The 71,483-nt window shown below is 44.6% G+C and overlaps 1 protein-coding gene across 2 annotated transcripts; it reads left to right on the top strand.

Annotated features, from left to right (window-relative positions):
- Positions 1-12,389: 12,389 nt before the first annotated feature.
- On the top strand, positions 12,390-50,522 carry LOC131591915 (protein kinase C theta type-like). 2 transcript variants are annotated; one of them, XM_058863033.1, is made up of 18 exons: positions 12,390-12,543; positions 12,819-12,944; positions 18,680-18,879; positions 19,979-20,039; positions 21,645-21,807; positions 22,395-22,426; positions 22,522-22,607; positions 23,666-23,795; positions 24,451-24,560; positions 24,715-24,832; positions 25,817-25,992; positions 29,069-29,242; positions 38,251-38,342; positions 39,841-39,903; positions 43,543-43,681; positions 46,313-46,501; positions 47,048-47,176; positions 47,948-50,522. In XM_058863033.1, exons 2-18 carry the CDS (start codon positions 12,827-12,829, stop codon positions 48,101-48,103), a joined length of 2,136 nt encoding a protein of 711 aa, XP_058719016.1. In that variant the 5' UTR covers positions 12,390-12,543; positions 12,819-12,826; the 3' UTR covers positions 48,104-50,522. The 2 variants fall into 2 exon arrangements, with proteins under 2 accessions (XP_058719016.1, XP_058719019.1); XM_058863036.1 differs by having other exon boundaries at positions 12,390-12,668.
- Positions 50,523-71,483: the final 20,961 nt, after the last annotated feature.

The following is a 71,483-nucleotide window of genomic DNA, read 5'->3' as shown; positions in this document are numbered from 1 at the left end:
TGCAGCTCAGCAGCCCCCTGTACCCAGGCTGGTTTTGTACTCATGCTGCTACCCCTGGGAAACCCTATCATTTTTTTTCCACCCTGAGGAGAGCTTGTGAGGGTTATTACGCTGCCATGGTGGAGCTAACTTTTTTTTTTTTCCTGCCTCAAGTGTGTTTTCTTTCAAAGAAAGTCACTCAGAGCTTCTCACAGAAGCAGTACGTGGCTCAGTATCCCATCAGAGGTGGGGAGCTCAAAGGAAAGAGGGAGAGACAAGGAAGGAAGGATGGAGGGAACAAGAGAAGCGGCTTAGCTTTCCCAGTATGCCAAGTTTTTATTTTTCTTCCTTGGGATATTTTCCAGTTTAGCCTCTGTTTATCCTTCCACTTTGTTCTGAAGAAAGTGATATGCTGAATATAACTTCTGATGGCAACTCTTTGGTTTCTTCCTGTATTATCTGAGTTTAATTGCAATGAGCTCTGCTGCAGCCTGGGAGGGGGGTGAAGTATGAAGCACCTTCCAGGGCTTTGCCAGGAAGGCTGTTCTGCTCTTGGCTTTTTTAATGCATATGTTTGTGCATCCAAGTTAAAACACTTGGCTGCAAGTTCTGCTGTTGCTTCCCATTTTGCTGAAGCCAGGATTTGTGTAAACAGAGTGTTGTTCTTTGCCTAAGCTTCGAGAAAGTGACTCTTAAAATAGAAAAGGAAGAGAAAGTCAACACAGGAGTATGAACATCCAAAACCTGTATGTGTGAAACCATGGAAAGGATTAATCAGAGCCTTGAGCCTGTAGTTGCAGGTACCAGGAACTTTGCACAGCTCCCTCCCAGGGTTGCTCATGTGCCTGTTCTCACACAGAAATGTTCCCTGGATCTTGCTGGTGATTGACATCAGAAGCAGCCTGCAAACACTCACTGACAATGTTTCCATCCCGTGCTGTTCTCTGTTTGCCTCCTTGCCTTGCATGCAGCTCCTGGTTGGTAGGAAAACATTGGCAAAGGCAGTCCAAACTGCAAACCCATCTCTGTAGCAAATTGCACAGTGTTTTTATTGTATCATGGCTTGTTTGTGTCAATTTTGTGATTTATCTGCATTGTTGCTTCTTTGTGTTAATACTGTTATTTATCAGGCCTGTTGGAGATTTTTCATCTCTCACCACCAGCCAGATCACATCCAGCAGCAGAGATAATATTTATTAACTGTGGTGGTGACAGTGGAAGGGACCCAAATTACTTTTCAAACCACTCCCAGCTGTCTTAGCAATGGATAGTTCCTCTGGTTTGTATCGTACCTTTTAGTAACACCATTGCTTTGGAGCAGTTTTCTGGAGCAGAGTGATGACATCCCTTTTGGGGATATTTTTGTCTCCACCTATGCGTAAGAACATGTGCTTTGTTTGCTCCTTTGGGGCAGAAATGCTGAGTGGAGTAAGTGTATGGTTTTAAAGGATGTACCCAGGGTGAGATGAAAAGAAACTGGTGCAGCTTTTGTTAAACTGTGCCCCATCTCTGACACCACAGTGCCACGAGTGCTGAGGATGTAGGGCTCTATTATCCCTCAAGTGAATTTCTTGATATTTTATCTGAGCCATAAAGACCCATGAGATGTCCAGGGGGTAGCCCAACATGACTTATTTCTATTAATGCCTTAATTTCATTTTTTAACCCAAAAAAAAAACCCCAAAAAGTAAAAGAGAGAGAATTGATAGAGGCTGGCAGCAGAATTGTCATAGAACCATCGAATCACAAAATGGTTTGGATTGGAAGGCTTCTTAAAGATTGTTCCAACCCCCCTGCCATGGTCAAGGACACCTTCCACTAGGCCAGGTTGCTCAGATTCTGGCCTGGAACACTTCTAGGAATGGGGAAGGAGATCACACACACTCACATAAAGCTGGAGTGACTTTCCTGAGCCATGCAAGTGTGTCACATCTTTGCCTTGGTATAAGTGAAGCCCCGATTCAGCTTGGTCTTTTAATGACCACAGGATTTTGTAAATAGCAGGTATCAATCCCCAGGGATACTCAGGGACACCACAGCCAGCAGCAGGATGGCTATCACATTCCCATAGAGGCCAAGATTTGGGATCACCTGGTGCCATAAATCCCCAGGAACCGGACTCCAGATTGTGGAGGAAGCAGAAGCTTTACCTCTCTTTTGTTTCAAATCTAAACTTATACATAATTAATTTTTCACCTGGATCCGAGCATTTTCTTCCGAGGAGGTTTTTGATGTGGTCGTTTCACTTTGCTGTGCAGTTTCTGTGTGCTGGTGAGGCTGCTCCGCTTTCTCACCTAAATCAGCAGCAGAAGCCAGGGACAGCTGAGGTGGGAGGAGAACCCGAGTGAGAGGGGAGGCATTTTGGGGCTGACATGTCAGGAACAGAAAGAACAGAAAGAGCAGCTGAGGCTTATGGAGATCTGCTCTGACTTGTGAATGGGATTTGAACAAGGTGGTGCCCTGCTTATCCACAGAGAACAGAGACAAGTGCAGTTGTGGGAGTCACTGTTGCTTGTCTTGAAGGACTGTGCACGTGTTGAGGGCTGATTTTACCCAGGTTTTCCCCTCCCACCCTTACAGTAACATTTGCTATTTATGTTTTGATTTACAGCAGGGGTGAAATAATAAAAACGTGCATCCTCCAGCTTCCGTTTTCTGCTCCCCTGTCCCTCCTCCCCCTCGTGCCAGGGGAGGGTGTCAGGGCAACTACAGCCATTGTTATTAAAACAATTAAAATATTGTTTAAGTAAATAAAATCTCCTGAAAACAGCTTTTCTTCTCCCTGCCCTCTTCCCCACCCCTCCCATCAAAACAAGGTGATTCTCTGCAATGTATTTTGTAATGAAATTGGAGAGGATGGTGCTTTAACCAAATCTCTCCATTAGAAAATTCAATTATACAGCTTCTGTCGGTTTTCCCAGTTCCTAGTCATTAGCATTGTCCTTCTGCCTTATTTATAGACCAGAGTCAAACGCCGTGGAAAGTAAATAAAGGTTTCAGTGCATTTTAATTCAGTCTGTTGTTGGGAGAGCTGTAAACCATCCTGTCCTCAGCTTATTTGTCCCTGTCTGCAATACCTGTGATAGCTCATGGGGGTTTCAATGCAGAAAAAACACCCATAAGCCGATCTCTGAATTAACTCACTCTGGCAGGTGAGACCCCTCCATGTGGGAGCCATCCCCTCTTGTCTCAGAGGCTCCACCTGAACCAGGTTCCCCCCAGCCGTGGGGGAAGGAGGCATTTGAAGCCACCAGGCATTTGACCCATTTCAGTCAGCGGCATGGAGATAATGGAAATTGAAAACCCAGCAGATCTCTTTCTTTCTGCTGTTTGTGAAGGGGCCCAGGGTGAACAGTCCACATGCAAATGTGTATGGAGGGGGTAGGAGAGCTAATTTCTAAAGCTGGGTGTCAGGAATTGGTTTATTTGGGTGAAGAGGAGCGGGAAGGGGCCTTCAGTGTGTCCCATTTTGAGATTGTGAGTGCACCTGGACATCTGGGTGTGTGACCGAGCTTTTCTCTGGCCAGTGGTCTGTGAGGAGGAGCAGCACATTCCCTGGGCTCTGCTGAGCTGGGACAGTGATGCTGAGGTGAAGCAGATATTGTCTGCATGTTCATGATTTAGCTTTTCTCACAGTGTGAAGATGAATTCATGAAGGTTTGCTTAAGCAGCTATATGGTAATATAAAAAAAAAAAAAAAAAAAAAACCCAAACCAAAAAGTCCCCAAACCCCAGAAACTAAATTAAAAACTAAAACAACAACAAAACATCCCAAAAACCTGATTCTCACCATTTTGGTCTAAAATTAATATTCTGTCTTTTATATTTCATTCTTCATCCCACTGTGTGTCCTCTATCCCTCTCAGGCAGAGAGACAACTAAGGGCAGAAGCACAGATAGAAACTGGTGGACGAATGATAAAGTTGATGTGAGTGGAATGGGAAGATATGGAGAGGTGAAAAGTCTCCCAGGAATTGTTCTGGAACTCCCAGGAACTCTGACACTGAGAATAGGACACCAGACTATAAATGGGAAGGGGACTTTCAGCATAACTAGAGCCAGAGATCCTTTATTTAAGTAGAAGTTCAGTTTTAAATTGGATTTGATTGAAGAAGAGGAAGTGATATATCTGAGTTTATGCAAGTAGGTGGCTGGAGTCCGGAGGCAGTGGGAGTGGGAAAGATGTAGAAGGTGGAGTTGGGATGGTGTTGACAGGAGATGGCACAGATGTGGCACCTGAAATTGATGGAAACAACAACAACAACAAATTGGGGGTGATTGTGGTGAAGCCATGGCAGCAAAAATTGATGGAGCAGAGAATGAAGGCAGAAACTGTAGGTCTGCCAGCATCTGCTGTGCAAAAGAAATATTTCTGATTTTAATATATATTTAAGTAATTATATTTAGCAGAATAAACATGAAACTGCAGAGGTGTGTAAAAGACTAAATTATCTGAGATATCCCTAGTGCTGTTCAGTGTAAAATGTGAGCTGGGCCAGGTGCTCGCAGGAGCAGAGGTTACTGCAGACTTCCTGGGAGGATTTCAGGTGAGGAGGAGGCAGCTCAGGCCTGTGGACCAGAGCTGGGTTCATGGTGTTGGGGTGCCTAAAATGAATTACCTGGGTGGTCAGACATTTTTTGCAGTTCCTGTCTGCTGAGCCTGATAAAAAAATGCCAGTGCTGCAGAGGAGTGAGGAGAAAACAGTGATTCTCTTTAAATAGTGGTGCAAGCTCTGGAGAAACATGAGACAATCCTAGATCAAAATTAGTTTCCTAAAATACATAGAATCATGGAATGGTTTGGGTTGGAAGGGACCTTAAAGACCATCTCATTCCAAGCCCCTGCCATGGGCAGGGACACCTTTCACTATCCCAGGTTGCTCCAAGCCCCATCCAGCCTGACCAACATCTCCAAAGTCATTTTGTCACACAGAAATCAGGTGTGCATGTCCAGTGGGGACTCCAGTTATGATCTGTGACTCCTGTGACAAATCTGCCCACTTTTCTGAGCCCTGTGTGGTGACACCAAGCACAGAAGAAGCTTCAGTGCTGACAGATGGCCAGACAGACACCTCAAGGATGAGGTAGACATGGTCTGCTGGGTGACAGAGAGGTGAGTGAAATGCCCTTTTCCAGCCCAACATTTCTGTAATCCAGGGTCCAAATACCCTGAGCAGATTTCTGGATTAAACAAAAACCTTAAATGCCTGCACTGCTGAATTGGGTTCATCACAGCATGAAAGTGCACAAGGAAGGATGTTCATAAATCTGCACACCTCTCTGGGACTTTTCTCTTTCTTTTTAATAGAAAGAAAATAAAAAATAGGTGCAGATGCTGGCACTGGCAGGAAGTCAGCACATTAAAAGACGTCCTGGTACAAGATGGTGAAGTATTTAAGGAACACTCCACCTGTGTCATTAAAAAAAGCACCAAAAAAAACCCCAAAAAGACAGCAAGATATCTGTGAACCTGTGCCAAAATCACGCAGAAATAGAGAAATTGCTGTGCTAATGAACAGGAGGCAAAAGGAAAGGATATATTGTAGCTACATCTCAGTTCAGGATATTTTTTATTTTCCTCATTACATTGAAAAGCTCTTGAAAGGATTTTCTGTTTGGTGTTTGTTAATGTTCTGCCACTTCTAGTCTGGTCTGTATTTGTTAGCAGACAATTAAAACCTGAAAATATAGATGAAAAATTATAAACAGGTATAATAGGGATAATTACTTTGAAAACATTTATTTTGAGCTTGTGTGGTCCAGGTGTTACAGAAATGAAGGGATACAGGAAAATGAATTAACCAGAAGTTTTCCAGGAAAATAGAGAAACAACACTGACAAATTGCTCTTAATACATTGGACCCCAAAAATGCACAAAAAAAGGAGAATGTTTTAGAAAGGGGATTTTTCCAACAGTACAAGTCAGAAAGATTGCTTTGCTTCAGAACCACACGTGAAAAAATTCATTAAATGTGAGGAAAAAAGGGATCTGACCTGCCTTCAGGGACAGGACCTGGAGGGGTTTAATCAAAATAAAGATTTGGTGGATCTGCTCTGCTTCTCTTTCCAGTGTGCACAAATAACAAGGATTTCAGCTTTAAAAGCCCTGCCAAGGTAGATAAATTCAGCTGTGTGCTGGAAAACAAAAAGGATGCCTGAGATCCTTCTTTTGGTGTAAGAATTTGTCTCCTTGATGAGCAAATTAAAAAGCGCTCAGGGGTGTTCCTGTGCATTGGACCCTTTTTCCTTTTCTAAGCAGATTCCAGAGTGGATGGTTTTGGTGTGGCCCTCACACAGATGTTTTTCAGTCTCTCCAAGCTGTCATCACCATTAGACATGAATGCATCTGCTCCTGGATCAAACCCTAAAATCTGGGTTCTTTTCACTGTACAGCTGAACATCAGTGCTAGGACTGACCTTGGCCACCTTTATGGAGCAGAAACAGCAGTTCCAGGATAGGTTTGGCTTTATCTGAAATACCCTCTTTAATATGGGAAGATGCACCCCCTACAAATGTTTCTCTCTCTCTACTGGATGTTCTGGGAGCTAGGCTAGCAGTGCACTGCAGTTGTCTCTGTACATTTCTCTGAATCCACCCTTAATCTCTTCACAGGCAGCCAGGCAAGGATTTCCCACTCTTTATCTCAACCAAAGGGCAGTTGCTGCACAACCCCCCCGCCCCCCCCCATATCATCATCATCATCATCATCATCATCATCATCATCATCATCATCATCATCATCATCATCATCATCATCATCATCATCATCATCACTCCTGCTTAGGACAGGCCCCATGTCCCTGCTGGATCAGTCAGAACAGGGGATGGCTGCAGCTGCAAACTTGGCTGGTCAAGCAGAGAAAAGAGGGGTTGCTTTTAGAGAAATCTGCTCTAGAGAGACATCAGGCTTGACAGGGGATGAAAAGCTGAACAAAATCCTTGGGCATAGGCTGTGTTTAGGTCATGTTGAAGGAATTGTTACGTGGAGAGCCAAGGGGATAGCAAAGCACAAATTGGTTTGAAGGCCCAGCTATAAATGTGTCTCTAGAAAGAGAAGTCCATCCTAGAGTCCATGGGTGGATGTAGTGACCAGTGGCATTCCCAGCACCTATTTCCTGCTATTCCCCAGTGGGATGGACACCAACCCTTCTGCAGGTGTAAATCTGTTCACCTGTGTTAACTCCACTGTGGCTTAATCATGTTTAAGATCTGAAAACAGACCTGAGGCTCTGGTCTTGCCTTGTGCACCACAAATGCAACAAAAGAAAACCCCAGTTCAGCAGAGTCCAGACAGAGTTTGCAGGGTATACACAGGAGCTAGGTACTACCGTACACCACTCAAAACACAGCTTCACAAGACATCCCAGAGAGTTTTAAAGAGAAATGCCCATCCCTGTGCCTGGCACTGGTCCTAAAAAAGCCTGCAAGCCTCATTTCCAGAGGGAATGAAATGCTTTGCTCAGGTCTGCCACATCTGTAAGTGGTGGGAAAGGGTTTGTGTGGGAAACACCACCTCTGTTTTGAAATCAAGTGGTTTCAGGAAGTTTTGGGAGGCTCTTCAGTTGCATGGAGTCTGGTATTGTGCCAATCCCATCAGAGACTGCTGGTCCTGGCTTGCCTCACTCTCTCCCTCCTCCGCTTTTGTGAGATGTTGGAGATGGGGTGGCTGACTACAAAGAGAGGGAAAATCAAAGGGCTCTGCAAATTCCCTTCCTTTTTCTCCTCTGATCCACATCCCTATCAAAAGAAAGTGGGAGAAATGTTGGATGGCACCCAGAGGGGTTCTGAACTTCCTCCTTCATGAGCTGGCTGGTTTGATCTCCTTTGAAATAACAGCTGATAGAGGCACCCAGAATGAGTCAGGGGAGTTATTTAGAACCCCATTCCCTCCTGCTTGGTCTGTGGGATAGGAGGACTCAGGGGGTGGAGAAAGGGTCTTCAGCCATCACTGCTGGTGTTCAATGTTGCTCTTGAAACCTGCAGGAAGGCCTTGAGGTGTGTAATGCTCATGTGCAGATTTCTACCAGCCTTACAAACAGATCTCTGATGGGTCAGAACCTGCCTCGGGGATGCCTTGGAAAGGGGGTGAAAGAAAGTTCATACCCTCCAGCTATAACTTCTGGATCCTTTCCCTCTTAGTGATGCTGATCTGGAGATTATGAAACTCATTTTGCAAGCAGCTTTGCATGAAAAAAAAAGGAGAGAGAGCTGGAAATATTCCCTTTGACCTCAAGAAAATGACAGTTTGATGACATTAAGAAATCAGCATCTCCAATCCAGAAATATTTCCCTTTTCAGTTGGCCCTTGTTCAGTAAATTGCCATCTTTACTGTGTCATACATGCATCCTTTTTCAGTCAGTGAAAGGCAAAAGCACAAATCCCATCACAGGCAGCTGTGCTCCATCCAAATCTTCTGCTGGCTGGGAGCAGGAGCTCATTTCTTCCTCTCTACTTAACCACAATTGATTAAGGATATTAAGGAGTTTATTACTTCCTAATATCATCTGGAAATGATTTCCATATGTTACATTATTCTCCAGAGTGGGCAGAGCTCCCCTGTGCCAGCAAAGTGGGGTGCAGCATTGCTGAACCCCAATTACGCTGTGTTTAATGTTTCACTGTAGGAGAGGTTGCAGGTGGCCTCTTACAGAAAGCTGCATTTCATCCTTGGTTTTCAGATTCCTCACAGTATCCTTTCCACTGGGAAATTAAGCAGACACTCTCCATATCCAGTGCAGCTGTTTCTGGTGTTAAATTAAACTGCTGCTATTACAGTGAGCCGTGCTGGAGCTGTGTTGTTGCTTAATTGTTTATGGCCGTGGATGCCAGCCAAGTAGCAGTCCTGTAGTGGCAAACACTGGAAATCTGACCTGGAAAACAGATGTTTGGGCCAAAGCCAAGGTGGTTTCAGGAAAGAGTGGGAGAGAAGCAGGAAACCAGTTATCTGTCTGATTTATTGGGCAGGGTAAAGAAATCCACCCCAGAGCAGAGTGCTCACACGAGGCTGGTATGGCAGTAAACTCTGGTTTTAGCAAGCTTGAGCCAGCCTTTGCAAAGCTTAGAAGGGCAGCTGTTGGTATCAGTGCTGACTCTGGCTGTGCCAAACCCACGTGCTTTGCAGCTGGTGAAAAATTCTCACCTGTTTGCTGGAGGCTGCAGAGCATCTCCTGCAATAAACTGGTTTGTGTGAAGTCCCAGCACAAGTCTTTTAGATTTGATACATTGAAGGGATCCATTGAAATTTTAATGGTTTCAGGAATCAGATCAAAACCAGATCTTGCAGTGAAGGTGCTTCCTGTGAACAGATCATCCCCAGATATTCCCACTGGCTCTCAAAGGAGGGGAATCTCACATAGGTGGTTCCAGCTCAGGATCTGAGGGTGCCAATTCCCCTCTGTTCCTCTCTCAGGAGTGCAGGTGACTGCCTGACATGGGGATGCAGATGCTGCAGACATCTGGCTCTTGGTGAGATCTATCCCACTGTGTCTGCACAAAACCACGGGCTGTGTGAGCTTTGAAGTGACCTCTCTGTGTCCCACTCTTCCATCCAAACAGGGACACTGGGAGCTGCCCTGGATCCTGCCCAGATGGCTTTTGAATATTTCAGGAGTGAAGATTCCACAACATCTCTGGGATACCTGATCAGGAGGTGCTTGATTGCACAGAGCCAAAATGAAGTGTTGCACTGGAGGGGAGGGAGGGAACATCCAGCACTTAAGATGAAGGAAAATTTTAAATGTCACTGCTTGTGGAACTGATCCACAGACCTGAACAGGTGCTTTGAGCACATCCAAGCAGTAATTTTTGGAGCAGTGGTAGGAGTATTTAGCAGGACAAGATGCTTTCACAGTTCTACCTATGTTGTGAATACATTGATTTAATTGAAGTGTGATGAATTTCAACTCAGACATTTAGTCCTGATTTTATTTCTTTAGCACCTGAGTCGATAGTGTCACCACATTTTATTGCTGAGGAGCCATCAAAAGATCTTTGGATTCTTTTAGCAGCACTCATGTTCTTAGATGACCAGCATACTGACTAATAATTCTGACTGGCACTCTGAGCTTTTAAAGGTGAATTTGGAAAGTCCTGGTAAGGGAATGCTTAACCCCTTGCACTTTCTCCTGCTCCTGCTTGTGGAACAACAGGTTCCTAAAGCCAGAGGTGTAGGAATCAGGGATTTGGAAGAAGATCATAATTTTCTCTTGCCCAGCAGTGACCAGAATCGGTGGAGTATGGTAAAGGCAGAGAAGATATTTCGGTTCACACAGAGTTTCAATGAAGATGTTTTACCTTTTAGTTTTAGTCTTTGGCCATTCCACACTGATGCTATAGAATATACAGCTCCTTGAATTTCTTTTCTGCTGCCAGAAACCCTTTGATTTGTTTTTCCTTTAGTCTTTAGACTTCATAGGCTTCTTGTTTTTTGAAACAAAGAAAATGTCTAAGTAATAATAAATGTCTGCATCCCACAGAGAGAGAAAATAAACATACATATATTTCTTTCCACTGAAGAGATTTTTCCTTTCTTAATTTGATCAGGTTTCTCTGCTTCTGACAGCTGAGGCAGAACTTCTAGCCTTTTCTTGCCATGGGGCACTCACAAACCACTCACTGTACTTCTCGGTCTCTGCTCAAGGATCTATCTAAATGCAAGTGGCTCTCCAAAGCAGCTTCATCGGGCACTTGGCTAATGTGAAACATCCTTCAGAGATGCTGCCCTCATTCAGAGGAGAACAGGATTGATCTGATTGCCTATATCCAGCACCACCTGATGCTTTGCCTTCCCCACCAGCTTCTGGGAATTTGCAGAAGCGTGATGTTTTCCTGGTCTAGGGCAATGCCACATGCAGAGATCCATGACCTCTGCATTCCTAGAGATACACAATGGACATGAGTCACAGGACATTTTCCTCTTTCTTTGCTCCATTCTCTCTTCCCCAGAATGACGGTTTTCTTCTCTTTTAAGTGCAGTATCCAAGAGAGTTTGTGACTATTTCCTGTTTTCCTGAAAACTCAGCCTCGTTGTTGGCTAACATATCCAGGAGCTCAAATGGGAATGAGAGTCTTCAGATGCTGTTTATCATATAAATTGGCCTGATGTATAGTAGTAAATTCAGGGAAACCTTCTGGGAAGGCAAATTCTTTGTCAGAGAACATGGACAGTTGGCTTCATGAGCCATCTGTGTCGGAAAATGTTGGAATGTGAGTGCTCAGTGCTTGTGAATATTCAGCCAGAAGATTTGTTGTTCCAGACCAAGCAATAACTGCAACTGTTTGTTTTATAAAACAGGAAGGAAGGAGAAGATCTCAGCAGATCCAGGATACAAGTGGAACAACAACCTGCTGCAACCTGGCCGTGCGCTGATGAAAAGTTGTTCTGGGTTTTGTAGCAGCCCCAGACTTTTGTACAAGGGGCTGATGGAAACTCATTGCTCCACACTGCTGGGAAGGAGAGAAGACACTCAAGCAAAAGGGTTCCTCTTGGTTCCTCAAGTTTTCCTCTCTCCTTGATGGTCTTGCCTCCTGTGTCCTTGAACAGAGAGGCAGGTTTTGAAGTCAGCCTGGCCAGAGGAGCAGTTATTTCTTCAGCTGAGAAAAACCTTTCCATGCTGTCCACAACAGTGATGAAAAGAGAAGCCCCTTTCAGAGACTGAACTTATCTGTCAGGAGAATACCATTTACAGGTAAGAAAATGCTGTTCCCAGCAAAGAACCTGGAACTTCATCCATGTGAGGCTAGAGAAGCTTCCCTTCAGAAAGATCATTTTTATGTGTAAAATGCAGAAGAGAGTTGGCTGCATCCCACACCACAAGTCATTCATCCTTTTGCTGTTGTGCTTGAACAATGTGTCATTGTCAATATATTTGACAGATAACAGCTGGTGATAGAACTGATGTCTTTTAACTCTGGTGGTCCAAGACAGACATCTGCAGCTGAGTTCAAAGTGCCTTTTGCTCTCCATTGATTGGAAGAGAATCTAGGAATGACAAGCTCAGATGATGAGACAAAGGTTGGGTGGTAAATCCCAATTTTGGGCCCAGATGGTACAATGATGGGCACTAGCTGCAGCAGTTAATAATTTCTGGTTTCACTAAATCTTCTCTCTGAAGGCTTTGAAAGACCAGGCAGAGAAAGTTTTGTAGTGTTTCAAGTCAAAGGTTTTTGTAGTGTTTCCTGGCACCTTGACTGTATTTGTTTCTGTTTTCAGCTGCTTAGAATAAATCCCAAAGTGCTGTTTTTTCTGGTGGGGTATTTTGTTTCACTGTCTATACAACATGGTTCATATGCTCTGAACTTTCTCTTTATAGCTTCACTTGTGAATATGGTTCAGCACCCAGGAATGCCTGAGCTCCTTTCCATGCTGTATATAAATAGTGCACAGTTATTTCACAGTTTCACGTTCAGCTTGCAGGCTTCCAGCAGTATTCCTAAACCCCTCTCTGTTCCCATAGCATTCAGGCTCTTGATGTGACTCAACATAAATTACAGCAGAGGTTTATCCCAAGCCAAGAAAGCTCTGATTTGTGACTCCTGTGCATTGTCATCCTCGTTCCCGACGGTCAGTGTGAAGTCATCAGTGCTCAGAGCTGCTCCTGTGGGTTTTTCCAGTCCTGTGATGAGTTCAGCTCCGTGGTTAAGCCGGCAGCTGAGTTTCAGTACCTTGGGCACATCCAGCAGGGCCGGGTCAGTCGGTGGAAGGAAGTCAGAGAGGCTCCAGCTGGATGGATAACTAGCAGCCGGCGTCCCGCTGTCCGACGGAGATAAGGGGCTGGCTAAAACCAGGGCAATTTTTAGACTCTCTCCCAAGTGTTGCCTGTCTTTTGTTTGGCACAGGACTTGTCATGTCTCCCTTCCTGCGTATTGGTTTGTCCAACTATGACAGCGGCCCTTACCTGCTGTCCCAGGGGGAGGTGATTAACCCCTACTGTGCTGTGATGGTTAAAGAAGCCGTGGAGTCAGGTGAGTGGGGAAGGGTGAAGTGTGGATGGGGGCTTTTATAAGTCATGTCTGTGCTTTTCTGTCATTTCCTGTGTGTGGGTAACGCACTGGTAAATGATAGAATGAACCATAAAATAATTTGGCTTGGAAGAGACCTCAAAGATCATCCATTTCTAACCCCACGTTAAAAAGATTTGTGAAGCCCTTTGTGGGTCCCAGCACAGTGCAAGTTTGGGTTTGGTGTGGTCTCTAAGGCAATCTGACTTTAAGATGATGCCAAACAAATCTGTGTCTTCAATCTGAGGATATTATGAGCCACATTACAAGCCCCAGCATGTGACAGAGCAGATGAGCTGTATTTGGTTTCACCCTTCCACGAGCAGTTGTTGGTTTGACAGTGGTACAAACCAGACAGGTGAAATCTGAATGTGCTAAAATATTCTGACAGGGCCATCTTTGTTAATCTTTGTTTTTTGGGGGAAACTGACAGACCCATCCACTTCCATAATTAATTAAAAAAAAAAAAAAAAAAAAAAAAAAGAAGACACTCAAACAGCCCAGTCTCTGCAGAGAGAGTTAATTTCTTTGTGTAATTGCTGTGCTGTGTAAAAGGTTGGAAAATGAAACCTCATGAAAAGCTGTTTGCTGTGTCTGGATCTACGGATTGTTGCACATTTATCCTGATTGAACAACACTGATGAGTCCTCCTTTGGAAAACATTTATCATATGTCTTATGCATGAGAATAACTCCAGTGGAAGGATGAAAAGTTCTCTGGTTGTGCTTTTGAAGAATCATGAAGAGCAAGACCTTCAGTGTTAGAGAATTACTCTATTGGCTGATATTTAGCTTATATCTTTGATAAATTTCTAATTTGACTGCTGTGATACTTTGAAAAATAAAATCCACTCAGAAATCCCTATTTATTGAGAATCCCTATGACTGTAATCCCCAGAGGATGTTAAAGTAGTTAAAAAAAATTAGAATTTTAAAATAGTTCAATATTTCACCAGGGTTCATTTTTTGTTTAAGAGTCAGGATTTATCACATTGAACTTTGTCTTGCCTTAAATGATACTTTAAATAATAATGGAAGATGTGGTGAATAGGAAATTCAAAAGGAAAGAAAATACTGCATGACAAGATATCCCTAAGATCTCACTTTTATCAGAAAATACATTCTATTTTAGCTCTGTGCAGAGTTTGGCTGTTTGCTTTAATGAGGCTTTTGAAAGCCATAACTCAAATTGAAATCTCTGCCAGTTCAAAAGTGTATAAAACCAATTTGGTCAGAACAGACCTATATTTATTTGTCTGACACAGAGCTGAAAGTGTTTTCTGGTATCCAACAAGCACAAAAATATTTTATGAGGGATGTTACTTTTGTGCTCCTCAGAGTCAATAATCATAATTATTATAATAATTATTGTAATTTTATTTATTACTGTAATCATTATAATTATTTTAATTGTTATTCTAATAAATCCACTACCAAAAATAAATAAAAAATTGCATTTGAGGGAACTTTTCCCCATTAGTGAGGGCTGAGTGTAGGAAAAGTGACTTTCTGCTATGAGGAGATTTCTGTTTGCTGGGATGTAATTTCATCTGGTGCTGGCTCATAGCATGGTGGGACAGCCAGAGGGACTCATCTAATCCATGAACCTCCTGGGACTGATTCACCTCCAACTCCCCTCCTGGGGTGGGCTGAAGACCCTTGGGAGGTGTTAATCTGCTGCTGCTGGAGGGTGTTTAAATGTGTGGGTGGCAAACTTTACCTTAAGGGTGAGAAAAGTGAGGCCACCACAGAATCCATCCTCCCTGTAATTCCCAGGTGCTGATGCGTGAGCCATCCCAGCCCTAGGTGAGTGTGGTGAATCACACCTGGAAAAGGCCTGTGCAGCACAGACCACTCCAAGGTTTGTGTCTGACCTGCAGGGAGATGAGCCTGGCTCTAAATGCCAGGAACGCTCTGTGTCACCTTCCCAAGGAGCTGTCATGCTCTTAACAGGCTTCATGAAGGCAAAAGGTTTCCAGACAAACATTAACTATATTTGAGGTAGAATAATGAAATCATTAAGATTGGGCAAGACCTCCAAGAACATCAAGTCCAGCTGTTAATCCAACACTGCCAGTTTCACCACTAAACTGTGTCTTATCCCTGCTTCATGATTATTTTTCTTTTGGTCATGATTTGCTCTCCAGCTCTCTGGTTTGACCAAACACTTGCTACTCAGTTGTAATGGGATTAAAAAAAAAATTAAAAAAAATATATACATATGTATAGGCTAAAAATTTGGCATGACCAAGGAGTAGGAGTGGACCAGCTGCGCAGCTGGAGAGAGATGCAAATCATCCTGACCACCAGCCTTGTGCTCTGACACTTGGCCATGAAGAAGTTTTTCACAGCAGAAATGATTGCTGAGCAGGGCAGGACATGCCTAAGTGTCCAAAGCCAGGTTGGACAGGGCTTGGGGCAACCTGGGATAGTGGAAGTCGTCCCTGCCCGTGTCAGGGAGGTGGAACTGGATGGCTTTTAAGGTCCCTTACAAAATAAACCATTCTGTGGTTCTACATTTAGCACTGGCAAAGTGTGGGGTTTTTTGGTGGTTTTTTTTGTTGGTTGGGATTTTGCAAACAAAACAATGGTAGATGATAAATGTATTTGGTTTCCAAAAACAGGGAGTTTGACTTTGTGTTCATGCCAAAGGCTGTCCCTTGTCAACCAGCCATAGTGACAATGTCATTGGGACAGAAGTCCCCAGGGATCTGGGAGTTATGAACATCCTCTGTGGACACAAGGATGTCACAGTAAGACCACAGTGAAGAATTTCAGAAGTTCAGGATAGATCTTTGGCAGCCTTTTACATTTTTCCACTTGTTTATTTTGTAAAAGGGACCCTGGCACATTATAATACAATCTTTAAAAAAAAAAAAAACAACAAAAGAAACTCCAAAAAACAAACCATACCTCCATACAGTTGGAGGTGTTACAGTAATTTATAACTGAAGACAAAATATTTCAGAACTTATATGTGCCTCTGAGATATAAAAAGAGTCTGCCCTTTAAAAGTGGCTTCTGCCTTCACAAGCCACCTGGCCAAGTGCCATTTTGCCACCTGCCTTGGTGACATTTGCTTCATGAAGGATCCTGCTCTGGGTTTGAACTCAGCAAAGCCTCCAGGAAAAGCGCTCCCAGCTACAGTGGAAGCTGCTCCCCAGGAAAGACAGTTGCTATTTCATTTTTCAGGAACCCGGGGTTGGATTAATCCCTGGCAGAATTCCACAGCCGTCAGCGGGGACGCACCAGGGGTGACTGTCTGATCCCATCTATCGGGCAGCTCATTCACATTCCAGGGTTTGTTTATTTAAGCCTGGTGTCCTGGAGTGCAAGGCAAATGAAAGCACTCGTTTTGCAAGCGCTGTGTCTCACATCTGTGGCTTTTTCACTGATGCATTAAAGAAATAATGGTCCTTTACTGAGATTTCTGTTTCCTGGGATGCTGGAAAGTTTATGTCTCATTTTTGTCTCTGATATTTTGTGAATTAGTCTTCTCATTTAGGGAAATATTTTCTTCAGCACATGTCACATTCCAGGCTATCAGCTGCATGTTCTTTTCCATCTGGGATTATTGGAAATAGGAGCAGGGTCTTTAGACAGGGATCACAGGTTGCTGCTTTTTTTTTATTCCTTCAGCTTCAGCATTTGACGGTTGGACATTTGCAGAGGGTAACTGTGAATTAGAGTTTAGAATATAGAATTTACCCTGAGTAAGACTTTTACAGGGCTGTATAAAGTAAACCTGGCTCTGTGAGATAAATAAATCTGGCTGAGACTCTTCAGAGAGACCCAGTTAGAAAGAACCTTCTGCAAACTTCAGAGATACCCATTATTTTAGCTATCACCATATTAAGATGCTGTGAAGGAAGAGGAATTAAAGCATTAGGGAGACTTTGTTTCATTGAAAACTCTACATCCCTGAGGGATAGTTAAAGGTCTGCAGGACAGTTCATGTTTTAACATCCCTTAGCTGGCTACTGGACTGGACATTAATCCCAAAGTGCACCCAGTTTTTGGGGGGTTTGAAGCACACCTGTCATTTTGCAGTGCCTTGGGACAGATAATTGTTGTGGTTTTAAAGCAGCAGCTAAAAAAATCATTAGAAAACTTACTTATTTTTTGCTGTGAGATATGGATTAGAATAAGAGCAAAACAGGCTTAAAACTTAAAAGGAATAAAGAAAGTTTATTAACAAAACTACAAGAATAAGAAAACCAGAATAAAATTTCCAGAAAATCTTTTTTTCCCTCACTACCCAACCATTCTCTTGTTCACATGACAACATAGAGACAAAAAAACTTTGGTGTTTACAACAGTCTCAATTCTTACTATAGTCTTTCCATCAGTCTTTGTAGAGAAACAGAAGTCGTCTTCTGCTAATCTATGGAGTTTCTCACAAGAAAACTATTTCTGTTATAGCTTTTTATTTCTCTGATGCCAGCTGCCCGGAAAAATCTGCCATCAGTTCACTCTTCCCATTTCACAGCACTCTGAGGTGTGTTATGGGTCAAATGAGTCTAGGGATGTCATTTTTTAAGGATGAGTTATTCAAAGGCAAAAGTTCTCTTCTTCTGTCTCTGTGAGCCTCCCTGGAATCAGAAGTTTTCTCTTTGCCTCTACAAAGCTACAAATCTTCAACTATTACTTCTCCCTCTCTGTTCCAGCACTTCACTGTATCACAATCACTTTACTTTTTGCTCAAAATCCACACTTTGAACTACTCTATTCCTCCCAATATACTCTGTCATGAATTGAAGGAGTTTTTTCAGAACACTATTGTCCATCTCCATAGCTTTAACAGAAAAATACTTCAGTTTATTAAAGCATCTCCTTATTCTCTACCTCTTCTGAAGCTTAATTTCTTTCTTTACTGTCTCTGATAGTTTATAAAGTCTTTTTACATGTTGACTACTCTCTCTTTCTCTGGAAAAAAAGGATTAATCTGCAAGTCTCATCTGGGTAGTGAAAGAGTTAAAATCTTGCCCAGGCTTTGTAGATGGTTCTGTGATCTCTGCCAGAGCAGCAGCTGGAGCTGTCTGCGATGGAAGATTATTCATGGCTGCTCTGGAGAGTGTGGTCACTGTCTCAGCACACCACAGGTCAAGAGCTTTTTCTTTTCTTTACTCAACAGTCTCTGGTGAATTCCGTCACAGCAAAAACTGCAGCCGAGGCAGGGACCGGCCTGGCCCGGCCTGGGCCCGGGGCAAGCCCCGCAGGCCCCATCTCCCGGCCCTCAGGCCACATGGCCTGGGCAGGGAACGGGAGGCCAGCTAAAGCTCTGTGACCTTTCACAGCCAGGAAACAGAGACAAAGAAATTCCCAGGCTTAGGTCTTAAGGTGGTGTTCACAGGTTGATCTCACTTTTCAATGGTCAAAACTGCTGTCAGTTCTTAGAAATGGCCAGTTGTTGGCTGGGAGAAAAATTCCCACCAGCCTCCAGCAGCTTTAACTTCTTTAGGTGTTTCTCTTTGTTTTCTTAAATGCTAATCTATCACAATGATAAACAAGGGAGTGGTCTGGGATGGGATTCACCTGATTAGAAGTGGGTATTTATGGTGTTGGATTCAGCATTAGAGATCTCCTCAACAGAACTGATGGAGTCAAGGGTGGAAATTATTATTTTTAGGGTAAGTATCTGTATTTGGTCTCATGAACCACCCTCCTCACTGCATGAATTTGTACTCTCCCTCTCGACAGAGAATGGCCAAGTGTATGTGCAGAAGAAGCCCACCATGTACCCACCCTGGAACAGCACTTTTGATGCCCACATTAACAATGGCCGGGTCATGCACATCGTGGTCAAGGATAAAAGTGCTGAAATGGTCTCAGAGACCACAGTGGAGCTCAAGGTGCTGGCAGAGAGGTGCAAAAAGAGCAATGGGAAGACAGAGATATGGGTGAGCATCACTCTCTCCTCCTGCAGGATGTGCTGGGGAGCTGCTGCAGGGTAAGGGGATGTGTCCTTGTGCCCATGCCAGGCTATGGCTGTCACCAGTGGGGACTGGCTGGAATAATGTTTTCAGACTACTTGGGTGCGATTTGAGGAAAAGACTTGTCAGAGGAGAAGAGCTTGGCACTTCTATTTTAATTGAAACCTGCCCTGTGCTAGTGAGGATCCTGCTTCAGGTGAGCTGTGCCCACGTATTAATCTTTGCTGAGGAAACCCACTGGGAATAAGTGCTAGTATGACTGGCTGAACATGAGTTATTTTATATTCTCTGGGGCAACAGCTTTAAAAATTTTATCTAATATCAAGTAGCTGATTCACAGCTGCCTGAGTTCAGAGTTATGTCAGAGCAACTCCTTAAAAATCACTGAAGTTACGGTGGCGTAAATTTGAACATTCTTCACAAGAATGCTAAGTGCAAAGCTGTGGTCCCTGGTAGTCCAAGCAAGAAAGATCTTGGCAGAAATCTTTAAACTGTAGTATCCAGATTATGCATAATCCAGTGGATTCAGATTTGCAAAGGTACTTATGGATGATGAGTCAGGCAGGTGGGAATTGCTAAGTCCCAGAAAGTGCCTGAATAAGCTTGTAGCATCCCTCAGGTTGACTGTAAAGAAGTTAGGCTTGCAGAACTGAGTGCCTAAAAGATTTCAGCATCACCTGTCTGAAACTGGCTGGGGTTTTTGAACAGCTCCCACTTTCCCCTTACAGGATCCATTGGGAACAAGTGTTCTCTATAGATAGTGCTGGTCCTAATTTGGTGTCTAAAAAGCTGCCTACGTCTTCTGTGGTTTAATCACATTCATCTCTCCTATCATGCTGCTCTGAGTGTTTGATATGAGGTGATCAGCCCTCCTCTCTCTGTAGTTGCTCCTACCCTGCCTTGTTGCCTCACATGGGTATGAGCAACCTGAAAATTAGCATTCATTGCTATTCATCAGCTCCCACTGGGAAAAGGAGATCGCTTGAAAGTCATCTGAAATGATTTTTCCTTCTCTGAATGACTGTTTAATGGACTTTTTTTCTTATTTTTCACTTATCTCAACCAGCTAGAACTGAAGCCTCAAGGGCGAATGCTGATGAATGCAAGATACTTCCTGGAAATAAGTGGCAAGTGATTCTGTTTGTTAATTTATAGCTGTGATTTCTGGGCTGTGGGGCAGACATGGTGTCTTCACTAAAAGCAGTGCCTATGTTATTACTGACTGATCCATAAGAACAAACACAACTGTTTGAAAAGAAAACTCCTGAAAAGTAATTTTTATTGCATGGTGGCTATTCTTCTGAGATTTGCAAGGCAGATTTTTTGGCTGATTTACCATTAAATGGCAGATATTCCCATTATGCTAAACAAGACAGAAGAGATACAGAAGGAGCCAGCTCTCTCTGAAATCATTCTGCTTTATGTAGCACAAGAAATACATGGAGGTGCTGGAGCATGTCCAGAGAAGGGAATGGAGCTGAGGAAAGGTCTGGAGAACCAGGAGGGGTTGAGGGAGCTGGGGGGGCTCAGCCTGGAGAAAAGGGGGATCAGGAGGACCTTGTGGCTCTGCACAACTCCCTGACAGGAGGGAACAGCCGGGGGATCAGGCTCTGCTCCCAGGGGACAGGAGGAGAGGGAACAGCCTCAGGCTGGGCCAGGGGAAGGTTCAGGTTGGCTGTTAGGGAAAATTTCTTGTCGAAAGGGCTGCATTCTGCTTTGTTGAAGAAAATGGGTTTAATTCAAATGCTTGGTCTTATTCTCCCATCTTTGTTGCAAAAATTCTCATATCCTCAGGTGTAGAGTGAAGCTGTGAGATGCAGACATCTGGAAGGCGCTTCTGTTTATAGAAACAGAGAAGCACTGAAAGCAGTCATGGCCATGCTGATATTTTCTTTACTATCCCTACCTTTAATATAGATTGGACTGCTGTTTGTGTGTTATAAGGTGTTATGGAGGCCAAAGCACAGAAAATGCAAGTTGTGCTTTGATTACAAATATCAAGATCAGCATCAGATCACACAGGGGGGCAGTTCCCACAGGTCACCTGTGTGATTCACTGTGCAGTGCAGAGTGAAACAGACACTGATTTCCTGCGTGAATATCAGATTTGTTGGCACGAGTGCATGTAGCACGTGAAGTCAGAATTGGTTTGTTTGCTGTCCCAAAAAGTTTAAATAACTGTGAATAACAGAAAGGGCACAGCAAACAGCAAAGTAAGTGTTGGCATGGAAACATAACAAGGAGAATATCCTAGGGACATAAATATCTGCTTAGTGACACATGTATATGCACACAGAAAGGATTCTGTTATATATATATATATATATATATATACACACATACACAAGTGTGTTTGTGCCCATATATCAGTAATAATTAATTTTTATGTAATTTCATCCTTTTTAGGGTGTGCTTCTTCAGTGCCATACAGAGTTAGAATTTTATGTTTAAATTACCTCTCCTTGGGAAATTTTCATTCTGTGTTCCAAAAGCAGCATTATTAATAGTCAAGGGAGCTCAGACACTCAAATCTAAAGTCGTTTTAGTGTAGGAATGGTGGATAAAAACTATCCAAATGAGACTTTTGTAGGTTTCATAAAATGGTATTTCTTTGAGTATTCATTATTGTGAGTGAATCATCAGCTTCAGTCATGTTGTATTTGGGCAACTGCATTTTCTCAAGGCGCCTGATCAGGACAGTGTACACTTAAATATCTTTTTTCTCCTCCCAGATGCGAAGGACCTGGCTGACTGTGAGACTGAAGGCTTCTTCTCCTTGCACCAGCGCAGGGGAGCCATCAAGCAGGCCAAAATCCACAACGTCAAGTGTCATGAGTTTACAGCCACCTTCTTTCCACAACCCACCTTCTGCTCTGTGTGCCACGAGTTTGTGTGGTAAATGGAAAAGGATCTGTGCTTCTTCTCCTTGCAGCCCTAGGAAGCAGTTCTGGTGTCAGTGTGGCACTTGGGAATGTGGTTTAGTGTTGGATATGGCAGATCTGGGTTAATGGTTGGACTCGATGACTTTAAAGGTCTTTTCCAACCCAAAAGATTCCATGATTCCCTGATGAATATCTGTGCTCCTCCTGTAAGACCCTTGGCATTTTACGTGTAGAGTTATTGCATCACTTTAAGGATGTGGTTTGCAGTTGCAATTCCAACAGTGATAATTCCCCTCACTTTTAAATTTATTGTGTACCAATATTTTTGGGTTTGGAGAAACGCACAGGCATTTCTCATCAGTCCAGTTTGCTGTTAGGATATCGTGAAATTCAGGACGTGAATGTGTGCTGAAAAGGCTGTGAGAACCACAGAGAATCACTCCACCGTTAGATTGAATGAAGATAATGAAATTAAATAATCTCTACAAAGACTGATAGAAAGCAAAGTGATTTTATTCTCCTTCTTTGATAATTATTGCTCTCCTTTATTCTACTGAGGCTTTCAGACAACTCATCTAACCACTGCTCTGTTCATTTCAGGGGTCTGAATAAACAAGGCTATCAATGCAGACGTAAGAAACTTTTTTTTGTTTTTTATTGTCATTATTTACTTCATCTTTTCTTAAGGAATTTCTTTATTAACACCATGACACACTTGCTGTTGCAGAATGTAACGCTGCCATTCATAAGAAGTGCATTGACAAAGTAATAGCCAAGTGTACAGGATCAGCAATCAATAGCAGAGAAACAATGGTAGGTGGTGCTATTATTATTATTATTGTTGTTGTTGTTGTTATTTTATTTTATTATTATGATTCCTTTTTAAAAAACTTGAGTGTCATTCAGATCTCTCCTACATCGCTGCAAAGCAACTTCTGATGAAGCAAAAAGGTCCTGAGCTAAGGACTCTGTGATCTGATCTGTGCCCTGTGCTTTTTATGTTCCCTGTGATTTCATTACCTCCTACTTAAGATTTACTCAAATGCAGCTGCAAAATAAGCAGTTGCTGAATCAGAACTGACATTTTTCTAATTCATAAAGTATAACTCAGAGGCAAGTCATGGACACAAGGTGGAGATTTACTGGAGAAAATTCTTCACTATCCAGTGTTAGGCTGGACATCAGATTTTCAGATTTATGCTTGAACATCCCATTCTGTGTTATCTGAAACAGTCAGTGAGAGATCTGATAACTCTGCTATTATTTGCTCTATTTTTCTCAGGTCAGTTTATTCTAAACTTTTCTTTTTGGTAGGCAAAAAAAGATTTTAAACTCCTGGTAGGACTATTACCTTTACTTTGTGTCCTACAGGTTCTTTTCACTCTCAGTCCCACCCTGTTCTCCTTCTACAATTTTTATAGATGAGATTGCTCTCACTTCTCTTCTGACATCTCCAGGGTAGATGTAACCAACTTTGTCATCAGCTTTTGTACTAAAAGAATTACAACAGGCTCTTCCAAGGAGTGATTCATGATAACAAATGTAGACATCCATTGAAGGATGAGGTGAATAATGTTTAAAAGTATCAATGTTTTCCCATTGAGCATTAGGGGAGCCTGGGTATGTAAATGAGGCACAAGCAGTCCTTTGGTCAAGGCCAGGGAGGAAATGACCCTCCCTGTAATTCCCTCTGAATTGCAGTTACTATATATCAAAATTTGGGTTTGTGGGCCTGATAGACAGTTTCTGCCTGGCAGTCACACCCGAGGATAAGAGGGCAATGGACAAACCAACATTTGTGGCACATGTTTGGTTTTCAATGTGGAGCTGAGGTGGAAATGAGGGTTTTCAGCCTGGCTTTTGTCTTGCAGTTCCACAAGGAGAGGTTCAAGATAGACATGCCCCACCGCTTCAAAGTCTACAACTACAAGAGCCCCACCTTCTGTGAGCACTGTGGCACCCTCCTCTGGGGCCTGGCACGGCAGGGGCTGAAGTGTGATGGTGAGTCCCTGGCAAAGGTGGCACCAGCTGAGCATGGCACTCATGACAGACCCTTTGTTGTCTCTGGAGGGTGGCAGTCTGAAAATCCAAATCTCATTTATCGCTCTTCTCTGCAAAATCAGTATGAGGTGGCACCCAGGAGGGTGAAGGAGTGGTCTGCAGGACTGTCCTTCAAGGAGGATCATTCTTCAAGAGTGAGGACAACTGTCCATATACTGTGAGATATTTGATCCAGAAGGATGATGAGTTGCTTCCTAAAGAGACAAAGAACATTACAGTGACACTGTTGATCTTCCCAAATCACTCTCAGTATGAACATGCAAGCTCTGTTTCCCCTGTCAGGCACAAGACATTTCACTGTCTTCATAATCCTAAACCAATGGGACAATCCTATTCTGTGATTACAGTTTATCTCTGAGGTAATGGCTTGTAGTTTTGGTAGCCTGTGCCTGCAAATGCTGATGGATGTGGAAATGCAACCTCTGGCCAGAAGAAAATACAAAAATAGTCTCCATAGGGAACCAAATAATCACCTGAGTGCCATTTCAATAACTCTAAAGGTGGCTGATCTCTGCCCCTGACCAACAGCAGCGCTTGCTCCCGCCCAACCCTTTACAGCCTTCACTGTCCTGACACCTCGTGTGCTTTCTTTCAGAGTGTGGCATGAACGTCCACCACAAGTGCCAGACAAAAGTAGCAAATCTTTGTGGAGTGAACCAGAAATTAATGGCTGAAGCTCTGGCAATGATAGAGAGCACTCAGCAGGTAAATGGTTTAAGCATTTTTAGTTGCTTTTCTCAAAAGCAAAGACCTCTTCTAGATCTTGGTTTTTGTGAGTCACGCTCAAGAAGTCATGGTGTTGTTCATAAGCTCAGCACGAGACTTCTGGCTCAAAAATTTGCTGCTTTTTGTGCCCCAGGCTCGCTGCCAGCGTGACAGTGAACAGATCTCCAGGGATGGACCTCTGGAAATCGGCTTCCCTGTCCCTGTGAAGGATGTGACACCACTTCAGGCCTTGCCAGCATCCACAAAAAAAGGTAATTCCTCCTGGTAATACGGAGCAGCAGCTTTATTGTTGTTTGGTTGGTACATGGTTAGTTGGAGGGGAGAGGATAATTTATTACCGATCTCTAAACAGGATATTTGGAATTCTTCTGATCACCATGGAAAATTTTCTTTTTGATTTCATACTTTTGGGTGGAGGTTGACTTCTGGTAGCTTTGAAAATCACTGATAGACCTCCACTCACCCAGGAGCTGATCTAGGTGTCACAGCCCTCTATGCTACAAGAACAGATGTGTAGGAGGGTACATGAGAGACTGTCTCCTTTGGACCCCAAGGAGAAAAAAATGATGTCCCTATCTCTGTTTCTTTTTGTTCTGTTCAACAAGTAGAATTGGCTATGCTGATGTGAAACAGTAAAGCCTCAGGTGGCTTCACAACTGTTTCACATGTTCACTGTTTGTCTGCTGGGTAGTGTTCTGTGGGTTACAGCAATGGGATAGATCCAGTGGTCTCTTACAGGTTCTTATAAATCCAGGTTAGTGGAGTATTGAAAAAACTCTGAGTGATTCTACTCCAGGCTGGCTGGAATGGTTGCTCTGGAATGCTTCATATCCAGAATGCCATCCCACCTTTTCATCTAGCTTTGCCTAGGGTTTTGAAAAGACCTTGAAAAAATGGAACCACATTGTAATGGCAAGCAGCAAGGACTGGCCAAGATAGGTGGCCAGAAATTAAGGATTTGGTACCACAAAATAGACAGACAGATAAAGGAGTTTATAAAGTGGTTTGTAAATTTAAAAAAAAAGCTACTGAAGAAGATGCAGTTTCCACTGGAGTAAAGCTTCCTCTGGAGAGAAAATAGTGTGGGAGCAGAGCCAATCTACTTAGAGATGGCCACCACACTTCCATTTGATTGAAATACCCTTTTAAACCTCTAAGCAGAAAACCTGTGAATGTTCTGGGGATTTTCTGCTCCTGTCCAGGGGTTTATTTGAGTGCTTTGATGTGTGTTGCAGAGCCACAAGGCATCTCCTGGGAGACTCCAGTGGAGGGCACAGTGAAGGGGGAGTCTCTCATAGAGTCAGACTTGGGAGGACAGTCCCAGGAACAGCAGGAGCACCAAGTGCAGTTAAAACTGACCATTGAAGATTTTGTCCTGCACAAGATGCTGGGGAAGGGCAGTTTTGGCAAGGTAAGCACTGGGACTGGGACACTACTATGTGCTTTTTCACATGTTGCTTTGTGTGGCACTAAGTAACATCTGGTTTGAAGGGACACTTAGGAAAAAGCATGGAATTATTTAGGTTGGAAAAGACCTAAGGTTATTGCATACAACTGCTAAGCCAGCACTGCCAAGCCCACCACTAAACTGTGTCCCCAAGTGCCACATCCATGTGTTTTCTGAACACTTTCAGAGAAGGTGACTCCACCATTTCCCTGGCCAGCCCCTTCCAATGCCTGACCACTCTTTCAGCAAATAAATTTTTTCTCATATCTCATCTCAACCTTCCTTGGAACAGCTTGAGGCCGTTTTGTCTTGTCCTGTCCCTGTTCCCTGGGAGCAGGGCCTGACCCCAACACCAGCTGTCCCCTCCTGTCAGGGAGCTGTGAAGAGCCACAAGATCCCTCCTGAACCTCCTTTTCTCCAGGCTGAGACCCTTTCCCAGCTCCCTCAGCCCCTTCTGGTGCTCCAGCCCCTTCCCCAGCTCCATTCCCTTCTCTGGACACACTCCAGCACCTCAGTGTCTTTCTTGTAGTGACAGAGCCAAAACTGAATACAGGATATGAGGTGTGGCCTCTCCAGTGCCCAGTACAGGTCACTGCCTCAGTCCTGCTGCCACACAATGGCTGATAATTCTCCAAGTCTTCATAAAATCCTTGCTCTGGCTGAATCCTGAACTCCATCTTCTCCTCGCCTTGTCCTTCTCCCTGTCCCATTAGTTGCTCTCTCATGACTGCCCATGACAGGACAGGAATGCCCCAGGTAGGGCTTCAACTTACCCTTCTGTGCAGGTTGATGGATCCTGGATGTCCCCAGAGAGCTGGTGGGAAATGTGTCCATGCTGTCCCTCTTCACAGGGAGGTGGCATCATGAGCTGAGAAGCTGAGTGTGGATCACCTCTGCTCTCCAGAGCAGCAGGTCCCCAGCTGGGAACAGTAACTGCTCTTTCCCAGCTCTAATCTGTGCTGGAGCCCAAAGCAAATTTTGCAACAGCCAAGAATTTGTGATTTTGAAACAAGAATGTTCTGTTTTCAGTGGATTCATTAATCCTGATGAATTGTGGATTGTTCTTCCCTGCTGCAGATATCCCCTGTGAGGGGACTTATGTTACTCAGTGTCAGCACAAAGCTGCGAAAAGTGATTTCAGAGGGACTCCGTGTTGTATTTTCACAGCCAATAAGGAGAAGGAGTATGGATCACATTGCTTGCATCCCACACCTTTCCAAGGGGGAAACTGTGCCTTGACAAAGGGCTGCTTTTTGCCTGCTAAATGATCTGTAGCAATTGCTGCAGCCAGTTCCTCAGCTGGTGGAATATTTCCTGTGTTGGCCTTTCATACTTGAAAGTAATAGAATCATAGAATGCTTTGGGTTGAAGGGGACCTTAAAGACCATCTAGTTCCAACTCAGTGGACATAGAAACTTTCTACTAGAAAGTGTTGTGTCTACTTGTTATGTCCACAGTTTGCATGGGAACCAGAGCTGAGGCATCTCACAGCTAAACCAGAATATCCCAAACCCACATTCCAGACGATCCTGAAACCAAGAGCTCAGATATAATAGAAGCATTTTTATTGGAAGGAAAGCATCTCTGGAGGTCTTCTAATCTAAACATTCCTCAAAATAGGTCTATGAGATGAGGTTGCTCAGGTGTTCATCTATTCAAGTCTTGAATGCCTCCAGTGAAGAACATTCTGTACCTTGTTTTAGCCCTCATGCTGACACAGACTCTCCAAGTCTGCAAGCTTCTGCATCTCTCTAAAGTGCACATTGTGGGTGTGGAGAAGATGGGCCATTTTGTGCCTTTCTGCAACAAAAACTCACCCACAGGTTTCCTGTGTTGGTGTCGCTCCTGGTGCCCTCATTTGCTTGGAGCGAGATTCACTTCCCCATAGAGGGGACAGGATGTGCAGATCTCAGTGCCCAAGGGGTCTCTCCAGCTCTGCGTGATCCTGGGAGGTTGAGGGGAAGATCCATGAGGATATCTCCCACTACCACCTCTGTATGTGATCTGGCATTGCCTATCTGCTCCTTGTAAGTCACAGCACAGGTCACAAATGCAGCACATTCCCCAGTTTCCCCAGGAGAGCAGTGCCCAGCATAAACATCAGGGTAAAAGGGTGCCTGCAGCATCAGCACTGTGAGCATTTCTGGTCATTCAGTGCAGAGACAGAGGGAGGCTCTACTCTCTGTCTGGTGCTACAAAGTGAAATGCAGCAGTAGCCAAAAGGGTAAATAAAACTTTTGTCAGGGCTAAAACGTGTCCGAGCTTACTCAGTAAATAGTGTCTGGTAGAGAACTTCAAAGACCTCTTTGATGAATCTTATACATTTATTCAGTCTATAGAAATAGGGTCAGCGGGCTGTTAGTGTGAAGATCAGGGCTGTCACTGCCTTCCAGCAGAGATCTCTTTGCTCTGTGGTCTCTAGAAAACTCTTTGCTGCTCCAGGGCTCATTTTCCCTGCCTATAAAAATAGACAGAGATCATAACTCCTCTGGGATGTGTTTTCCCATTTTCAGAGAAGAACTCTGGCAAAAGCATGGGAGACCCAGCCTGTGTACTCAGATCTGAAAACTGTGAGGAAGGAGAGAAAGACATCTTATATAAAACTAGTCTAGATACTGGCGGACATAATTTTCCACCTGCTGAAGATCTGGTGCAGGGTATTTGCATTTCAAATGCTGACAAAGCAATATTCTGTGTTTTGTTATTTGAAGTCAGAACACAGGAAATGTATCTCAGGAGCATTTGCATTAAGATGGTTTTTGTTATCATGGGTGTTTGGCTCTCTGGCATGTCCTGTCCATCCAAGCATGTAGGACCCTGCTCCTGTAGTTGCCAAGAACTTCTCGTCCTTCTCCAGGACTTCATAAAACTATTCTGGGTCTGGGGATAAAACTCAAAGTCTTCAATGGCAGAATGGGGCCTTAAGGATCAAGGTTTTTAAGGTGTACCCCAGTGAATTCCCAGGAGCTCAGTTCCCATGCTCACATGGCTGTTCTGAGAGGAGATAATCCCTCTTTCTGAGCAGCTGTTTCCATTTTAGGTGTTCCTGGCCGAGCTGAAGAGCACAGACCAGTATTTTGCTGTGAAAGCCCTGAAGAAGGACGTGGTGCTGATGGATGATGATGTTGAGTGTACGATGGTGGAGAAGAGAGTCCTCTCCTTGGCTTGGGAGCATCCATTCCTCACTCATGTCTTCTGCACGTTCCAGACCAAGGTAAGACAAGGATCTGCCACATTCTTCCACAGGCTGAGAACACATTACTGAAATACAAATACTTAGTGAAGGGCTTCATCCTGCTGGGGTCCACCTGTGACATGAAGTGGTGCTGAGGGAAGGGATCTTCAGATTAATCACGCAAGAAATGGCTCCAGAAATTTAATCTACTTTCCCAACATCAGTCTGGGGATGGGATGATGTATTTGAGGATTATGGCATCCAAGACTCATTGAGGTAAAATCTGCTGGTAAAATCTGCATCCTGGTACCCTGGGCCAAGGCTGCACCTACAGCCAGGGTAAGGTGCCCACGCTGATGTGTTATCTGAACCTCTTGTACCATGAAGCATTGTGCTGCAGCTAGCCTGGATCAAAGCCAACTCAAGGAACACTGGTTTTGGAGGATAAACACACTGCCATTCACTTCTTTGCCCCCAGTTACTGTTAAGTGGTGTCAGACACTGGTGGTTCTGCAATTCAGAGGGGCAGCACAGAGCACCACCTGAAATCTCACTTGTGACTCCAAACCAAAACCAAAGGGACATTTAAGTAATACACATATTTTCATGGCCCTACATGCCAACAAGCACCAACTGCTTAGCTTCCCAGAGCCACAGCCAACAGCCTTAACACCAAAGCACAAGGCATAGAAAGAAACAAGGGAAGTTTGAGTTTGTCTTCTCTGTCCAACCTACTCAATCCATTCCTGAGACATGATTGATATCTCCTAGCTCAAATTCAGAGCAGCACTCCTTCATGGCTGCTTGTTCAGGGTTTTGTTAGGTTGCTCCCAGTCCCTGCTCAGCCCCAGGATTTAGTGGCACAAGGCACTGCTCAATGTAAGGTTAGGACCTGCTCAGTAGGAGCTTCTTCTGCAGGGTCAGGAGGAACAAACATAACCTCTGTGGTACATCCCAGTCATCTGTGGGATGTGGCACCTGTTTCAAGACAGGTTAAATTTATAACAGGGAACATCTAGGAAGTGCTGTGACACTGAGCCCAGGCATTCATGTTTAACACCTTTGGGACTGACAATGAGGATAACGTGTCCTGGGAATGGATCCTTGCCCGGCAAGGAAAGGAATTAACTTCCTACTTGGGAGAAGGAGGGGGGTGATGGCTAGTTTTCAGAGGAAAATACAAGTGCCACAACTCCAAAAGCAAAGCAAATCAAGATTTAATTGAAGAGATAAAACATTCACAACAGTCACAGCTCTAAGAGGGAGCTTTTCCTCCAGGGATTGCTGCCTGTATCTCCAGAGGGATTCTGACTGAGGCCAGCAGCTGAACTATGCTGTCTGTAGTCCAGCCTGGTCTGGAAGCTGTAGATCAGGCTCAGGATGGACACAGCAGGGACAGTCTGCAGCTTTAGGCTCAGGCAGTGCAGGCATGCAAGTGTCCCCTTCCCTCATGAGACCACAGCAAAAAGAGGAGAGACCAAATGGAGTCGTGTCAGGATCCAGGTGGGATTTACTGTCTGTTCAAGGGGGTGCTTCCAGCCACGGAAAACCTGAAGGATGGAAAAGCAGTGAGTGTCTGCAAAATTCATGGGTGCCAGGCTCAAAAAGCCAGATTATTTTTCTTCTGCACTTCTGGGCAGCAGAACAGAATTGCCCTCCTGTCATGGAGCAAGAATGTCCATCCATCTCATCCCAAGCCATCGTTGCCAGTAAAAAGCTGTGTGATCTCCCCATCTTGATTTCACAGAGAGACAAGCTGGAATGGGGCTGCCCAGGCCAAAGCTGCTCTGGGCTCTGATTGATTTTCAGCTCATTTTTTCTCCTCTGACCTTTGCAAGCCAGCAGCGATCACTCACTGCGGGAAGGTCACCCAGAGCAGGGGAGCTGTGACAACCTTGGATGGTTTTCCACAGCTCAAAGGACATTGTGGCTGTCAGAATGTCTTTTATGGCGATCATTTTAGGATTATGGAATGGTTTGGGTTGGAAGGGACCTTAAAGATCACCTGTTTCCAACTCCCCTGCCATGGGCAGAAGCTATGGCATTGCTGTGTAGAGTCCCTCTATGGATTTTAATATTGAAAATATGACATTTTTTGTTTCTTCAAGTTTCACTGGATAGATAAGGAGTTTCAAACAGAAACGTATGGGCTGGTGCCTTTCCGAATCCCTCATGCTTTAGCTTACCTGAGCTGCTCCAGGTGCCGAGTGTCTCTGCAAAGAACAGTAAAAACAGGAATATTCCTACACCAAAACAACGACCTTGATAGTCCACTTGTTTCCAGAGGGGAAAAAAAAAGTCCTTTAATCTATTGACAGTTCTCTGAGCTGTGGGATGAGTTTCTTCCTCACCTCCACCCAGGTTATGAGTGACTGCTCAATTATATAAAGCTGGATAGCCCTTCTGACAGGTTTTAGATGGCACCAGGCACTTAATGCCCCACCCTGTTCCAGTGGAGTCTGAATGATCAGTGCTTTCAAAACTCAGAATACTTTTCTTGTTTTATTGCATGAGAATAAATGCAAGCCCGTGGTGTTTGGGGTTTTTTGTCCAATGTCTTTTTGAATTATTCTGTTTTATTTTACTGCAGTTATCTTTGTATCCAGATATTCAGCTGCCATAAATACATAGTGTGAATTTTAGCAATAAGCTCAGAGAGCTATTCTGCTATATTAGATTTAAAGGGACGCTGTTATGCTAAAGAGGAGGAAAAACATGTTTATAATTCTGTGAAATCCCAAAATCAGTAATGCCAAAACAGTGACTAGCATCCCAGTGCTTATGGTTTTATTCTTTTTTGCATTTCACTGATCTTCTGCCATAAAAATAGGCTTTCCCTTTTTGAAAGTCACTTTTATTTCTGTTTCTTTACTTCATTGACCAAGTTTTATTAACACCCTTTACCTAAATGCAAATTAAATCTTGAGGCAGTTTGACTTGCAGCACAAAATAGCAACACACTATCTCAACCCAAAAGAGAAGTAACGTTACTGTAATTTAAAAGAAAATATTACAGAAATGTTTATTTTCTGCTTTACTCTTGTATTATATCTGTTCTGGTGGTGAGCCTTTTTCACATGCTCTGTTGATTTTGTGTGCTTAATACTGACTGAAAAAATCTCTTACACTGGCAGGAAGGAAAAAAGAATTGTGAAACAGGAGTGTGGTCCTCATTTGAAAATTCTTAGGCTCTGTTTTACTTGAGTATTTTCAGATTTCTCATTCAAATATCTCCTCAGAGGTTATTTCAATTCCTGGAATTACTTTTTTTCCCAAGTGCAATTTCAGTTTTCTTCTCTCTCTAACTGGCTGTTGAAGGGCAGGGCTGATTTCTTTGCCCTGGATCAGAGCATGGGGTTAGCATGTGGGCATTTCACACCTTTTGGATGTTCAGCTCCACTGCCTGGTTGTGCCATGGACCTCCTGAACAGCCCTAGCTCCATCCTCCTACTTCTTTTGGGGGTGATACATCAGCTTGGAAACATCTGTCCATCCTCATAGTATTTTGAGTACTTTGCACTTGGGAAAAATCTGATTCAAGGCCAAATTTGAAGCCGCTGATGGGAACGTTTAGGAAAGCATTGAGGATTTTGCCTCTTGCAACCAACAGGCAGGAAAACTGGCAAGGTCTCGTTCAATCCTGGCCAAAATTGCAACGTGGTTTAGCAGAAATAGCAGCATCTCAGAAGAGCTTTGGGATTTTACGAGGTTGTGCCAGAGAAGGTGTGAGCAGCTGTAATTATAACATCAAATATATGAAGTTTTTGCAAGACACTTCTAGGTGATGTCAGCCCATGTGGTGTGAACAGGGGAAAGGCATTGGCCAGGAAAAGAGGAGGACAGCTCACAAGTGGGAATTTTTAAGTAAAAGATGATTGCCATATTCAATACACATATTGTCATTGCCTCCTCATTGTTCAGCCTGAGGAAAATCAGCCCAAAATACATTCAGCTTTGTCTGAGGTTTCTAAAAATCTGCAGTCTACCTGCACTTTATCCTGAAAAAAAAAAATTACTTCCTAAAATAAAAACTTAAACATTTTTTCTGTTTTTCAACTGCTAAAATATTTATGTTTCAGGGATTTGGCTGCTTTTTGTTTAGTTTTTGGTCTGGTGATTTTTTATTTTTTTTTTAATGTGCAAAACTTCAGACAAATCTTTCTCTAGCCTTGAGAAAATTAATCTCTCTCCAAGATTCTGCTGGACACTGATAGGGAAGACCACTTCCTCTTGGAAGACATGGGCTGATAGTGCCTCAGTTTATCAGTGAGGGATGGACTCTGTCTGCTCTGAGTGTGAGTAAAGGTCTTGGGATCTCAGAGCTCAGAGTGGAAGCCAAATCTGCACCTTTATCTCTGCAAATGTATTTTATTTATGTGTATAAATATATTCCTATGCTTTGTAGCAAGCAGATGGGCACACCACGCTGAGCATCCCAAATGAGCAGCTCAACCCGCAGCTAGAAATGCTGACAGTGCAAGGATCAGAACGAGGAATAAACAGTGAGAGCAGGGACTGGACAGGATTATTGGACAGCTGTAAGAAATGCTGCCATCTCCAGAAGATAGGCTGATATTACACAGGAGGAAGGAAAAAGTCTTTAAACCAGAGAACAGAATTAAAACTTGGATTGCCCTGGTGCAAATTTCAGTGCAGGTGAACTGTAGTCACCTCCTAGTACGGGGTAACCCTGTGTTAACTGTTCCTTGTGACAGGAGATGCAGTGAGGAGTGCATTGCCCTCTTTCCCACTGGGTGGGATGCTCTGAAGGTATTGCAACACGCAGGGATGTGGTGGAAAAGGCCTGAGAGGCTTTTGGCTGCCAACTATCCCAGGAAATAAAATAGATCCAAAGTGTGAATCAGCACCCAGACTGTGCTGAGTTGCCTGAAAAGTTGAGACCAGAATCAGCTGCAGGAATTGCATCAAGTCCAGTCTTTCTCTTGGCTAGGAACAGCCTAATTCAATGTGAATTAGAATTAAAAAGGATTCAGTCACTTATTCCGGAGCCTTTTCCACTTGGAGACATTTGTTAGGGTACCTGCTCTAAACACAGGTATAGCCCACTGTCCTGCAGCATTAATTGTTCTGACATTTATCCTCCTGGAATCCCTGGGAAGAATTTTTGCTCCTCAATAAATGGTGTTAAATTGTCTATTTGTATGTATGCAAGCGCTTTCAAAGTGCAAAGAAAACAAAATCTGAAAATCTCTGCAGAAAAGTGCTCTGGAGGGCTTCCAGCTGGTTAAAGGATTTTAAGAGCCTGTTAAAGGATGTACCTTCAAAAGATCAATTTAAATGCTGCCTGCTTTATACTCATTGTTTATAAAGTTGAAAGCATCTCTGATAGTGACTATTCATTCTCACAGCAGTCGCCCAGAGCAGGAGCAGGTTGGTTTAACTCCATCCCTGCCGTGTCCTGGAGAGGGAGAGGGAGCAGGTGGCTCTGTAGGGAGGAGCTCAGCTCAGGCACTGAGGGATTGAAAGGGCAGGAAATTGAGTCTTTGTAGTAATCCAGGCTTTCAGCACCTGACAGGACTGGCTCAGCTGGGGAACAGTGTTATTTTGTGTGCAGGAGCTGTGTTATTTTGTGCAGGACACAGCTGCCATGTCTGTGTGCTGGACACCCTCCTGTTGTAGGGCTCTGTCTGCTGTAGGAGCAGCACTTCACCCTCCCACAGAAGGGTTTGTCCTGTTCCTCATGCTGCAATGGAAAAAGCCCCTGGAAGATGGTCTAGAAGAAGGGAATGGCTGATACATGGATGTTCTTAAGACAATGTGTCAAATGCATCAGGAAGTGTTTGGACAATGCTCCCAGGCACATGGTGTGATTCTCAGGGGTGTCCTGTGCAGGGCCAGGAGCTGGATTTTGATGATCCTTGTGATCCTTTCCAACTCAGATGTTTTTATTTTATAACTATCCTGGTGCCGTGACCATCCCTGAGTGCAGTAAGTGCCTTTCCAGTCCTCCTTAAGCTCTGTGGTTGTAAAAGATGCTCCTGAGGTCTGCCATGAGACCAAACATTTTCTGTTGTGTGAGTCTAGAGCCATGACCAAAAGTTTGGCTTGAGCATTTCCCACACATGGATCGTCCTGCAGGTGCTCAGCAAGCTGTCACCTGCCTGCAGGACAGAGGGGCAGGGCACTCTTTCCAGGCCTCCTGCAGAGCTGTGGGGGTCTCATCACTGAGAAACAACACTCCTGCTTGTTTGCTCAACATCCACAGGCAGGGCCATTGCAGGGGATAAGGGCATGGCAGAGCCTTGAGAATCAGAGAATGGTTTGGGTTAGAAAGGATCTTTAAAGGCCATCTAGTCCAACTGCCCTGCAGTGAGCAGAGACATTTTCAACCAGATAATACCCTCTTAACCCCCCTTGCCTGCTCCAAGTGCTGACAGACTCCAGAGCCTCTCAGCAGCAGGCAGGAGTCATCAGTGAGCTTTCCCAGGACAAGAGGAAGTGGAGCTGGAGCCTGTCTGCAAGAACATCCTCTGCACCACTCTGACCCTTTGACCTCTATAACTCTCTTGAAATTTTGGTGGTTTCAAGAATGGGTTTTGCCGCTTCCCATATTTAATGTGCTCTGTGGCTCTGTAGTTCTCAGACATAGGAAGCTGACTCCAATAAGTTGTTGCACTTTGCCCTTCTTGGTGACACCTCCGCACTCATAATGACGTAGGGCTGCTCTCAACCAGTTCTCCTCCACAAGCTCTTCCAGACATCTGCACTTCTTAAGAACCAAGAGGGACTTCCAAACCCCAGAGCAGGAAAGTCAGAGTGATCCTGTCTGTCTTTTCAGTAGGGTTTATGTACCACTCAAGAGCACCTGATACATTACAAACTTCAGTACTAAACATTCCTAAGTTTGTATTCTCCAGCTTCATAGCTAAAGGCAGTTGAGCAACAGGGTTTGTATATGTGGATGTAAATTAATCTGAGGGGTTGCTCCATCTTTTCTTCCCTCGAGGATGCTGCCAGACTCCACAGTTTCAAGTCAGAGTCTCTGGGTTCAGTTAAACAACTACATCAGATGGTTGCTCAAACCCATGAACAAGCAGAGCGTGACTGCTCATTCTACTGGATAAATATGGATATCAAGTTACAGTTAGAGATGTGCGATAAAGTGCAGCCAAAATCAGTGGACTTTACAGAGGAACTGAGGAGTTTTCTCCTTCCCAGCCCACTAAAGCTGAGTCTGGCCCATTTCAAGACCCATGAGGTTTCTTCAGTCCCAGCAGGACACGTGTGGTTGCTGGTGTGTTGTTGGCTAAACCCCATCACCTCCCTGTGTGCCCTCCCAAAGAGCATCTGTTCAAGTATTTTCCTGAATGGGCTCGTGAGCTTGCACTGCTTCCAAGATTTATACATGTCTTCAGTAAGTTTCCCACCTTTCTTTGGTCTTTTTATTTGCTGGAACTCATTTATGTGCACAGCCCCCTGCAGATACAAAAAATACTGAAAACCTGCACCCTTTTGGTTTAGTGATGGAATTTGTATTCTTTCCCCAGGAGGCCAGATCTGGCTTTGAGCTTGTTGGATGACAGGTGGGGTTTCCAGTGAGTCCATTTAAATAAGAGTGCTGTAATTAAGAGGATCTGGCTAAAGAAATTGCACAAATTAGAGCAGACAGCTGTTGTTTGAAAGGAACAAGCACTTTTGTGGTTTTTCAACATAGCCAGCTCTTGGCTTGCTTCCAGAGATACTTACATTAGGTCTTATGGATAAAAACCTTCGACTGTTAAAAATATAAGTGAAAATAACTCTATTTCCCCCCCAGAAAAAATGTAATGGGCAATAGGCAACACAAGGAAGATATTCATAACCTTTATAGCACAGCCTAGAGATGACTAACTTCAGGTGTGTACAGAACTGAGAGAGGTTTTTGAGGGGAAAAAATACCACATTCATTTTGTTTTATTCCTGCATTTTTGCACAAAAGGTGAGATTCCCAAAACAGAAGTTTAATCTGCGAGCATATCTCAGTGTGCAGATCCTTTTCCTCCAGAAAAAAAACCTGTCTTTTCTGCTTTGTAGAGACAATTCAGCATGGAAGGGATCAATCTAAACCAGCTTCTACAGGGTTCTGGCTGTGAAGTTCTGGCTGATAAGCTGTGAGAGGATCAGTGTCATGTCATGAGCAGCCTGGTCTAGTGGGAGGTGTCCTTTCCCATAGCAGGGGATTGGAACTTTAGGGGTCTTTAAGGTCCTTTCCAACCCAAACCATTCTGTGATTCCATGATTCTGTATCAAGGATTGGAAAAGAAACCTCAGTGATCAGCTCTGCTTATTATATAGAGAGAGATTCTGTAATTTCTATGTACCAGGAGAGATTTTCACTGCCCTGGTCGAAGAACTGATGGTTGCATGCAACCAGGGAGAAGAACTCAACTTTTTCCCAGGTTTCTCTGAGCCTGGAAAAATTGCAGGATGCAAGTTCTCAATGGGTATCTAGAAATATGATTAATTCATTACTTTTCCCACCAGTGAGTTACACAGAGCAGCTTTCAGGCTTAAAATCAAGCATGTGCTTAAAACAAATTGCTTTGTCTGGTCAGTGTCTCTGATAACTTGAAAAAGTCAGACCACAGCTCCACAGAAGCTGTGCAGGAATGCAGGTGACACCACTGGATGGATATTGTACTGGGATGGGCACCAGAGGAGGGATTTTTGCCTTTTCCACTAGTCCCTTGCTTGTCCACCTGTCCTTCCGCTATACAGGCACTGTAAAGTTACTGAGCCCTTTCTGTGAGCCTGGAGCTCTGCTGGTGAAAATCCGCGGCCCCAGCTGGTTATGAAGTGGCTTTGTAGTGTTTGCTAATGGTGTTTATAGAAATCAGAGCAGGGAGTGTGAGTATGGGCTTAGGGAACTAAGAGGAGAAATGAGGAATCTAAAAAAGAAACTGTTTTCTTTTGAACACCCTCAGAGTAATACTTTCCTTCCTCTTTTTGAGTGCTTTCTGAGCAATTTTTATTTTTTTTTAAGTATTAGAACTTTTACCTCACTCTTCACCACTCCTTATTTATTCTCACCTTATCTTCTTCTCTAGGAAAACCTCTTTTTTGTGATGGAATACCTCAATGGAGGAGACCTCATGTTCCATATCCAGAGCTGCCATAAGTTCGACCTTCCCAGAGCAACGTAAGACATTTATCATTGCCTTTGGGTCTGCAGGGTGCACACGAGACAGGAGCAAACCGAGGACTTGACTTTATTCCCAGCTCTGCTACAAGGCATTGTAGAGGAAATCTTGGGCAGATTATTTGACCTCTCTTCACCTTGCCCAGCTGCAAAGTGGGGATGATGCTTGTGCTGGAAGCCAAGTCCCTCTCTGTCCCAGCTGTCTCCAAACTCAACAAAACCATACAGGCCATCCTTCCAGCTCAGTGAAGGACCTGGAATGAGTCACTTCCCATCCTCTTTTCCCTCCCACAGAAGGCTTTTAGACTCCATCCACACAGTTGGTTTCTCTCAGACATGACCTTGCTTCTTTACAACACTCTGTAGCCAAGCTGCAGGACCTGCTTAAGCTGAGGTTCCCAGCCCAGTGGTCAGAGGTGAAACTGTTGTTTGTTAGAAGTAATGGGATTTTCCCTTTTTTCCCCTTAAAGTTCAAGGAGGTGGGGTGAAAACTACCAAAAGCACAAAAGGTAAATTTAAACAAAAAATTAATATACCAACAGGGAATTAAAAATGTATTTAGCTTTGATTAAAGTAAATACAAGAATTAGAATAAATGAAAGGTGCTTTTGATCCTTCTGCAAGCAAAAGGTATTTTGAAAGTCAATATTGAAACCCCTATAGGAATTACATTATTTAATAATTTAATAATAAAACCCACACTGTCATTTAAATCAATGTTTGATGATTTTTTTCAAATGCATTTGAATGTCCAGAACTAAGGTCCAATGCATTGAAGAGTGAGGGAGCAGAGCTGTGCCACACAGGGAGGGGATATGATCCTCTGGTTTCATTCTCTTCTGGGACAGCACTTTCACTCTTCACACTGATGCTGCCTCTTTGCAGCAGGGTGTGGTGGTGTCCTTTAGGTAAAAATGTGCTGAGAACAACGACTTCAAGCTCAAAAAAACTCCAGAGAAAGGCCACCAACCTGCTGCATAGTCCATATTACGGATAAGCTTTCAGAATCAGAAAAAAATTTCTTCACTGAGTGTGTGGTCAGTCACTGCAACAGGCTGTCCAGGGAAGTGGTGGAATCACTGTCCCTGTAAGTGTTCAAGAAATGTGGCACTTGGGGATGTGGTTTAGTGGTAGTTTTCGCAGTGCTGAGTTAATGGCTGGACTCGATGCTAGAGGGGTTTTCCAGCCTAAATAATGCCAGAATTCGGGGATTCTTTGGAAAGCAGGTCATAAATCTGGGCAGGGAAGAGGGCAGTTCAACAAGCCAGGGAGTGAGTCTGTGCTCCCCATCCCAGACTCCCACCTGCTTTTGGGAATCTCACATCAACCATCAGTAAAACACAGTCACTCCAAGCCTTCTGGAGATACTCCAAACCTTCTGGGAACCTAAAAAAAATGAAATTTTGGGTCTTGTGGACACAAGGTTTCCATCTTTTTCAGTCTATTTGAAAAAACTTTTGGTAAGCTCCTGTTCTAACGCATGCCTTCTGTCATTCAGGTTTTATGCTGCTGAAATCATTTGTGGGCTCCAGTTCCTCCATTCCAAGGGCATAATATACAGGTAATTTTACTCTTTAGTGTAATTAATATGCTAAATGCTAAACCTTTTCTGCTTTCCCCTGCAAGCACCAATGGCAACAGAGAGGCTATTTCTTGGCTGTGCTTACTGGCATTCTCTGCAGATTTCCCTTTTACAGAGTTTGGGTGTTTTATTTTGAAGACAGTGTATAGAAAAGGCAGTTTTGGTCCTTGTTTCAGAACCCAGTCCTATTTCATTTAACATTAAAACAAGTCCTTGGATGCATTTACAGGGAGTAAATGTAAATACACCCAGTGTAAGCATCTTGTTTAAGCTTTCAATATCTCAAGGTATATTAAGGTCAAGTCAGACACAAGAAATTTGGTCCCTCTGCTGTGCTGGTTACTTTGGGACAGTGGTGACAAGCTCAACTCAAGTAACAAAAGCAGGGAGACAGTGATGTATCTTAATTTTGGATTAATCTTGTGCACAATGGGGAGATGAGATTCATCTCACCATCATGAATCTGAGTTGTCTGTTAAGTTCTTCTTGTAGTAAGCAGAGAGCAGAGAGCATTTTTAGGTTCATTAAGCCTGTGTTAAAATGTGTATGGGAACTACCCAGTTCTACCAGAAATTAGGCCACAGTCTGATTTCCCATGGCCAAAAGGAGGAACTGAATTTCTGAGGAGCTCTGGTTAAGCTGAACTTCATGACAAAATTCAGTTACTACATTGCAGCCTTCTTTAAAAGCAGAAAGCAAATAACTCATCACAAATAAATAAGAATGCTCCTTACAGCACTGATGTTTGCTGAACCCAAAATAAGTTTGTTCAATGTTTGTCATGTAGTGTGAACATTAGAGCAAATGCTGAAAGTTGATGACTTGCTCTCAATCCATTCTTCCTTTAAAACATGAGCTTTGATTCTTGTTATTACTCATGGGGGAGCCATTTATAGTCTTTATTGACCGATAATGGTGACTGCATAAACATGAGATCAATGTCAGTGGCATTAAGCTAAGATGATCTCAGGGGCTTCAGCAATTTTTCTGGCTCTAATTATTATTCTCCATGAGTGATGGGAAAAAATTTCTGAAGTGCCCAAATCACTTGCCCGTGTCTGTTATTTTTAGTCAGTCTTCTCAGAAAATCTGATTAAAAATATCTGCAGGACATAGTGACTTTATGGCAGGACAGCTAATGCTGACATTTTATTTATAATTCACATTTTTACTTGGAATCACTGCAGCAGTGCTGTGTTGGGGTTTGGGACCCATTTCCTCCTGAAAGGAGAGGGGTGTTTAGAGTCTGGAGCCTTGGGAATTGAGGGAAAACTGGGACATCTGGGCACTGGGTAGCATGTGGATAGGAAGAAATACCTCATTCCCAGGAGTTGGTGATATTGCTTTGGGTATCAAGCATTCAGAGAAAAGGTTTAACCAGTCCTACTTTCTTTTCCTTTTTTCACTGAGGACAATGACAAGGAGGTCAGCTGCGAACACAGAGTCATCAGTATCTTTGTTAGAGCAAACTAAGCACTTAGAAAAGTGAATAGTAATAATTTTTGAAACTACATCTCTTGTGATGTCGTAAGGATAATGAATCCAGCTGTTCTATCTCATGCACCCACGTTTGGAAACATTGGCTTAAATTTTAACAAATGAGCCAAGGCATTTTTTGGCAGAAACTCCAGTCCCTGGAGCCAATGAATTTGAGACTCATCAAAATAATGAAAGCAAACTGTAGGTGATGGGTTTTTTTGTTTTGCTTCGATCTACTGGATGAATAAAAGCAGTGCTGGCAGCCTGAGATTGATCTCAACGTTGTAACTAAAATAAGTCATTCCAGCTGGAAATTGTGACAACATGAGTGTCTGCCACTTGGAAGGCAAATGTCTCCGTTTTCTCTGTATTTCTCTTTGATTGATGACTCCCATTTTGTCTTGGGCCATATTCTTGCAGCAGAGAACAATTTCCCCATGACAACAATTTAGTGTATAAACACTGCAATGTCCCCTGCCCTGATGAGGACCTGGCCCAAGCTAGACAAGGAGCTTTGCACAGAGGGAAGCTGAAAAATCGTCTTCCCTGCAATTGCAGGCCCTCATCCCAAGAGCATCAAGCATTAGATGCCTTCTTTAAGGAATATTTCTGAAAAGAACCCCGCATCATAAAGCAGTTGTTGGCAGGAGGGTCCGTGTCCGTGAAGTAGCCTTGTGGTTAGGCCTCTTGCCTGAGATGTGGAAAACCACAGAATCACAGATTCACAGAGTGGTTTGGTTTGAGATTACCCTTAAAAGTCACCTGGTTCCAGCCATGGGCAGGGATGGCATCCACTGGATCAGGCCCCATTCCACTTGGCCTTTTGGCCAAAATATGTGTAGGCTGTGAATTAGCATGAATAATGAAAGTTACATCCTCAGCTGTGGCTACAAGCAGATGTGTTTGGATGCCTTGGGAGCCCTGAGAAGGAGCAGTGATTGACAACACAAACCAGGCAGTGCAGGAATGTGTGTGCTCATAGACCAGATGACCCAAATTCTACCCACATCCTTGGTTAAGTGCAGCATCACTGATCCAAACATTTTACCTGGATCATTATCTTAGATAAAACCTTTAGGTGACATTTAAGAAAATTAACATGGAAACCATGCCAGCCTTCATTTCTCTCTGCCTTTTTCTTCTTTACAAGCTTTTCTCTCCTTTCAGAGTTAGTTCCCACTTGAGGACCTCTTTGTTCTCCACCAATGGTCATGAGTCATCAGCTCATTTGCTTTTATTGAAAATGAACAATAAATAATATAATAATTGCAAATAATATTTGCTTTTATTTTATATTCTTCTTTGAGCATTTCTGTTTTCTTCTTCTCTCTGGGCTCTTTGCTTCCCAGAGTAGCTCAGAGCCTGAAAGCTCAGGCAACAGCTTGGCAGCTGAGTGTGAAAGGCTTTGTAAATCCTGGGGTTCAGATGGTGCAGCCCAGCAGTGGTGAGGGCTTTGCTGATGTCTGGGATTACTCTGACTCTCTACAGGGCTTGTGGATCCCTATCTCTTGTGACATTTGTAGATCCTGCACTACGAGAGAGATCTGCAGGGACATTTGTAGATCCTGCACTACGAGGGAGATCTGGCAGCAGCTTCAGAGAGAATATTGAGATTCCCAGGGGAGGAGAGAGTGAGAGTTACCTACTCTGATCCTCCAGGCTGTGTTGGGGCAGAAGCACCACCTGGCACAAAGCCCTTCTTAGCTTCACTATTCTGCATCCTCAAAGGAAACAGCTTTTAGAAGATATCTTGGGTCATGTGATCCCTGGAAGTGTTCAAGGCCAGGCTGGATGTGGCTTGGAGAAACCTGGTCTAGTGGGAGGTGTCCCTGCCCATGGCAGGGGGTTGGAACTGGGTGATCTTTAAGGTCCCTTCCAAGTCAAACATTTCTGTGATTCCATGATTCTGTGTCTTCTCCAGCAGATAAATCAGTGCTGGGACAAGAGAAATGCAGAAGAGGGAAGCTGAAGCCCAAGGGAGCAGTTGGGAGCAGCTGATTTAGTCCTCAGCCTTCCTTTGTATTTCCAGTATGTAGGCACTACATAGAGGCAGAGAACAAGTGCAGAGAGTGTAACCTGCTAAAATAACTTGTGTGCTTTACACTTTGAAGAACGGGGTTTTTTGCTCTTCCTCCACAGAGACTTGAAGCTGGACAATGTCCTCCTGGACAATGAGGGGCACATCAAAATTGCTGACTTTGGGATGTGCAAGGAGAACATGTTTGGAGATGCAAAGACAAGCACTTTCTGTGGGACTCCTGACTACATTGCCCCTGAGGTAGGTGTGGGGCACAGGGAGGTCATCAAGTGCTGTGGGAACAGGAAACATATCTTACGTAAGACGTGACCGTTGTGCAGTGGTGGAGGTTGCAAAGAGTAATAACCTGGTTTGGAGCAGTTCCAGGCCAGAAACTGGATTTCAGCATGGCTTGGAGTCTGTGTTGCTGTTAGGCATTGCTTATTTTTGTGGCTAATTCATTTTTTGGTGCAAGTGGAACTTGATTTAAACCAAGAAAGAGAATGCTTAACGGAAATTATTTTTGGGACATGGCAGAAGAAACTCCAAGGGCTCCTGCAATTGAGGGACAGACACAGCATGAGGAATGATAACTGTGCCCTTCCCCTTATTTCTTTCAGTTTTTAAACAGACAGAAACTTGGTTGTTGTTTTTTTTTACCCAAGAAATTTTAGAACTAGATCCTTCCAGAAAAGAGAAAGTTTCCCTAACCTGATGACTTCACACAATGATAGATCTTACTATGGAAAAGCTTTGACTAATTAGGTGGCCAAAGAAAATATTTTTTAGCTCAGACAAAAACCTGCAAGTCGTCCATGCATCATGTCTGACATCAGTCTGAAATCCATTTATTTACCTTTCAAGATCCCATTTCATAATTTTAGTGTTTTCATGATGGATATTGGTATTTTCCAAAGAGCTGTCAAAGCCTTTAGGGCTTTTTTCTCTCTACTGTAATTCATTGGTCCTTCACTGTGCACTAAGGGCTCGATTCTGGCTGAGGTTACACCACTGCTGGCTCAAGGGTCTCTTCAAATCAATTTGATTTCTATTGCCTAAGAATGGGTGTAAGTGTGCTTTGCAATCAAGCTGCAATTGTCTTTTATCCCACTTCAGTATGCCTTTATTTAAGAAAAAAAATGCTGGTTTTTGGTCCTAAAAAAAAAAATAGTCAACTGTTGATCCATTATCTGTGATTTTATAGAAAAGAGAGAAACTGAAATAGCTCAGAGTTTCATTTCTGCACCTTGTTTATTTTAGGGATTCAACGAGTGCATATAAAACATTTTACCTCTAAATTGAAAGCACTTCTAAGTTTATGGATCATCTCTCCTACCACAGGCAGGAGCACTGGACTCTGTCAGTATTTCACTGCAGTTGCTACCACTGTAATTTGTTACAGACCCAGCACCTTGGCCACAGCCATGCAGATAAGGGGGGGCTTGGGTCAGTAGACAAGCAAATTTTTTTCATTTCAAAAACTACCTGGCAAAAAGAAAAAAAAAAAAAAAGCCTGAAATTAAATTGAGTTTATTTCTTTTTTCCCAGAGAACTGCAAAATAAACCTTTTTCTTTCTGACTGCCATAAAACACTTCAATTTCAATTTCCAGATACTTTAGACTTTAAAAGATAAAGCCTTATAAAATAATTTCTCTTTTCAGAAGGAAAGGCTGGGATGATTTTGTTTGTAAGTGATCCAGAAAAAATATATTAAGGGGTCTTGCTGATTTATTTTTTGGCTCTGAGTAGAACTCATTGCATATATTACATCATATATTCAAATCTCTTTTTTGTCTTTTTGGCATCTCCTCTTTTGGAGACAGATGTAGTACAGATTATCCCATTGCAACCAAGATGTGGGCTCAAGAGTAAAGACTGTGTCTCAAAATTAAATTTGCCCCTCTATAGCTCTCAAATTCTGATAAGAATCCTACACACCACAGTCATCATGTGAACCATTAGATATCTGCAACACAAAAATCTATATATGAGCAAGTTTTTGAAGATCTTTGAGAACCAAAGGAGACAAACAGGGGTTATATTTTACAGTAGGTAGATATTTATCTGAATGTTTAAAATTGGGCAAATTGCTTTCCTTGGCTAGGAGCTAGTGATAGCTGGTTCAGCTCTAGATATCTTAACAACAGATACCTAAAGGCAGGTGAGATTAATTTTGTTTCTTCATAGAGGAAGTTTGAGAACTTGGTGATGGTCCTTTAAACCCTGGGGAGGTCATCCCTCCAGCTGGATGTCATTTTATAGGTGACACTGAAAGGCAAAAACCAAGGGACTGACTGAGGACAAATTCCCATTCCTCCATCTAAAGCCCAGTTGGTCTCAAGAGGACAGATCAGCAACCCCTTTCGTTTTTCCTGGGTGAACATTTTGCTGGGGTAGAGTCACACCATTTTAAGTGACTGATAGTCCTGAAGTACCTTAATGCTGTCACATTTGCAATTTTGAAACTCAGCTTGTGTCACTGGAATCAATCCCAAAATGCTAATACCTGGCCATTTGCCTTCTTGAACTTCACAAGCCTGATTTGAACCCTTGGAGAGAAGGCTAAAGATGACTTGTCTCATCTTTTAAATTTGAGATCTCTCTGGTAGCCAAGGATTTGTTCAAGTAACTTAAGGGTTACATGCAGCCTGTTGTCTGTACTACCAGGGACTGTTTTGGCACCCAGGCGTGGCTGTTCCTCATTGCTCCAGGAGCCACAGGCCCTGCACCACTGGCAGATTTCTGGCTCCTGCTGCAGGCAGTGGGAAGCACTCTGAAAGCCCACTCTGCAGAGCAGCTGTTGCAAGGCCATGGTCTGGGCCTTCTCCTGAAATTGAAAAACTCATTTCAGATATTTTACTTCTGCCTTTGTGGCTCCTCTTTCTGGGCAGATACTGCTGGGGCAGAAGTACAACACCTCCGTTGACTGGTGGTCCTTTGGTGTCCTCCTGTATGAGATGCTCATTGGCCAATCCCCTTTCCACGGCCAAGATGAGGAGGAGCTTTTCCAGTCCATCCGTATGGATAACCCCTTCTACCCTCGCTGGCTGAACAAGGATGCAAAGGACATTTTGGTGAAGGTAAGAATCACCACCCACCAAATGAAAAGTCATTCTGCCAGAATTATTGTCTTCAATTTGTTTATTTTCAGCTGTTGTAGAGAGCAACAGATTTAATTTAGTCACTGTCTTTCCAGTGGGCATCAAACCACACCTCTCCCATAAGGATGTTTGTGTGTCTTCCTTCTCCTGATTTGTGATGGTGGCTCCTCACAGACACCAGCAGAGATCAGTTTCTTTGCAGAAGAGTCCCTAAGGTGCAAGGCTTATTAACTCCCAGAAAAAACCTCAAACTAAGAAATATATCAGACTGAGATGTTGAACATCTCTTTTTGGGGCACATGCTGCCATCTTCCTGCCCAAACAGCCTGTACTTCTGTCAGAATTGGAGGTAGTAATCATCTTTATACCAATCGGTAAACTGCCTGGTTTAGGAAAAAAAAAATCCCAATGTTTTCTCCATTATGGCCTCTTTCCATTGCACTGAGTCTGGATAATTACACATTCCACCCTGCTTTATGCTTGTATTATCATCAGAGAATTTAACCTATGGAATCAACATTCCAGCTTTTCGTAAGAGAGCCTGAGAGGAGACTGGGAGCAAGAGGGAACATCCGCCAGCACGCCTTTTTCCAGGAAATCAACTGGGAAGCTTTAGAAGAGAGAAAGATGGAGCCTCCTTTCAAACCAAGAGTGGTAAGGATGGATCTTCTTTCAGTTCCACCCATCTCAGGTCTTCTAAACTCTGCATTTCTACTGGTTGCCTGACCTGATTCTCGCACTACAGCTTTGTGGTGGCTGCAAGCCCAGGTCTGGCATGCCCATACCTGAGAAACCATAAATTACTTATTGCTTTCTCAGTTACTGTAGCAGGGTAACACCTTCCCTTCACCCATTCACCATTCACCCTGCAGCCCATTCTGAAGGGGTTATCTTTCATAGCACTGCAGAAGGTAAAACAATTCAAGAACCAGATGTTTGGCTAAATCAGAATAATTCTGACTATTAGTCTTATTAAATTATTAAAGTCCTATTAATAACAATAATAGAACTTAATTTGACAAGCACGTCATACTTTCATTTTACAGTCTTCTACAACTGTTATACAATTGGTGAGTTCAGTCTGCCATGTTACAAAGCTGTAACATTCCTGCCTGGCAGAATTCCTGGATCACAGGCTCAGTGCCTCCTTTATTATATTTATATTTATATTTATATTTATATTTATATTTATATTTATATTTATATTTATATTTATATTTATATTTATATTTATATTTATATTTATATTTGTATTTATATTTATATTTATATTTATATTTATATTTATATTTATATTTATATTTACTGGCTCCCAACTAAAGGTTGAGCTGAGCTCATAGGAAGCAGCCTGATAGGGCCAGTACTATGGTAATAAAGATCTAACTGTTAGTGGTTTGACATCAATTTTTTTTTCTTTTCTTGAAGAAATCTCCAAGTGACTGTAGCAACTTCGACAAGGAATTCCTAAATGAAAAACCCAGACTGTCCTGTGCTGACAGAGCACTGATTAACAGCATGGACCAAAATATGTTCAGCAACTTCTCTTTTGTGAACCCTAAAATGGAGAAAATATTTTCCTGAGATCTGCCTTACTGAAGGAATTCTCTGTAATAATTTGAGTAGCACTTTGTCAACTGAAGACTGTGCATGGTTATTTTTATCAAGAACCCTCCAGAAAGAAAGCACCTCAGTGAAAGTTTGTACCGTGCCTGGAGGCTTCTGACTTATTCCAGTCTATAGCAGAAGCCAGCCCACTCCTCAATGATGATAAAGTTTCTTTGTGGTATCTTTTGGTCTCTCTTCTCTCTCTTCCCAATGCTCTGAAAATGTGGAGTTGCCAAAATGTGTTCCTCACTACTTGTACACAGAGCCAACAGGTTTCTCTGTAAGGAAAAATAAGTATATTTGAGCTTCTGGTGATGTCAGTGCCTATTTCTGCAACTCTGACCCAGACCCACCTTCTTCTGAAGGAAAAGTGGTTTGATCAAGGCCTGAGGGTGTCGCAGGAGACTCAGGTTGGATGCTTTGGTAACCCCCACTTGTACATGTGCAGAATTGTCAAAGTGTGCACAGCTTTGAAGAAGAAATTTGCTCCCTACACCCTTTAAAAATGCTGTTCACAGGTGTTAGGACTCAATTTTTCTCCATGGGATGAAGAGACTTTTTTCAGGTGCCCATTCCACCATCTGCACCTCTCAATGGATTGCTACCAAAGGAAGTGCCAAGTTTGGTACAGAAAACCAGAGGTTTACACTTAGTGCCGCCTGAGCAGGAAGAATGAGAGGTTGCACAATGCTTTGAGAACCCTATTCTAAAGCTTTAAGTGTCTTCTCACACACCAGACTCAGGGCAAGATCTCCATGGGGCTTTCTGGCATTTTAACCTAAAACCACATGAGAAAAATGCAATATGTTTTCTCAAACCATTGTTTAAACATTGTAAAAGTGGCCTTCCAGTCACAGAATTGGGGTATTTCACTTGAAATTTCACTAATGGGTCCTCCAAAGGCTGATTTAACTTTCTCTAAATGATGTCCCAGCTCTATGGCACAGGTCAATGAGCTGCACACGATGGTCACAGGGCAGGAGGCACATCAGGTGAGGGTGGCCCTCACCGCCACCTTGTGACATTTTGCTGTGTGTTCTATCCCTTTGAAGTCTGTGGGAATGTAGGTGGGTTTAAAAAAAAAGTCTTTCCTGTGATCCTTTCATCATGGGATCCTTTTAAATAAAGATGCACTGTTTCCTGAGGCTGGAGATTTGTGAAACCACACAGTTACTGCTTGTCACTGAGATATCCATGAAAAATTGTCAAAATCATGTCAGAGCTTAAAAAGAAAATTTTGTAACAATTTAGGCATAGGCAGTCACTCGAATTGGTGTTCGGATCTATTCGAAGGTCATACATTTGAAGCTTTGTTGCATCAACCTCCAGTCCATGGAGAAGAAAAGCTCCAGAAGGTAAGTTATCCCAAAATCAGGTTCCCTTCAGAGGTGCCTTCCTAGTTCTGCTGGTTCAGGCTGTCAATTTGGACCTCACAACAGGCTGAATGCAGCCTTGCAAGCAGTCCTGGGATATCACTGGCAGTGACTGCAGGCACAGAATCCAGGAGCAAGGCCTGAAGTGCCTGAAGTCAACAAGAGCAGAACACACTGAGAAAGGTTTCAGTCCAGTGACTCTGATGAAATCCTTATTTGTGCTCTATGAAATGCAGGAGGGGGCATCTGTGCTTGCAGTTTGTGGAGCTGGTCATCATGTTTAATTAGAACGGTTAACATGAACTTTTTAAATGCCAGTGCTGTTTGTACAGTTTAATAAAATGTTGTGTATAATTGGGAAATGGGCATTGAAGTGATTAAATAGGGACAAAGAAAAGAGATGCTTAGAAAAGCCATTAAAATGACTCTGTGCTGTCTGGGGAACATTCCCATGGGGAATTTCGACCCCTAAATGCATAGCAGCAGCAAGCACTTGAACAACTGTAACTACTCCACAAGGCAGTATCTAAACCAAGCATTTGGTGCTGTGCAAAGGTATCCAGGAAGAGAGTGAAATGTTCCTTTTTACTACCAGAAGGTGACACAGCTCTGAATAGGGTCTGGTATCTCAGAGGGGTTGCAGAGGAGATGTGCAGAGGTCATTATTAAAAGAGAGTGACTTAGGACATCTTCCTTTGACACCCGAATGAGGCTGGGCCAGACAAGTCCTGTGAGGGCCTGAGTGTGTCCATGACTCTGTTGGAGTCTGGCCAGTCTGATCCAGACTAGAGACTGCATTTCTAAGTGTTTGAATACTGGCAGTATCTCTGAAGGACTATTAGGGATGTTCTCTTTGCAGTGGCACAGCAGTTTGGTCTTGACACCATTCAGGGACAGCCCAAGAGCAAAGACAAAGGAAGTAGGGTGCTGGTTCACCTCTCATGGTTAAGTCACAGAAGAGAAGCAGGTTTTAACACCTCTCTGATCAGAAGGAGGGCTCTCTGCACTCCAGCTGTAGTCCTACAGAACCACAAGTAAGTATGACTTGTGAAGGAACTCATTGAGTAACTGTTAGAGCAGGCACAGCATTAGGATTAGTGTGAAGCTTTTGATACAAACCACAAGAAGCACCTGCTTCTCTGCAAGGCATCTTCAGCTTGAAAACCCAAAAAACCCATTGAGGATGGGGGCAGGGAGATGGGGGGAGGTGGGTACAAGCCACCACAAACATGCTCACTGTACGTTCCAGCTGTGCCTGTGGGGTGTGAAGGGTGACGTGGAAGCAGCAAACGCTTTCCTGTGGTGACAGTGATTGGGAGATAACAGCCAGGGAGGGCTGAAAGCCAAACACCCATGCAGAAATGAGCAGCCCAGGTACCCAGAGATGATCCTTTGCCTTAGCTGAACCTGGCACCTCCATTCCCATCTTATTTCTCTTTCTTTCTCTTCCCTCTGCCATAAAATGTTCATTTTATGGCATAGTAGATGGGGCTTGTCAAGTTTGGTTATTCGTTTGCTGAAGGCTCAGTCCTGTTCTGGAGCCCCATGAGATCACAGTACTACTGCAGGACCACGGTACCAGCAAATATCAGGGTTTGACTTCCAGCACCACCTGCTTCAACTCAAGTTTTGGGAGACCCCAGCACCCAAACGTTCCTTCCTCAGTCTTGCTGCCTCGCTTGATGGATGTATGAATTCCTACTTGTTAGCATCCACCAAATCAGGATGAGTGGGAGACACCTGTAAATGACAGCCCTGATTTCAGCATCTTCCTGCAAAGACTTCCAAGAGGAGGTGGGTTGCTCTCACAGCTCCTCAGCATTCAGAGAAGACCAAGCTCTGTCCTGCACCCCACCATGCTCCTTGCAGCCTGTGCTGAAAGACAACTTTGCCCAGCTGTTACAGGACACTCTTACAGTACAGAGGTGTCACCAAAAGTCCCTGTCTGACAACACAACCTTGAAGAGTGGGTCCTGGCAGTTGAAACGCTCCTCTGTTTGTAATTATATTTCTACTTTAGACATCTAAAACCCACATTAGAGATCCCAACTGGGACCTAAGCTGCTCCCTCACTCCAGGGATGCCACATCACCTGCAGCCACCAGATCATCATCAGTGTGTGCCTCAAAGCGTGCCTTGTGGTGTGAAGCCAGCGGAGGTCTCAGTGCAGAGCTCAGGAAGCTTTTCTACCTTCCTTGCTTACAGAAATTTTATCTCTGGTACACACAGCACAAGTAGAGCTGGTGAAATACAGGAAATAAGTGTCTTTTTGGCTCTGCTGTAACTGGCACTGGGTGTAGCGCAGTGACTGTACCTGCTGTAGTGGGGTCCATTCCACTGTTGTTAAAAGGCACTGTGGAGTCCTTTATCTTCTACATCACCTCAATGCTTATGTATGCAAAGACAGAATTGAAAAATAGATGAGATATGAAACAAAAAAACAGTGTTGAGTTGAGGAAGGTGAAGCAAGTGCAAAAAGGGCAAGTAAGTAAGAAAAGAGGGATATAGGTTGGTGTAAAGTTATGTAATACTTCCCTTCATCCACTGGTTTCAATTAGAGCTCTACTGTTTTCCTTCAAAGCCATCAGTACCATCCTAGAGTTGCTTTTCTAGCCAAAGCACAGAACTTTCGAAGATTTCAGATGGGACAGCCTGAGACCAGAATGGCTCTGATCTGGCCTCCCAGTGTCATGGGGTGACTTTACCTTTAAGATAGCTTCGGGAGCTGGGAGGAAGTTGAAGCTGCGAGAGGCTGATGGGAGTCTTTTCTTGTGACCAATTATTAGTAATTTCTAAGAACTGACAGCAGTTTTGACCATTGAAAAGTGAGATCAACTTGTGAACACCACCTTAAGATGTAAAGCTAGAATTTTCTTGTTTTCTTTTGTTTCCAGCTTCTGAAAAGATAATAGTCTCTGTCTCGGCCTCCTCCCCCCCATCCAGGCCGGACAAGGCCGCAGAGGGCGGGGAGGGAGAAACGGAGCCGGCCGGCCTGGCTTGGTTTGTAGTTTCTGCTGCTGGACTGAATCCTGACACCATGAACACCTGCAGCTTTCCAAGACTTTAACTCTTGTACTACCTGGATGAGACTTACAGATTACTCTTTTTTCCCAGAGAGACAGAGAGAGAGAGACAATCAACATGAAGAAAACATCATAAAACCATCAAAGACAGTGAAGAAAAGAGTTAAGTTTTAGATGGAGAAGAGAAAATAAGAGGATGCTTTATAAGCTGAAATATTTTTCTGTTAAAGCTATGGAGATAGACAATAGTGTTCTGAAAAAACTCCTTTAATTCATGACAGAGTATATTGGGAGGAATAGTGTTCAAAGTGTAGATTTTGAGCAAACAGTGGAGTAGTTGTGATACAGCGAGGTGCTGGAACAGAAAGAGGGAAGTAATAGTTGAAGATTTGGAGCCGCTTGAGGCAAAGAGAAAATTTCTGTTTTCCAGGAAGGCTCACAGACACAGATGAAGAGAACTTTTGCCTTTGAATAACTCATCCTTGAAAATGACATCCCTAGACTCATGACCCATACACACTTTAGAGTGATGTGAAATGGGAAGAGTGAACTGATGGCAGGATTTCCGGGCAGCTGGCATCAGAGAAATAAGAAACTATAACAGAAATAGTTTTCTTGTGAAAGACTCCATAAATTAGCAGAGGAAGACTTCTGTTTCTCTACAAAGACTGATGAAAAGACTCTAACAGGAATTGGGACTGATTTAAACACCACAGTTCCGAAGTTTTTTGTCTCTATATTGTCATGTGAACAAAGATTGTTGAATATGTGAACAAACGGTTGAGTAGTGGGGGAGAAAGAGGTTTTCTGGAAGTTATTCTGGTTTTCTTATTCTTGTATTTCTGTTAATAAACTTTTTTTATTCCTTTTAGGTTTTAAGCCTGTTTTGCTCTTGTTCTAATCCATATCTCACAGCAAGAAATAAGTAAGTTTTCTAGTAATTTTTTAGTTACTGCTTTAAAACCACAACATTTATTTGGTGCATTGGCCATGAAACAAAATTGGCAAAACTAAACCACTACACCCAGGTAGCACAGAACTGCGATTCCTGCTCTGACATCTCCCCTAGAAATCCAAATATTTCTGTTTTGAATCTGGATTCAGGTCCCAATTCAAGTATTTTAATTAGGCTGTCTATAGCAGAGGAATGAAGTTTAACTGCTTGCTTTTAGTCAAGTAGCATGTCAGAGACACCTTGGGCTATCCTGGAGGACTTTTGCTAAATATGGGTCTGTCCTACAACCTGTGACTTACCCTATAGCCCTATTTCCCCAAAATACCCCCAGCAGCCATGGGCACCTCTCTGTAAACAGCAAATCAGGCCTAGAGTTCATCCTCCAGCAGGCACCTGCACTCAACCAGTCAAGTCTTGTAAAAACAAACATCAAAAATTAGTTATCACCATGTTTTCTGCAGTTGCTAAAGAAACTTCATGAAGGAAATCCTCCATCCTCCTGGTACATCTTCGTTAAGCAGGACCAGAGGGCACTGCATTCCCGTTTTCACTGGCAAGCATATTCCCTTCTCCCATACTAAAGCAGTGATGAGAGAGACACCACGCTCAGTAGTTATGGTGTTTTGAGAAGTGTTTTGCTCTTGAAGGGAAACAAATTTAAGCTAAAAGAAGGTAGGTTTATATCAGATGTTAAGAATTTATTTTTTTTTCACTCAGATGGTAGTGAGGCCACGGCCGAGGCTGTACCTGGATCCCTGGAAGTGTCCAATGCGAGGCTTCATGGGACATGGAGCAACCTGGGATAGTGGAAGGTGTCCCTGCCCATGGCAGGGGGTGGAATGAAATGGGCTGTAAGGTCCTTTCCAACCCAAACCATTCTGTGATTCAAGCAGAGGAGATAGATCGTAGGAGATGCTCAGTTACGATTAAGCTCAAGGGCATCAGCTCTTTCTCATTCTGCATTTTTACATATTGAATTTAAAAAAAAAAAACAACCCTTAATCTCTGTTCCAAGTGTCAAATGGATTCTGCCTGTCTGGGACCCAGCTATTGCCCAACTCCTGCTGCTCCTCTGCCTAAACAAAAACCTGCCAGTGCACAGCAGCTGGGGAGGTGAATCATTATTTTAATAATCACCTAGAGGAAAACATGCTGCTTGAATGGAGAGAAAATAAAAATTAAGTATCACATTTAATTTATGATGTGGCCTTTTATTTTAAAGGAACATAAACTGAAAATATTCAGACATCAAAGGAAGAATCTTAGCTTTCAGTTCTAAATTGTATTTTATTATTGTTGTTAGCCTCCCAGTAGCAAAGGGAATGAGTTCTTCAGTAATCATTTCCATTTAATTTTCAGCTCCCTTCTGTTGATAGCATCGTGTGTAACCTTTTTCTAACAGTTACTTTAAATTGTGTATTTTCATATTCCATTCAGTTGGTGGAGAAAGAAAAATCAGTTCTAAAAAAGCCATTTTATCTCTGCTGTACATGAGCTCAGCAGGATAATGTGATGTCTCAGTGAGCATATTTATTTTAAGTTATTGGTATTTTCCACCAGGATGAAATTGTTCAAGATATAACCTCTCATTGCCTCCCCTCTTCCTGCCCAAAAAATGTCATGGGGCCAAAGCAGTGGAGAAAAAGGTACAGAATAACAATGCTCATTGAAAAAGGAACAATAATCCACACAGCAAATCAACTCAGTTCTGGTAATTCTGGGCAGAATGAAAAGAGTGAAAAAAACCTGACAAAATGGGGGAAATGGAGCACACACTCATCATAGGGATAATAAATCCCTGGGCACAGTGGCATTTTTGAGATAGTGAGGTAGAGGTCAGCAGTGACACCAAGTGACCTTTCTCATAAAGATGTTAAAGCTTAATAATGTGGTTTGGTTCTTCAGGAGATCCAGTGACACTGGAATTCAGATGGGAAGAGGAATCCTAGTTTTTCCCTTTGTGCTGAGCTGTCTCTACACCAAATCAGAGACTTGCTTCTTATTCTTTGGGTGTACTGAAAAGAAAGGAATAAATAGAAAACCTCCACAAAAGACCACAGCAGCTTTGGCTGAAAAAAAGCAAAAAGCAGGGCTTGAACTTTCTGAAATGAGGACTGAGTGCCTTAATATTTCAATTAAATGCCTTGTTGAGAATCAGCAACACTTGCAGAGAGTTATGTGGAATAACCACTAAAGAGAGACAGCTGTAACAGCTCAAGCCACTGCTTTTAGGAGCAGCAACCATCTTGCAGCACTTCCCAAGTTGCAAATTCAGGGTCTCCAATGGAGCTCTGGGCACAGGAACATATGGGAGATTAAGATCTTGTGCTTCCAAAGCCTTCCAAAGTCTTACATCTAGACATAGCTGAGAAGGTGACAAGGAGAATTCAAGGCTGAGGCTACAGAAGGACACTGCAGGAGAAAATGTGCATTTTTTCATGGTACAAAGAAATACAGACTGGTCGCTGTGGAGTCACTCTCTGAACTACACATTTCTTCCCTGCTATCAGTGCTCAGCCAAACACTGAAAAGTGGTGAAACTGTGACCAAGTTCTTCATTTTTGGAAGAAATAACTCAGCACTCCAGTGGAGGCAGCTTTCCACCTTGAGTTACCACAGGTGTAGCTCAGTGTCCCTGGCACAATGCCTGATTTACACCTGGGAATCAGCCTCAAACATCTGCCCGTTCATTTGATTTGAGATTTTGGATTAATTTTGTGCTTCTTCTGCCGCTACAGAGGAGAGGCCTGGAAAGTGTTTTTATTTGAGTATGACTCTGCAAACTATACCTTGCTTAATGTGGTAAGGTTCCCTTTTCTTCACAGTCTGTAGATCTGAATTGGATTTTAAGTTTGGAATCTATTTTCCATGATAGGACAAGCCTTATTTTTTTCATCTGTCTTTAGCTGTAGGGATCATGGAATCACAGGGTTGTTTAGATTGAAAAAGACCTCTAATGCCATGGAGTCCAGCCATTAACCCAATACTGCCAGGTACTCCAAGGGTCCAGCTCAACAAGACAGGGAGTTTTCCCACAGGATCAGCAGAGGCACAGGGAGAGGAAGGCTGATTCCATCCCTAACAGGGGATCAACAAACAACTCCAATGAAACACTCCCCAGCTTCCTGTGGACCAACACCAGGACTGAGCCAATATTGTATCTCTGACACATTTGCAGCCCAGGTAACATTAAAGTGTTATAGAAATCAAGTCTGTGATTTATACCTGTACTAGAGTGTGTATAGTGTAGGTGTTTAGGTGACTAAGCAGAACCTCAGCTCCCTCTACAGTCACTAAGGACTAATTATTACTGTCAGAGAAACTTATAACCCTCTTACAGCCTGCCCCTGGAGTCCTAAGTGTTTATTACCTTGATAGCAAGCACCAAAAATGCTGTGAAGTAAACCCAGGTGTGATCCCTGGTATGTTCTGGCTAAGTTCCTGGTGACAGTGTCAACAGGCTGAAGATGCTGCCCTGATCCCTCTCTTCCTAGACCTGCCATGTCCAAATAAGGAGAAATCAGCCCATGCTGAAGTAAGCACATCCAAAAAATTTAGAGTTACTATTCCAGATTTACACCACTGTTAAAATATTCCAGGTATCTGCTGAGTCCTTGACAATGGCAGGGCAGCAATGAGCTAAGACCTCTTCCCCTTGGCTCAACCCTCTGCTCTTCTGTACCCCTCTGCACTTGTACGTGTTCATCCTTACCTCATATTTCAGCTCACAGAGAGGGGATTTCATCTCCCCAGATTTATTTCAGAAGTTACTTTGTGCCAGCTGTGCACTTGGAAATGCCTGGTGAAGCCTCTGGGTCTGTTCCAGGGCAAAGAAAAGAAAAATCCAGACACCTCAAAAAATTAACTTGAAATAAAATTTATTCAAATAGCTTTAATGAGTATCAAAATATTTTTCCTGCATGGGAAAGAAACCACTTTTATCTACTCTGATTCCTAGCATCTTCCTTCAATGCTCTCAGCCACGTCCTTAACAAGTTGAGGATTTGGATCCACAATTCCTGCATGTCTGGCCATCTTTGGACATGGAGATTTAGTTCATCTCAGTCTCTCTTGGGCTCTTTTTTTCTCTCATTCACTCACTGTGTTTAAATTATTCCTTCCTTTTCACTCCCTCAGCAGAGTACTGAAATTTGCTGATGTCAGGATCTTGGAACAGATGGGAGAGCAGTATTGATTAGGCAGTTGAGAGCAGGACATAAATAGCTTGTTAAAAGTAAATAATAATAGTTTAAATGCTGTGTACAAACCTTTATAAAACCTAGTGAAGCAGATCAAGTGTTTTAGCAAGGTGATGAAATTCAAGAGCCTTTTTCACTTACTTATGTTAGAGCTGATGTAAGAGCTGATTGAATCAACAGTCTGGAACTGCCAGAGATGAGCCTGCCATCAGCATCCCAGCCAAATGAGATGTTTGCAGCTGATGTGTGAAAGGGAAAAGAGAATTGATGAGGAAGAGAGAGCAGGAGGACAGGAGCTGCAGAGTGTGAGTGACTTTCGTTCGGAGTGGGGAGGGAAATTTATTTTTCATCATAAATTCAGAGTCTGGGCCCAAACTTACTGCTGTGTGTGACATCCAAATTGGAGTCTAAGGCAGGGCATGGTATAAAGCCATGGATAAGATGTATCCTTATTGATTTTGGTTAGGGTTTGATATGTACAAAGCCCTTCAGAACTGGGAATTTTGTGAAGTCTGTGCTTAAAATCCATCTGTTCCTCCATCCACAAACCACACAGTACTCAGCTGGTTGTAACTCCCAGTTATCATGGTAGACATAAAAAACAGATCAAAATTCTAAGGTTATGTATCAAAGAGGAGATGTGGAGAAAAAAAATCATTTTGAGCTTGGGCTGCTATTCTCCCTTATCTAAATGCTGTGTTTTCCTGATCCATGTCTCTGCTGATAAATCAGATAAATCAGTCTCTGCAGCAGAGACTGAGTCACTTCAGGAGAAGTGTTCAAAATTATACAGCTCAAGATGAGGGACAGGATGTTTAAAGAAAAAACAAAAAGCAGGGAGGGGAGGGGGGAAGAAAGGAAAAAAATAATCTCAATTTCAAAGTTATTTGTTAGGGAGAAAAGAGGATTTTCCAGTGGACCCATTCCCTATTCCTGTCGATCTATTTCAGCCAAGAAGGTGCACAAGGATGAGGTGCACCCACACTGATGGCAGGGCTAGCCCTGGAATGCTGGAGATGCCTCCTCTGAAAGGACATTGCTTCCCTCGTGTGTTCATCAGTGCTGCTGCAGAAGGAAATGCTGGAGTCTCACTGCCTTCATCCCCTGAGCCCTGAATTTCACCCTCCATGTGAGGCTGGATGTGGGTGCGGAGGAGCCCGCTGGGCCCGAGATACTGGCCCTCCCCTGGAGAGGAGATACTTCTCTGTAAGAGCGACACAATGTTGCTCCCAGGGGTCTTTGAGTTAGCTATGTTAAACTGTTGTGTTTCATTGGTGTTCCCCCCCTGCTGTCCCACCCTGATACAGGTATCTGGGGCTTGCCCCCGCCCCTCTCCTTCCCCATAAATATCCCGGGTTTTCCTCTGTTCGAGAGATTCGCTGTTACCAGCACCCTTCGCCGAAGCTTTGCCTGAATAAAGGCTTGTGCCTTGGTGGAACGCTGGACCAGCTGTCTCGTCCCTGCTTCCTGTGTTGCCTGCCCGCCGCTGCTGCCGAGCTGAGCTGAGCTGAAATCACTATACTATTACTGAGCTGAGCTAGAATCACTCGACTGCTCGAAGCTGCTCGCATGCGCTTCGGGCCAGCCTTTTTCAAGGCTGCTTCTGGAGAAGTCGCGGTGCTCCGGGCTTTCCACCGCCGCGGCAAGTGGCGACCAACGTGGGGGCTTTGAAGAAGCCCTGAAGAAGCGTCCGCCTGCACCTTTAGCTGTGAGGCGAGCCGCCGTTGGAGCCGCCGCCCCTCGAGGAAGCTTGCTTGCGTTCTAGCAAGAAGCGATCCAAGAGGCTGCGACCGAGACCCTCGCTGACCATCTGGGGCAAGGGAAAGCCCTGAGGACCGGCCGCCCAGGTGACCACCCACCCAGCAGCTTTGTTTTCGCCCGCCGGCATCTGCCGAAGAGAAATTGTAAGTGTATCCTGTGAAAGGTTTTTTATTCGGGCTTTTTTTCTTTTTTTTTTTTTTTTGCTGTTTTACTGCTGGGTGGGGAGTGAAAAAGGATGGGGAATGAGTCCTCTGTATTGAGGCTGACCCCACCTGAGAGGGACTTTTATATCCAAGTTGTAACTACCTTAAAAGCGGGAAATTTTAAGTTTTCTAAAGGGGATTTAAAAAGATTTATTCATTGGGTTTTTAAACATTTTAAGATTAATTCAGACTCTGCTAAATCAGGAATTTTTTGGGATAATGTGGGGAGAAAGTTATATACAGTTCAAGCTAAAGGGGATTTTTCTGTTGCAAAGTTTTTTCCTGTGTTTCAAAATATTATTTTCTCATTGGAAAAAGAGGGAAAAAAAGAAGAGGGAGTTTTGGGTCCCCAGTTAAAACCCCCAACCCCGTCAGCCCCTCCAGGTGTCCCTGAACCCCTTTCCCTGCCTGAGAGCCAGTCGGCGGGTGGACATTGCCCCCGGGCACAGGGCTGCTGCCGTCTCCCTGACACCCCCCTACTGTCTCTCTACCCGCACCAGGGTGGCAGTGGCCATGCCGCTCTGGGTCTTTCCCCTACCCTTTCTCCCATGCCCTCACACCCGGTTGTGTCCCCCCCAGTTCCTAGCGTTAGCACAGATGGCGCCGGCAGCGTGGCCAGCCCCGCCATTTTGTCCCACTCCCACCCCGGTTTTCCCGCCCTCGATGCCCAAAATGGCCACTTTCCCGCCTTCACCCCTTCTCTTCCTGCCGCGTCCTGCGGCTCCTCCCCCCCCACTGCGTCGTTGGGTGTAACCGCGTCGGGCCCTCCCCCATCCATCGGGAAACCCCTCCCCGTCGCGGGCCCCGCTCCTGTCCCTTCGTACCGGGCCCCCGCCCTCAGCGGCGCGCCCGCTCCAGGGTCCCAGTGCCCCGGAGGCCGGGACGGCTCCGGCCGGAGCGGGGCCACCCCCGCTTCCCCACGCAGCCACAAAAGGGCCAGCTCTAGACACCCGAGCCGGCCCCGCGCTGCCAGCAAGCACCCCCCATCTCCACTAGGAGATGAGAGCAGTGAATCTTCTTATTCAGATTCTGAGTATGAAGATCACTGGGCTGAGGTGCAGAGGGAAGCCACACGGGCAGGGAACTCAGCTCTGTCCCAGAAAATACTTGCCTTTCCTGTAATAATGAGGAGAGACAGGACAGGGGCACAGGTTGCTGCATGGGAGTCCCTTCACTACAGGGAACTGCAGGAACTTTGTAAAGCTGCCGAGGAACATGGCAGGAGTTCACATTTTTTTAAACACTTGTTGGAAGCCTCCTTCTCTGCCCACGTCATGGTCCCTCATGACATCAAAAATATTATGAACTGCCTCCTCTCTCCAGCAGAATACATGTTGTGGGAGAGGCAGTGGAAAAAACATTTAAAGCAATTGGCAGATGTTTATGCAAGAGATGCTAACAGACCCAATTTTACTTTAGAGCAATTAGCAGGAGAAGGAGATTTCCAAAAGCCCCGAGATCAGGCCAGGGATCTGCCTGAAGCAGCTTTACAGGATATAGCTAATGCTGCCAAGATATCTCTTTTTACCACCCCTGATGATAAAGTGCCAACACAGTGCTTCACCAATATTAAGCAGGGGGCAACTGAGTCTTTTATTAAGTATATTGATAAGTTAAAAATAGCCATTGAAAAGCAGATAGAGAGCCCTCAGGCACAAAAGGAATTATTAGTAAAAATAGCAATGGCCAATGCTAATCAGGAGTGCAAAGCAGTTTTGCGAGCCCTCCCTCTGGACCCCGAACCAACCATAGATCAGATGGTTGAAGCCTGCACCAAACACTCCTCTGCCTCAAGTGAGAATACAGTGGCACTTGCAGTGGCTAAAGGAGTGGCAGAGGCGATATCTGGAGCTTATGCTGCAAACCCCAATGGAAATTATTGTTTTAATTGTGGTGAGCCTGGACACTTTTTCAAAGACTGTCCGGAGAGACATTCGATACAACCGCCAATCCACCAACAGTTCCCCAGACAGAACTGGCATTCGGGAAACTTCAAGCAGAGCGCGGGACGGCCCCGCGCTTCGACACCAAATCAAATGCCGCACCACTCCACCCCTCCTGCCAAACCCACCATCCTGCCTCCACGGGGGCCCCAATTTTAAGCCCAGCAGGTGGAGCGCTTCAGATGGGAACCCGGCGTCAACTGGTAACTAGACTCTCTTTACATATGAAAGGTGACTGTGTTTACAAAGTCCCCACAGGGAAACGTGGACCACCAGGTGGTCCCTCTAACATCTTAATACTTGGGGATCCAACTAACTGTCCAGGACAAATTCAGACTGTTCCTGAAGTCCAGACTATATACCCTGGAGATGAAATTTCCATCTCTTTGGCCTGCATAGACCCTCCTTATTATTTAAAGGAACAGACCCCTGTGGCACAGGCCTTTTTACTTCCTAGTGACTGCCCAGATCATGTTCCCCTCAACCCCAGTGCTATGTGGACACAGGTTGTGGGCTCCTGCAAACCCATTGTGGACTGTAGCCTGTTTTGTTATGGGGAAAGGATTCAGCGCCCAGGAATGCTAGACACTGGAGCAGATGTTACCATCATCGCCCGCTCCGAGTGGCCAGACAATTGGGAATTACAACCTGTAGCAGGCATGATTTCAGGAATTGGAGGGATGACAGCCTCCATGAGGAGCAAACGGAATATTGTTATCGAAGGACCTGAGGGACAAATGGCAACCATCAGGCCATTTGTGGTGAGAGCACCAATCACCCTCTGGGGACGGGATCTCCTGTCCCAATGGGGAGCTTCTCTGAGGATTCCCAGCAGGGATTTTTAGTAGGGGTCACTGAGAAGCGCGCCATGCCTACCACCCCCCAACTCACCTGGAAACAGCACCATCCAGTGTGGGTTGATCAGTGGCCCCTATCTGAGACCAAACTGCGCGCACTGGAAGCTCTCGTAGAAGAGCAGCTTGCCAAGGGCCACATCACTGAGACCAATAGCCCTTGGAACTCCCCTGTCTTTGTCCTACGCAAACCAGGCAAGGACAGGTGGAGACTCCTTCAGGACCTCAGGAAAATCAATGATGTTATTGAAGACATGGGCCCCCTCCAGCCTGGCATGCCTTCCCCTTCAATGCTCCCCCGAGATTGGAAGCTGGCTGTCATTGACATAAAGGACTGTTTTTTCAACATACCCCTCCATCCCCGGGACGCCCCCAGATTTGCATTCTCGGTTCCCTCTCCAAACAGACAAGCACCTTTAAAAAGATACCATTGGCTAGTCCTTCCTCAAGGGATGAAAAATTCTCCTACCATCTGCCAATGGTACGTGGCCCGCATCCTGTCACCTGTGAGGACCCTGTTCCCAGATGCCGTCATCCTCCACTACATGGATGACATCCTGGTTTGTGCTGCTGACGATGACTATCTGCACCAGACTTTACAAAAAACTATCCAGACAATCGAAGACGCTGGATTTGAGATCCGTGACGACAAGATCCAGCACACCTGCCCATGGACCTACCTAGGACTCCAGATCCGTGAACGGACCATCGTGCCCCAGCAGCTGAGCATCAAAGATGACCCCAAGACCCTGCGGGACTTGCATCAGCTCTGTGGGTCCATCAACTGGATACGTCCTCTGCTTGGGGTGACAACAGAAGTCCTTGCACCCCTCTTCAACCTGCTCCGTGGCAGTGAGGCCCTCGATTCACCACGCTCCCTCACGCCGGAAGCTCGAGAATCCATCACCAAGGTCCAGGAGGCCCTGTCTTCACGGCAAGCCCACCGTTATGAGCCCAGCCTGCCCTTCCAGCTGGTTGTCCTGGGTAAGGCCCCGCGCTTACACGCACTCATCTTTCAATGGGACACTGCATTGAAGGATCCTCTCCTTATCATCGAGTGGATCTTTACACATAACCAGCCCACTAAGACTATCACCACTCCACAAGAAATCATGGCTGAGCTCATTAAAAGAGCTAGAGTCCGTCTCCGCACTCTTGCAGCCTGTGAGTTCACCTGCATCTTCCTCCCATTGGCAACTGGAAGTTTGGAGCCTTTGCTCCAAACCAATGAGAGCCTTCAGTTCGCTCTTGATAGCTATTCAGGCCAAATTTCTATAAACCCACCTGGCCACAGACTTTTCAAAACCACATTTAATTTGGTCCCCAAATCATTACAGAGCAAAACACCGCTCCAGGCCCTGACGGTTTTCACAGATGGCTCAGGGAAATCCCACAAGTCAGTCATGACTTGGAAGGACCCCAGGACACAGAAATGGGAGTCCGATGTCCAAGTGGTCGAGGGATCACCACAGATTGCTGAATTAGCAGCCGTTGTCAGAGCTTTTGAGAAATTCCAAGAACCTTTCAACCTGGTGACTGATTCGGCTTATGTGGCTGGAATAGCTATGAGAGCAGAACATGCATTTCTGAAAGAAGTCTCTAACCCAAATTTATACAAATTGCTTTCTGAATTAGTATATCTTATCTCTCACAGAAAGCAACCTTACTATGTCATGCATGTGAGGGCGCACACCGACCTCCCAGGTGCCATTGCCGAAGGAAACAGGAGGGCAGACGCCTTAGCCATGCCTGCTGGGGCAGCCAATGTCCCTGACATTTTCGCACAAGCGAAATTGTCCCACCAGTTCTTCCACCAAAATGTGCCTGCACTGATGAGAATGTTCAGACTACCCAGAGACCAGGCTAGGGCAATAGTTGCCACCTGTCCTAATTGCCAATCGTTCCAAATACCTGTTGTTAACTCCGGGGTTAACCCCCGAGGACTTAACAGCTGCCAGATATGGCAAACCGATGTCACTCATGTCCCATCCTTCGGGAGAGTCAAATACGTACATGTCTCCGTAGACACCTTCTCTGGTGCAGTGTTTGCCTCAGCCCATGCAGGAGAAAATGCCAAGCACACCATCCGACATTTTCTCCTTGCTTTTGCTACCCTGGGAGTCCCAGAACAAATTAAAACAGACAATGGACCTGCTTACACCTCTCACAAATTAAGAGACTTTTTCAATGAGTGGGGGGTGAAACACACCACGGGCATTCCTCATTCCCCTACAGGGCAATCAATAGTAGAGAGAACCCACCAAAACCTAAAAAGAGTCCTTGATCACCAGCGGGGAGGAACAGAAATCATTCCTCCCATTGAGAGGCTCTGTAAGGCTCTATATGTCATGAACTTTCTAAATTGCTCACCTACAGAGCCTGACCCCCCTGTAATACGGCACTTCTCTAACTCAACTCATGCCAAACTCACAGAGAAGCCGCCAGTGCTGATCAAGGATCCTGAATCACAACGGACATCAGGACCCTTCCCACTGATTACCTGGGGGAGAGGGTATGCGTGTGTGTCCACACCATCAGGACCTAAGTGGCTCCCAGGGAAAAATGTAAAACCTTACTTAGGCCCTACAAACCCTGCACCAGATTCAGAACTTTCAAAGTCTCCTGAGACCCACACAGGTCCAGAAAAACAGCAGCCCACTGCAGCCTGAAAGCGGAGACGTCGTCGGAGTCCACAGAACCGACCTGCCACCAGACCAACAACCAGACAGAGGCCAAACCGTCCTGCTACCAGAGCTGCAACGAGACGACTGCCAACGTCACTCCTGACACCGTGACAGTACACAAGTCTTCTTAACTCCCTCCCCCTTCCCCTTCTTGCCCTTGTTGCCTAGCCCAAATTGCCAGCTTACACCCAAGTGCACCTCTGCTGCTGCTGGTGTCGAGTCTTGTGTCCCCAATACACAGAATAACCTTGCTTATAATTGTTTAGTTTTTTGTTTTTGTTTTGTTTTTTTTTTATATAGAGGGGGGAGACGGGAGAGGAAAGGGAGAAAGAAAATAGCTCCCCCCCCTCCAAAAATTAGAGCTAATCTTCTATGTCCTGTTGTAGAAAATGGAGAGCAAAACCACCCTTGAGTTCCTGATGTCCCTGATTATCTGGATGCTCCTGAAAACATCAGCTGTGGATGCCTGGCTAGTAGCACAGCCCCAGGAGAACGTGTGGATCACCCTCGCAAAGACACTCCAACAAGACCACATGTGCTTGTCCATGGGCAGCGCCACCAACCCTCTGTCATCCTGCCTGGTAGGGATTCCTTTAAAGCCCCATGAATATCCTTTCACAGGGAAAGAACCCAACCCAGTAGACACTTGGGATGAGTGGACAAAGATCTTGCCCCATGCACCAGAGGAACCCCAGGAATTAGAGCTTTTGGGATCCTCCAAAGCTGCCTACTGCATAAATTTTAATTATCACCCAGTAGCCAATGCATGGCCTGCCTCGAAATACCAAAAGGCAATTAAATCAAGGAAAAATGTGACTCCCAACAGTAAAATTTACAGTCAGTCCAAATGGTGCAATTACACCGGCAGCACACGATCCACCTCCTCTCACTATCCCAGAGTGCTGCCCCGGGGAGTGTTCTTGATCTGTGGGGATAGAGTGTGGGCAGGAATCCCTTCCCGACTCCGGGGAGGTCCTTGCACGCTTGGACAGCTTACCATCCTCACTCCAAATTCAACTCTAATAAATGATTGGCTGAAAAAGAATGAATTGGCCCACCAAAAGAAAGATCTCACACAATTAGATGAAAAATGTGATAACCAAATTAAAGATCGGTCCTACACGAAGAAGATAGTGATGTCAGCATTTTTGCCGTGGGCAGCTGCTGCTAAAGCCCTTGGTGAGCCTTCTCACCTGGAGTGTTGGCTTGGTAAGCAGGCCAACCGGACCTCCTCTGTCCTGAGTGACCTCCTGACAGATGAAGAAACTGTTAGGCATGCTACGCTACAAAACCGAGCTGCCATAGACTTTCTGCTCCTGGCCCATGGACACGGCTGTGAAGAATCAGATGGTTTATGCTGCTTTAACCTCTCCAGCCCCAGTGAAGGCATCCACGCCCGCATCCAGAGACTCCAACATGCAGTCCAAAAACTCCAGGCTGAAAAGGAGCCCCAGTGGCTTGAAGACCTTTTTGTGAGCTGGGGACTCGAGAGACGGGTTGCCTCCGTTCTCAAGAACATTTGTTGGGTTTTCTTGATTGTTATTATCTTCCTAAGTATGTTTGCATGTTTTAAGAAGCTATCAGCTAACTCTCTAGGGGATGCCTTTTTAATAAATAAAGAAGTGGGAGTTGTGGGTGCGGAGGAGCCCGCTGGGCCCGAGATACTGGCCCTCCCCTGGAGAGGAGATACTTCTCTGTAAGAGCGACACAATGTTGCTCCCAGGGGTCTTTGAGTTAGCTATGTTAAACTGTTGTGTTTCATTGGTGTTCCCCCCCTGCTGTCCCACCCTGATACAGGTATCTGGGGCTTGCCCCCGCCCCTCTCCTTCCCCATAAATATCCCGGGTTTTCCTCTGTTCGAGAGATTCGCTGTTACCAGCACCCTTCGCCGAAGCTTTGCCTGAATAAAGGCTTGTGCCTTGGTGGAACGCTGGACCAGCTGTCTCGTCCCTGCTTCCTGTGTTGCCTGCCCGCCGCTGCTGCCGAGCTGAGCTGAGCTGAAATCACTATACTATTACTGAGCTGAGCTAGAATCACTCGACTGCTCGAAGCTGCTCGCATGCGCTTCGGGCCAGCCTTTTTCAAGGCTGCTTCTGGAGAAGTCGCGGTGCTCCGGGCTTTCCACCGCCGCGGCAGCTGGACACCATGAAGTGGGTCCCTGCCTTTTTCCCATCCTTGCGCAGTGGGCCAGGAGAAAAATCTCTCCTTTGCACTTATGGCTCCTTCAAGGTTTTCAGTGATTTCAGAAAAACTGAAATGCCCTGAACAGATTCTGTTGGGATGTTTTCAGGTGAAATTTCTTAGATTCAAAGCACTTTGGAAAAAAATTCCCATTTGAAGAAAAAGTGAGAGATCCCAATGACTTTTAAAGCAGATTCCACCTCTTAGGGTAGAGATAAATTAAATATCTGGCCCCAGGACTTTCAGCAGAAGTGACAGTATAGGAATTTGAGATATGGGCACCCTGGAATACACAGCACTGCAGGGAAGCAAAATTTCTTACACAGCCTCAGAGCCAAAAAGATAAATCAATTAAAGATTTTGAAACAGCTACATGCAATGAATAATTAACTTGTGGAAATGAGTGCTGAAGGATAATGTGGAGTTTAACAGAACACCAAATGCTTTAATAATCTTGAACAAAAACACTTGTAGAACAGGAAAAGAATAAAAAGAGAAAACTCACAACTGGGTCAGATCAATAGAACTCATGGTGCACAATCAGCTTCCCAACCATAGTGAGGTGTCCTTGTGCAGGGAAAATCTACGAAAAAAAGAATCTTCCACATTTCCCCTCCCTTTCAGCTCCAAATTTAATGTAAAGAAAGAATAGAATATCAGCAGAAAATAATTTTTTTTGGCAATGGCAATACAGAAGAGACTTGGGTTTAATCACATTTTCCAGATCTGCCTTTTCTAAAGGGCAAATATTACCTCTGCACACTTCCTTTCCTGTGAAAAAGAGATTACCACTCTTCCTTAAAAAGCAGGTGTGGTAATAAAGAGCCAAAGCATTTTGGAGATTATCTGCTGATATGATTATGAAAAACACAGATATCAGATAAAAAGACCAATAAAAGAAAAGTTAAATTAGGTTACTCTTTATTCACATGAAAAAAAAGGCAGAAAATTCCCAGAGTGAACAATTTTCCTTATGAGCAGAAGGTTGCTGTGTAAACACTAAGGCATCACAGCAACATTAAAGAGAATTGCTGCAATAAACAAGTTATTTGATGTATTGAAAATGTTTTGTTTGCCTTAATTATTCAAAAACAGGTGGTATTTTTACTAATTTCTTTTTTGTGGAACATATTTTTCTGTTCTGTTTGAACATAATTTTGTCTCTTGGATAGCACATCAGTAGTGCTCACATTAGTCCTTCCTGGATATTTGTGTCATGGTAGGATATGAAATCACAAATCAGAAATTATGATTTTGCCATTACAGCATAAGCTGCGTCACAAAAATATAAGAAGAGGCAAAAAATGTCCGTTCCCTTTTTGTTGCCAAATTATCTGCAAGAAGTTGAGCATTGTTTGAATAATAAAAAAAGCTTTTACATTTCACAGCAAAAGTGCTTGAAACGAAACTATTCTCATGAATATTTATTCTCAACAATTCTCCTGACAACATAACTTTCTATACACATTCTTACAAGTAAACAGTCTCCAAAAAACAGATAAAAAGGATTTGCACATAAATACAATAACACTCACAGACCTTTCTTTAGCAGCAGTATCAGGAAATCCCACTCAGAAGAAAAGCAATTGTGTGTTCACATCTGTAGACGCACAGATAAAAAATCACCTCCTTACATGAGAGCGTGGCCTAAGACCAAAAAGCAAAAAAACCCACAAATGCAGTCCTAATTTTCCAAACACGGGAGACAACTATGGAAAAACCAGGCCCTGTAGCAGGACACAAAAGACACACCACAAAAACAAAAAACAAGTCATGCGTTGCTACATGCACCTACCATTCTCCCAGGATGTCCAGGAAAAAAAGGAACCACAAGTTCAGTCATAGGCACACAGCAAAAAAAGGCCCACAGAACACATCCACCACCACACTGAAAGCCGCAACAGGACCAAACACCACACCGACAACACAAGGCAGAAAAGCCACACCAGGCAAGACACGCAAGGCCCAGAAAGCACATAACACTAAAGGCATACAAGCCACGCATGCCCACGCTTTCCTCGCTCTCACCAAGGCTCCGCAGAAAAAAAACAAGGCAACTTTCATTCCCGCCGCCGGCATGCAGCAAAAACAGCCTACCGGCAACCTGGTTTTCCATGGAGGTCGCCTATCCATGTTCTGACCGGGGCCCATCCTGCTTAGCTTCCCACAACCTCCGGGGTCGGGCGCCAGCAGGCCGGTCCAGCCCTAGGCACCAGACTTGCCTCCGGCAGCCCTCTTCAGCGCCAGGCGCGCCACCTTCTCGCCCTCACTCACTCGCCACAAGTACTGCACGCACCCACCACCACACCAGAAGCTGCGGCCAGACCAAACACCACACCCGCCACACCAGGCACAAAAAGCCACACCAGGCAAGGCACACAAGGCCCACAACCACACATGAACTCGCCCTCCTCCTCCTCCTGGCCACGGTGGCGCAGGCAAAAGGAGAGGCTTTCCGTCCAGTCGCCAGCGCACAGAAAAAAAAGGCCAAAATCACCCGAAATTCCCAGGCACTCTCCCATCTATCATAGACGGGATCGGGTGTTCTCAGGGTGCTATGGCCGTAGGCACCACACTTGCCTCCAGCAGCGCTCTCCAGCACAAGCCACCACCTTCCCGCCCTCACTCATTCGGCACGGGAACCAGAGGCACCCACGACTAGCCCGCAACCTGGAGTTGCAACTAACAACGCACAAGCCACGCAGGCAAAAAAAAAAAAAAAAAAAAACCCACACCCGTAAAGGCACGCAAGGCCCAGAAAGCACGTAACACTAAAGGCATACAAGCCACGTCTGCCCACGCTTTCCTCCCCCTCGCCAAGGCTCCGCAGAAAAAAAAAGAAGACAACTTTCATTCCCGCCGCCGGCATGCAGCAAAAACAGCCTACCGGCAACCTGGTTTTCCATGGCGGTCACCCATCCATGTAAAAACCGGGCCCCATCCTGCTTAGCATCCGACGCTTCCGGCGTCAGCTGCCAGCAGGCCGGCCCTGCCCTAGGCACCAGACTTGCCTCCGGCAGCCCTCTTCAGCGCCAGGCGCGCCACCTTCTCGCCCTCACTCACTCGCCACAGGTACCGCACGCACCCACCACCACACCGGAAGCCGCAGATGATACTAACACTACACCGGCCATACGCGGCACAAAAAGCCACACCAGGCAAGGCACACAAGGCCCACAACCACGCATGAACTCGCCCTCCTCCTCCTCCTGGCCACGGTGCCACAGGCAAAAGGAGAGGCTTTCCGTCCGGTCGCCAGCGCACAGCAAAATAAGGCCAACAGCACCCGAAATTCCCGGGCGCTCTCCCATCTATCATAGACGGGATCGGGACTTCTCAGGGTGCTATGGCCGTAGGCACCACACTTGCCTCCAGCAGCGCTCTCCAGCACAAGCCACCACCTTCCCGCCCTCACTCATTCGGCACGGGAACCAGAGGCACCCACGACTAGCCCGCAACCTGGAGCCGCACCTAACAACACAGAAGCCATGCAGGCAAAAAAAAAAAAAAAAAAAAAAAAAACCCACACCCGCAAAGGCACGCAAGGCCCAGAAAGCACGTAACACTAAAGGCATACAAGCCACGTCTGCCCACGCATTCCCCCCCCGCGCCAAGGCTCCGCAGAAAAAAAAAGAAGACAACTTTCATTCCCGCCGCCGGCATGCAGCAAAAACAGCCTACCGGCAACCTGGTTTTCCATGGCGGTCACCCATCCATGTAAAAACCGGGCACCATCCTGCTTAGCTTCCGACGCTTCCGGCGTCAGCTGCCAGCAGGCCGGCCCTGCCCTAGGCACCAGACTTGCCTCCGGCAGCCCTCTTCAGCGCCAGGCGCGCCACCTTCTCGCCCTCACTCACTCGCCACGGGTACCGCACGCACCCACCACCACACCGGAAGCCGCAGACGCAACTAACACCACAGCGGCCACACGCGGCACAAAAAGCCACACCAGGCAAGGCACACAAGGCCCACAACCACGCATGAACTCGCCCTCCTCCTCCTCCTGGCCACGGTGCCACAGGCAAAAGGAGAGGCTTTCCGTCCGGTCGCCAGCGCACAGCAAAATAAGGCCAACAGCACCCGAAATTCCCGGGCGCTCTCCCATCTATCATAGACGGGATCGGGACTTCTCAGGGTGCTATGGCCGTAGGCACCACACTTGCCTCCAGCAGCGCTCTCC

The sequence above is a fragment of the Poecile atricapillus genome, chromosome W, assembly GCF_030490865.1.
Source record: "Poecile atricapillus isolate bPoeAtr1 chromosome W, bPoeAtr1.hap1, whole genome shotgun sequence".
NCBI lineage: Eukaryota > Metazoa > Chordata > Aves > Passeriformes > Paridae > Poecile > Poecile atricapillus.
The sequence above is the reverse complement of the archived record's forward strand: the minus strand, read 5'-3'. Positions and strand labels throughout refer to the sequence as shown.

What these genes read in the sequence shown, in the direction of transcription:
- LOC131591915 (XM_058863033.1), top strand. Translation starts at nt 12,827, where the DNA reads ATGTCTCCCTTCCTGCGTATTGGTTTGTCCAACTATGACAGCGGCCCT. An exon ending in GCAGGGGCTGAAGTGTGATG is followed by an intron (nt 23,796 to 24,450) that starts GTGAGTCCCTGG and finishes GCTTTCTTTCAG; the next exon opens with AGTGTGGCATGAACGTCCAC. An exon ending in GGAAGGGCAGTTTTGGCAAG is followed by an intron (nt 25,993 to 29,068) that starts GTAAGCACTGGG and finishes TTTCCATTTTAG; the next exon opens with GTGTTCCTGGCCGAGCTGAA.